Source organism: Lycorma delicatula, chromosome 3, assembly GCF_047948215.1.
Source record: "Lycorma delicatula isolate Av1 chromosome 3, ASM4794821v1, whole genome shotgun sequence".
NCBI lineage: Eukaryota > Metazoa > Arthropoda > Insecta > Hemiptera > Fulgoridae > Lycorma > Lycorma delicatula.
In genome coordinates, this window is record NC_134457.1 from 61,986,274 (window position 1) to 62,047,221 (window position 60,948).

General features: G+C 31.4%; 3 protein-coding genes across 3 annotated transcripts; 2 read left to right on the plus strand and 1 right to left on the minus strand.

Annotated features, from left to right (window-relative positions):
* Positions 1-6,200: 6,200 nt before the first annotated feature.
* LOC142321137 (uncharacterized) lies at positions 6,201-6,746 on the minus strand. The gene has a single exon (XM_075359130.1). It carries the CDS (start codon positions 6,744-6,746, stop codon positions 6,201-6,203), a length of 546 nt encoding a protein of 181 aa, XP_075215245.1.
* A 26,862-nt stretch (positions 6,747-33,608) lies between these two features.
* On the plus strand, positions 33,609-34,183 carry LOC142320898 (adenosine 5'-monophosphoramidase HINT1-like). Its single transcript, XM_075358880.1, has one exon. It carries the CDS (start codon positions 33,621-33,623, stop codon positions 34,056-34,058), a length of 438 nt encoding a protein of 145 aa, XP_075214995.1. The 5' UTR covers positions 33,609-33,620; the 3' UTR covers positions 34,059-34,183.
* Positions 34,184-54,415: 20,232 nt separating this feature from the next.
* LOC142321138 (protein anon-37Cs-like) lies at positions 54,416-60,412 on the plus strand. The gene is made up of 3 exons (XM_075359131.1): positions 54,416-54,515; positions 56,093-56,399; positions 59,158-60,412. Exons 1-3 carry the CDS (start codon positions 54,416-54,418, stop codon positions 60,410-60,412), a joined length of 1,662 nt encoding a protein of 553 aa, XP_075215246.1.
* The last annotated feature ends 536 nt before the right edge of the window (positions 60,413-60,948 follow it).

Sequence of the window (60,948 nt, forward strand, 5' to 3'; positions counted from 1 at the left end):
CAAAATTTATGGTAAACATTTTAGCCCTAAAAAAATTCGAAAGTGTGTGAAAAGGATTGAAAAATTGGACGATTTTACTAAAACCGCTATCAGAGAAAAGTTCATTCCTTTTATTTTAGTAACGTGCTTCCTAACTCGAACAAGATATTAAATGCCATGAATACAGATTCTGGACTGCCGAATTTTTCTATAAGTACATTAAATCATCGTACTTGAAATTCACTGAATTTTTGTTTCATGTCCAAATAAAATAATTGTTTATTGATTAACGTGAAGATGTTATTTCGTAGCGTACGGAATACTTAAGAGTACATAAACAATTCTGTGAAGAAAGTAAGACAATTTATTATTTAGATGGAATGGGTTAATGCGGGACATGTACGAAATTGTTGTTGAAGGATCCGTCATAGTAATAGATAATGAGCCGTACCATTGTCTGAAAACTAAAAAAATTCAAAACGCTTCAACCCGAAATCGAAACTTTCCGAATGGTTAAAATCAAGTACACGGAAGGAATGTTAAAAGTAGAACTTATAAGATTAGTAAAATCAGTTAAAACAAAAATATTTTTATTATATAGCAAAATTAAAAAAATGTGCCGCCTCCACTTCATCATTTTCGAGATATATCATAAAAACCCAACTTCACTGTTTATTCCTTGTGGGGAAATCAAAATAAAACCTTGAATGAGTCCCCTAGCTCCAACCGCCGGACCAATTTCGCCAAAATTTTGTTTATATGAAAGCTAATGACCCCGATATATGTAATCAATGATCGCCTGCCCCACCTCATTTTTGAGAGATATCGAATAAATAATCTGATATACTATTGCATCATCCTTTAAAACTGGTATATCAGTAGTAAACTTCAATACTTTTGAAATAAAACAAATGAATAAATAAAAGAAAATAAATATCAAATTTAAAAAATGGATAAAACTAAAAAATTAAAATGAACGAAAAAAGTGAAGAAAAATCTCGTAAAGCGAGATCCAGACTAGCTAGCGCTAGTAGTATATTACACTATACTATACTCGTATAAAGTATATATTATACTGTAATATTATTATTATTATATTTAAATACTTATCATGTTTGTAAAACAATGTGTACACAAATCTTTCAACATCTTATTATAATATAAAAAAACAATAAAAATAATGGTAAAGGATACGAGGTAATTTTGCTGTAATTTTATTTTATTAAATTTTTTTAGCGTTTTGTACATGAATGAAATATGCAGCTCTCCGTCTGTAAAAAGTTATGTTGCCGCATAAAATCAGTTCAGATAACCGGACAAGGTCACTACTACTATAGTGCCTCGTCCACAACATTGTTTATCTTTTGTTGGGTGTCGAAGGTGGTTATACAGAGTGTAGATTTCATCACTAAGCCGCATACTGAACATATGGTCTCCCCTCTAGTTATAACACGGCGACCCGTGACTTAATCCACTTTGGTAGCCTATTTCTCGGCGTCTACGCATAAGATATCTCACGCTTCCACGTTTTCCTCCATGTTTAAACCTAAATTTTGGTGCTGAGATCGATTTCTTAAGAACAGGGTTAAGGCTCCTATTTACTGAATAAATAGAAGCGTGTTCTTTTAAATACTTGATCAAAATTTGCTTTTCAATCCGCTTGTTTTTTACTGTTTTTTCTTATTTAAAAAAAAAAATACGAATCCCTAGAAACAGCTTCTGATATTCATAATTCAGTTGCATCTCTTGTACATTAAATAGCGTTTCATATATGACTAAAAAAATAACATTATATTTGGTCTATCTACACTTTACACAGTCTACTACGATCGAAAATTCCCTTTTGCGCTGTAAAGTTTAAAAGACTTCACATTACTAATTCTATTTCACTTTAGACATCATCATTTTGTTAAATTTAGTATAAAATGAGTTTCTACTATTCATGAAAAGAACAGAATCAACGGAATGTTTTACTTAAACAGAATTACTTTAATATAATCGGTTTTCGTTCCCAGAGATAGTTTCATATTGTACTTAAAAGACATACATAACTAGGACTAGGTTATGGTGTGGCATCCAATTATCAATCGTTTGAATAATAGATAAACTGATTAAAAATATAATTTAAAAAAAAACATACAAAAATACAATATTTATTTATTTTATTATCAAATCAGTAGTAAAACCAAAAATTAAGGTTTATGATTTTTGGAACTTCATGTATATTCCATTATAAATTTTGAACTGCTTGATCTTAAACAAATTTAATAGTTCACCTGTGATTCGATTCTTTTGGTCGCAGACATGTAGAACAGATTTTTTCTTTTACAGCCAAAGTGACAGAGGAACAATTTAATTAATTCAAAAATCTAACTAAATTATGAATTTTCTCGAAAATGTCGAGTCCTATATCAAATTCAAGAAAGTAGTGAAAAATTCAAGCAATATATTTTTTATAGTTTAAAAACAGCGGTGATAAGTATAATAGACAATACTAGGTTGAACACAAATATGGCAGATCCTTTCGAAATATGATCTTTTAATTACTTAATTAAATTTCATTTAATATTTTTAGAATGGTAATATTAATAAAATGAAAACGATATCTTAAGACACTTAACTAATGTAATTACGGTAAAGTTATTTAAAAAGCAATAATATTAGTTATTTTTTATATTTCCTAAAACTTCACTGGGGTAAAAGAATATATATATATATATATATATATATATATATATATACAATAGTTCTATTTTGAAAAACAAAGTTGGTCTTTAAATAAGCTTGAGAAGGTCTAAAAGTAGAGAATTTGTGACTCTCGATAAGAACGGTGGTGATATATTGGTCTATATTTTTTAAGAATTCTTTGCTTTGTAATATAGGATAGTAAAAACTTTATAGGGAAAAATTAAAAAGCGAGCCTGAAGAATTTCAAATTGTACGTTCTACGGTCTTTTTAATTACTCCTCCTAACTAAAGATATGAAGAACCAACCATCTGTAACAACCGTCAGTACAATTGTATGCCTACAGACTGCCAGCCACTTAAACAGTTTATTTTTATATAATAAGTTCAATGTTAAACTTACTTGACAACTGAACATCGTCTCTAATAGCATGAGTTCTGCTATGGGCATATTTAAACTCAGTTTTATTCGTAAATTCTCTACCTGACAGGAAATTATAAAAGAATACTGACTTAAACTCATAACACTCCTCGTGTAACAAACATGACATCCTACCCTAAACAATGAAAAAACTTTTCAGTCTGCAAACACATGAATATTAGTATAATTTAACTAATGCACTGTAAACATCTTTCTTTTACTTTTGTTAGAAACATTTTTGTTTTTTCAGACGGTCATTCAACAACTTAGGCCATATTGGGATTTTCATATCCTCTCAGATGTTTTCAGCAAAAGAAAGTTACAAAAGAAATCATGTGAAGCGCAATCGGGATGAATTAAGGAAATCGTATACGATTATCTATTTAAAAATGACTTGATTACGTGCAAAAAATAGGTAGAGGCGTTTTCAAAGAATTTCCTAATTTTCATAGATCTTTTTTTCATTCCCCACGAGTAACGTATTGAAAACGACATAAAACCTTTACCGACTGTTCCACATCATGGAGCGAACGTCTCTAAATCCAAGACAGTAAAAATTCTTTCAACATCATTTTAGCTTTACTTTTCAACTCTCTTTTTTAGCTCAGTAGATTTTTAATATCTTTATTCCGATCAATGACCAACGGTTATGTGTCGTGCTCAAAAACTCAGTTTCATCACCTGTTACTGTAGACTTAAAGAAAATTAGGAATTATGTTCGTACAATTCAGCATGTTCCGCTCTACTTCATCGTAATTTTTAGCACGTTTTCTCACCACAGTAAAAGCGTTTAACAATTATGTACTTATTTAAATGTTTAAAAAGTACACAAAAATCATTCGTTTTTGACAGTAGAAAAAACGAATCGCTATCCAAAATGAACATAACCATTGCTTAGAATAATGTACCGAGCATATTGGGATAAAAGTACCATCTAATTTACTGTGTTATAATATACCCCCTATAATGATATTAATTTAAAGAAACAAATTATTAAATGATAGAAAAAACTTTTTTAGAATTCTAAACCTTACCGAGGCTTACAAAATGTTCCATAAGCTTGAAGGTTCACTTCCTAAATTCACATGTGGACTATTTTCCTGAAAATCTGGGTGACGTTAGCGAAGAGATGGGTGAGAGATCCCATCAGGACATGAAGTAAACGGAAAGGACATATCAAGGAAAGTGTGGACTACTATAATGATGGCAGACTATTGCTGGATGTTGAACCGAGATGAACCCTATAGAGAACATAGAGGGAAAAGCGCAAAACAGAGTATTATTCGTCCAAAGATATTTCGACACATGAAACAAAATTGTAAGTATTTTACATAATTCGTCATTAAGGGTGGGTGAAAAGGAGGAGTGGTTTCCAAAAGAATGACATAAGAATTTTATAAAATCATTTTTAATGTTAATAAAAAAAATAACTATTAAATGAACCGGTTAATACTTACTTCTCAGGACATTTTTTACCCCTCAACATTAAATTTGAAAGAGATTAACCGTAATTAAGCAAAATAAACAAGAATTTACTTTTTGATATTTCAAAGCAATTAGTATTGTCGTATATATATATATATATCTTAGTAATCAAAGAACGAAGAGGTGAGGTACAATAATTATCGAGAAATTCTTATGTCAGTCCAATAAATTCGTAAATATTAGCAAAAATACTGAAAAATATTTGATAATGGAAAGAATGTATTGGCGTAAATAATAAACTTCTTACACTTGTTTATTAGACTGAAGTGTTCACAAATTTCAACGAAAACATTTAAATACTATTATTACAAAATAGTAATAAATAAGATAGAACATAAAGAACACTATTCCCTTAGTCATCCAGTAATTTTTCCATTGTATACTGAGCAACACGAAAAAATTTACTTTTTAAATTTTTCAAAAATTGCTTTTCATAGTGAATTTCATGTATTTCCCTCAATAGAGAAAAATTTTTTATTAAAAATATATATATAACGGAATAAAAAGAAGTTTTTTTTAGAATCTATATGACTACATGAAATCGAGAGACCTAGACAGTTCTTTTCCGTAAGTTTAGTTGAGGAAAAAGATCATTCATAAATCACCATTTATTATTAAAAAACCTTTTACAACGTTTCATATTAAAAGTGTACGGATTGTTAGAGATTGTAGCTGAATAAAACAACTTGCGCTTAACAACATAAGCCAAACTAAACATACTTTATAGGCCTATTTTTTAGTTTCAGTATTCACTGGAATTCTATTGAATTATCCCAAAGGATTATACCGTACGTGCAAATGAATTGATCACAGGCAAAGTTCACCATCTTTAAAATGTTTCTTTCACACCTTAATTGTTTTTTATGGAATAGACAGCGAATAGAAGATATTCTCCTTCCATTTTTACAATAGTGACTAAAAATTATTCCCTAAAACTTTAATGAAGTTACTCAATTCAGATCAAATGTATTGCAGCAATCAGCGTTAGGTAATCCAATTTTACCATTAGTTTTTAAAACAAATTATTTAACTCTTAGCTGACCATGATATGAAATAACTTCTTTTTTTTTACATTTTACTGATGAATATCTCTTTAGATGGACCTAATTTAAGCAGGGATATGACTTATATTAAGAATTTTAACAAATAAGCTGAAATTTAAAACTGGTACTTACAAATACCATTGGGCTCTGAGATGCTACAAGGTCATATTACTCAGCCAACTTATAAGGACTAAGAAATTTTCTTTACATGTTAGCTTACTAGATAGTATTATTCTTTTCTTAAGCACAATATGTTATGTTACACACACAATTTTGTAAATGAAATGTATAGGAAAAGTTCTTATGCTAATAAATGTATTAGAAAAATATTTCTTACCACATGAAACAACTATCTGCTTATTGAAAATCACTATTCAGGCTTAGAACATTATTTAGATATTATTTTAGCCTTAGTATTATACATGATACACATCAAATAAACAACATGACACTTTAACACAAAAAAGTTTTGAAACACTTCTGTCAAGAAGTGCACTTGTTGCAGTCAATAAACACCAAAACCATACATTTCACAAACTATACATTTATAATAACTATTTACAGACTATTACCATACTTTTACAGTCTTACTTTTCACTTATGTTATGAAAAGCAACAAAACAGCTTTTTTTATCACTGCAACATAAATGAACTCCACAATGGCTACACTTGTTATATGGTCGAGACTGAATGCCATTTATGCTACATATTTCACACAGTCTCCTAATGTCTATAAAAACTGGCCAGTGGACACCACGATTTCCCTCCCTAACATCTTTAGGCACAGAAAAACTTTTACCTCTGCGCTTTTTATTCTGTTCAGGAAGCTGCTCAAGACTTCTACGTTTAATTGAAATTGAACCCTTTTTTGGTTCAGTGAATGTCAGGAGCCCTCGTGCAACTGACCATCTAAAGTCAATCAATGGAATTTTTCCATCTATTTCACTGAATATTAAATAAGAATTAATGAACGTCATTTCCAATAAACCCCAAAATAATCTGTGCCACCACTTCTTGCACTTGCGATTAATTCCATAAACTGTATGTAGTCGATCAGCGAGATCAATTCCCCCCATATATGAATTGTAGTCTGCAGCTACTAGTGGAGCAGAGACATCTCGTTTTTTCCCCATCATGGAATTTTCTGCTCACTTTACTAATTTCAGAACCATGATATTTTGAAGCAAAGGCAACTACTTTAGTATCTTTCCATTTGTAAAAACTTATACCACTACATGAAATTCTAAAGTCACTATCACCCCTTTCCATTTCATTATCATGTACCATATCACGTGGTACACCCTTCCTGTTCATTCTAATTGTTCCACAAGATAATGTATTTTCAGTTTTTAGTTTTTCTAATAAGGTCAATGTTGTGAAAAAATTATCGAAAATAATAATTATTGATTTTCCCCATTCTTCTTTCGAAAGATGTAAAACTACTCGTTCACACAATGAAAAATTTTCAAATTCTTCTTGCAGTGTATCGTCTTTACCCTGATATATTCTAAATTTTTTTACATAGCCCTTCATATCACCAATGGTCCATAATTTGAATCCGCGCTTTATTGGTTTCATTGGGTTGTATTGCTTCATACTGGTGCAACCCTTGAAACGTATCACTGTTTCATCAACAGTTAATTGCCAATGAAAAATTTTCAAATTCTTCTTGCAGTGTATCGTCTTTACCCTGATATATTCTAAATTTTTTTACATAGCCCTTCATATCACCAATGGTCCATAATTTGAATCCACGCTTTATTGGTTTCATTGGGTTATATTGTTTCATACTGGTGCAACCCTTGAAACGTATCACTGTTTCATCAACAAATAATTGCCTTGTACCACTGTATGAAACTGCAAATTTGTTATTTAGTGTTTGAATCATGGGTCTAATTTTGAAAAGTTTGTCTTTGTTGTTATTGGGAATGATTGAATTGTCATTAACATGGAGGTTTCACAAAATAGCATCAAATCTATTTCTTGACATTGTATTTGCTATCTCTGGGTTATGTAAATCTTGGTCACAACTCCAGTAGTCCTTCCATGACGGTAAAATATTGTATCCCATGATCATATTTATACCCAGAAACACATGGAGTTCTTTTACTGACAGGCTCAAATTTTTATGCCGGTGGGTGGCATAAAGGTTACTTTGATAAACAATATTTTCAAGAGTTTCACGAACGATCTCAATAAAAATCTCAGCACCCGTATTGCAATGCGCAAACAAATTGCAATCAACACCTGTTGGCAAGGAATAATCTGATATGACAGTTGCTTTTTCTTGTTTACGCCATTTTCTATGTATTTCTTCTCCAGTTGGTTCTTTCACAGTTTTACTTTAAGGCCTACGTTTTTTAGCACTGCATTTACTGTCAACTTTTTTAGTCTTATAATTTTTATCTGATATACTCTCAGGTACAACCTCTCTAATTCTAGTAATTTCTTCATCGAAAACTAAGTCAAAAATATTATTAGTATTCTGTCTAGTCTCAAAGATAGTTTCATTGTTTTCACTTGGATTCATTGATTTCACTTACATTTACACATACAGCATTGTCATCATCATCTTCAATATCTGTTTCAAAATTATCTAAATCTAATTCGTCCAAATAATTAATAATTTCACTATAAGTCACAATTGTATCCATATTGAATAAATAAATAACTAACGATAAAACAAAAAAATAAATACCAATCAGCACACTAAATATTGACAACTGTTTTTAGGTTAGGTAACCTAACCTAAAACAACACTCGAGGAGCCCGTCGGTACTTAGAAGTCCGCTTCCAATAATGCATCGTTTCTAACAACATAAACAATAAATCCTTTCTTTTTATGTTTCTCACGATAACTGATCAACCAAACATTAAGAATTAAGCGTATATTAATGTTTATTATTTCTCTATACAATACACAAACAGATTGAAGTCAACCAAACCAACATCATGGGTAACCATAGCAACAACATTTTTAACGCCTCTTGATCATTTTTCATGGCTGCCAACACCAGTTTTTTTACTGTTTTTCAGTAGTTAAAACGATACTTGTGAGTACCGACGAGTCCTCGCATGCTTTACTGAATGTATAAAACTGAATATTGGAAAAATATATCTGGTACTTGTGAGTACCATCGGTCAGCTAAGGGTTAATAAATTTTGTTAATATTTAATACATTTTTGAGGAGGTAAAATGAAGTGTGTTTTTCATGCACCAATAGACAAAAAAATTAATGATAATTTTTAATTTTGCCAGAAACTATCAAGCTAGTCCCAATTGCGTACTAGGATATCTCACCGTTCTTTATATATTCTGTATTTGAAATGTCATTCAGATGTGAAATAAAAAATAGAGGACCCAATTATGAAAGCGGGCATAAAACATTTTTATTTTTGTTAACGTCAAATTACTTTATAGAAGAATTACTTTTTTCTGTTAAGCCTCCGGAACTACCGTAAGGTATTACTAAAGAGGATGAATGAGAAATATATGTATGAATGTAACTAAAGTGTAGTCTTGTACAGTCTCAGCTCGACCATTTCTGAGATGTGTGGTTAACTGAAACCTAACCACCAAAGAACACCGGTATTCACGATCTAGTGTTTAAATCCTAAAAGAATTACTTTTTGAAGCATTTAAAATTCCTGGTTTTTTTGTTTTTATTTTATCCCTGCAACTGAGAAAAGCAACCATAGTAATTCTATTGGAATCATTTAATCATAAACATTATTAATTAAATTAATCGAGTAATTTATGCGTATTTAGAACTCTTCCTTTATAAATTTCAGACAATTGTAGTATTTCTGTACCAGTAGAATTGCGGTGTATGATATCACGATATTAACATAACTTCGGTATGTTAATCGACTTAATAATTGCAATATTTTCTTTTTCTTTTGTCTAAAGCGGCCGTTTTTTAATGAAATCGGTTCAAAAATGAAGATTTATCTCCTAAAATTACAGTAACATTAATAAACTAAAAAAAATTAATGAAGATAAATAACCATTATTTTTAATATAAGTGATCTATGGGTAAGTACAAGATAACCCTTAAGTTCATCGCCACATCATTCTGTTAATTATTCCATTACGGAAAAAAAATAATAAGTCAAATAAATTTACTTCCCATGAAAAAAATACATTATTAATTGCAAACTAAAATTTTCTATAAATTTAGTCGTTTTTGAGATTTTTGAACTTATTGTTTCAGTAAAGATATCAAAAATATTATACAGAATATGAAACGTTCATATAGAGAGAATGTTTAAATTAATGTCATAGCAATTTATTCCAAATTATTATTTTATTTGTAACTTTAGGGAAAAATCGCGGGCTCAACACACAATTTTCTTGTCATAAGATAATTAATTTTATAATTTTTTTGTTGTATTGAACCGCCTAGAAGTCATAACATACCAGTATGACTATATGTATATATTAATGTATACGTATGTAATGTATATGTATTCTAATGTTAATGTGTTAACATTAGAACTGATACGTTATGTAGTACAGAACTAAAATAACCCGTGCAATTTTACTAATTTAATCGTCGTAACGTATAAATTACACTTAGTATAATTGCTATATAATATAATAACTATATTTAAAAATAAAAAGAAGCTAAAATAAAAATAAATTAAATTAAAAATTTTATGAAAGATAAAATAAAAGAGCCGGAGAAAAAAGTCGGTGTTGGTTGTAAAGAGAAAAATGGTTTTTAAAGGGTACTTTTTAAACGTCACGTCAACATTATGGAAATTTAAACTAGCGTCAAAAGAACCCTTTTCATCTTGTCTTTCAATATTATATCATTTTGCATTGATGTAATGGTAAAATAATGTAAAACATTTTAATATGGAAAGAATTTTAATATTTATTGCGACAGATGTTCTGCACCAGTATTTCTTTTTTATATTCAGTATGTATGTTCTGGCTTAAAATATCGTAAATAAAAAATAATGTGTTAAACCTTATTAACACTACGCTAAGGCAGGCTTAAAATTTGTGTAATTGTTATAAAATAACGCCATTAACTAATTCACACATTTTTTCAGATACTAGATTTAAAAAATAATAATTATAACATCCATAAATAATTTACTTTTGTTCTCTTTGTAATCTCAACTTTCTTAGTAAAGAAATTAAAGTAAAAATTATGCCTATTATAAGCTATTAAATACACAGAAAATTATATACGTAGAAAAATGTTTTATCCTACAAAACTTAGTATAAAGTAGTTCTGTTTTAATCAAGTGATAGATGAAAACAATCTAAACATTTTTATAATTATATTGCAATGTAGATATTATTGATCATAGGTTTCTTGACATATTTTGAATTGGAGATTCTATACTGCGCAGACGTGTATTACATCACTCCAGGTGTTTTGCGTTTTTGACTGTTTTTTTTTGGGGGGGGGGGTGATATTTAAGGTTTGGTCGGACGGTTTTTGTAGGGTAATATTTAGTGGTTGGTGTTTTTAAAGTTTCGTGATTATTGGATATCGGACACATTTTTTATTCAAATTCTTAGAGGTTCGTCTTTATTGCTTTAAGACTTACATTCGAGTGACCGATCGCTTTGCCTGTATTTGCAGGAAACTTTCTGTTCTCTCTTCTAAGTAAACAAGTACTTAAAAATTTGCTTCAGTTATTGGCGAGTAGTGTTTTCTTTTTGTAAGTGTATCAGTGGTCTGAAGGGGAAATTCCTTTTTATCAATAATTCCATATTCCTTTCTTTCCCAGCCGATCCCTTCCGGATCTCCACCGACAGAAGTACTTACAAATGAAATCGCCAGCGACTATTTGGACTCGCTCGTAGTGATGTGGGGCGCGTCTTTTAAGGTTAGGGACAGCGGGATGGTTAGAAGACTGTCGGATCGTCAGGTGGAGATGCTGGTCGCTAATGTTACCCAGATACTGTGCAAGAGGCTTCTGCTAACGCTGTAATCTCTTCAAGATGCAGTGAAGCAGGAGATTTCGCGAGTTGAGGTTAAGCGTGGAGTCCACAAAGCTACCTACTGATGGGCACCACAGATAGCACAGATGCATTTCGATTTATAGCGATTCAGAAGACACATGTAACGAATGCGACGGAGTGGTACTGACGGGCATGAGGAACAAGAATGATAGAAAAGCCCTCTGTTTTGAGATAAAAAAGAATAAGCGACAGAAATGGCGTGATTTTTGTAACGATCTAAACGATGATCGCTGGGGACAGGCCTGCTAAATCGTTAGGAAACGGTTTGGTAGGCGACTGCTCGTACTTGCTGAGGACAAAGACAAAGAGCAGGTGGCTAAACTATTCCCGTGTGCAGAACAGCCGGTTGTCATCCCACCAAATTTTGAGAAGTGCCGATTTACTCTGGACGAGGTTGTTACCGCTATCAATAGCCTTGGCGACAAAAAGAAAAGCCCGAGCCCTGATGGGATTCCGGCGAGGATGTGGAAAGGACTGCCCGGCGGCCGTGGGACGTCTTGACGTAGTTAATCAGGGACTCGAGAGCGGTACGTTTTCCTCTTGTTGAAAGGAGGCACGCTCGGTCTTCCTTCGCAAGAGAACAACGGAGGATCCACTGATAGAATACCGCTTTGTTTATCGAATAATTTGTGTAAGGCGGTGGAGAGGATGTTTACTGCTGGATCATAGAGGAACTTAATGAAGGCGGGGGCATCCATGCCAGCCAGTATAGATTTGTTAAGGGCAGATCTGCACTGCAGGCCGTTATTAGGGAGGTGGACTGGACGCTCAACGTCACGAGACATGGAGAACCAGGGGCATTTCGATCTTAATTTTATTGATTGTCCGGAATGCCTTTGGCTGCCTACCATGAAGTTGTATCATTAACGCCTTCAAAGACAGAGGTGTTAGTAGTGTTAGCACTACAGCAGGTGTGTGATTATCTAAGAAACAGGAGGGTGCACGCTGAGACGCTCGAGGAAGTCTTCGGTTTCAGATGTTAGTGGGGGGTCCCTCAGGGGTCGGTGTTGGGGTCCCTCCTTTGGAAAATTGTTTTCGAGGGAGTACTTAGGGTTCGATTGCCGCCTCGAACTTAGAGTACAGCCTTTGCGGACGATCTGGCAATTCTGGTGAGCGAATGTACTGAAATGGAGACCCAGGACCGAGGCTCTGCGGCACTTACTTCGATAAATGCATTTAAGAGTAACATAGCCTAGCCCTCTCTCCGGATAAATGCTGGTTTATAACGCTTACCGGCAGACGGATTACCGAATGCGACAACATTCGGTCTGGGACCGCTGTAAAGTATCTGGATGTGACCATTGATAACTCCTGCAAATTCAGCCAGCATTTGCTAGAGGTATGAAGAATAGCTGAGAAAACCGCGGCTGCCCTGAAACGGTTGATGTCATCACAAGTTGATGTCGCTTTATTATATGCAGCACCGGTGTGGGAAGCAGCAGTCGCTTTCAAGAAGAATTTTGAAAGGCTAAAAAGAATACACTGAAGAATCTTATTAGGAGTGACTGCTGCATACCGAACGGCGTCCTACAAGGCGGTTTGGGTCTTGGCCGGAGTTCCGCCTATTGATATCTTGGTCCAGGGGCGCATTGACAGATACCGTGGAGTTAGCTAGGACGATGTTACAGCGCGTACCCTGCGAGTTTGACGGATATGAAAGCTGCCTGAACCAGGAAAATAATTCCTGACTTGGCGATGTTATACAGAAGGAAGCACGGCAATATAAATTATTACACCACCCAGATCATGACGGGTCATGGTCGTCTATTCGAGACATATCTGCATGGAAAGGGCAGGCCGAAGACCCCGGACTGTATGTTTTGCGGGTGGGTATCAATACACAGTAAATCACACGTTGTTCTAGGGCTCAGAGTTGGAGGAAAGCATAGGCGGGCATTGGTGGCTTACAGCCTGAAGACTTTATTTCCTACATGTTAAGAGCGGAGGATAACTGGCACGCAGTAGAGGAATTCGCCAGAGTGACGCTTTGTACTAAAGAACTAGAAGAAAGAGGAGAGGATTCTAATACCTTGATCAAGTGATGTATACAGGTGAGGAGAATGACTGGAGAGCGAAAGACAGCTGCCTGTGGAGCCGTCGTTCGTCCGCGCTTGCGTGGGCACATACCCACTTAACACCATCTTACGGAACCTGTTGCGAGTCCGACAGTTTGCTCGTAAATGGAGTTCCTCCGACTCATCGTTAACAAAAAAAAGGTTTTCTCGTTGACATTGCTCATTCCAGCCCTAAAACCTAAAATCGATCTCCTAAAACCACTTGGGTTATTCTTCTTGGGAGCAGTAATAGTGACTCCAACGAATCATCTGTTATAACTTTCCACACATGGCTGTATCCATCGTACGTCGTTATCAAAATCTCGAGTGAATTTCTTCCGATTTGCCATACCAAATTTTCACTTTGGTCTTCGGTATGATTTAACAAATGGAAATTTTATGTGTAAGACGGTCTTAAATGGTCTATGTTGATTGTGAGGGAAGCGGTAGAGGAACTCTTGCTTAGTTGGTAGTGGTATCCACATCGATATTTTAGATAACAAATGCTAGTCCGGGTTATAATCCTTTCTCTATCTTGCAAAGTAGAAGGCTCTTTGTTTTTTCTGCATCACATAGCAAATGCAAGCCATTAGAAACCAGCCATCTTTCAACAGTATCACGATTATCGTCAGTTTCGTCATAGCTTCACAGTTTGTGATGTTAGTTAAAATCACCCAATATAATGTAGGAGTAGCAGAGAAGAGGAAGATCTGATTTCGTCCACGCTTTGGCATAGAATTAAATTAAATATATTTACTATTTAAAACAGTACTTATCACTCACCAGCATTTCAAAGTTACAGATGGGTGAACCGATAGAACTAAATTGTAAAAATTAGATTAAATTTCGTTTCAGAAAAAATTCCCTATCAGGTTGTTAAAAACATATAAAAAAATTCTTGCAACACTTTTCTCTTAAAATTTAGAAAGAATTAACTCGTGAATGAAATTTTATCATTGGTAACAAATCATCAAACTGAGATATTTTCAAACGCAAACACGAAAATAATTTACATTATAATATTAGAATCAAATGAAGAAAAATTAAGTATTCTTTAAATTAAATAAACTTACTGTAGAATAAATCCGAAGAAAGTATATCCATATTTTTAATTTTCAGTTACGTTAAAACATTCTTCTGTTGGAAATTCGTGACTAAGTAATGGCGAAAGATGATAAAAATAAAGCATATATTTAGTATAACAATAAAGTATTTAGTAGGTGCTTTGCTATGCGGAAGGTTTCACATGGCAACAGCACTACAACTTTACGCAGCTACCTTCAGATCTTAATAAAATCTATCAGCAGTATTCTATAGCTCATTCCTCTTTTTCTTTCAATATTCCTTCGAAAGCGCCATTAAATGGGAACTTTCTCTCAGTAATAATTTTCTATTATTAATTCAATAAAACATTTTGTACATTGTTTAAAATACATTATTGTATATAATATGAATGAAATGCAGCGTTCTTCAGTTTGATTAATAAACACATTTTACTCTATAGTTTGAAATTTTAACTAACAAAAAGTATGATTATTATTCATTTCGTAGCAAATACAAAACTTAATGAACGTTACAACCGATTTCGAAGTTACATACATAATTGTTTTAAGGTATTACAAATAATATATATTCAGAACATAAATTAACACAATTTAAGGGCAAAATAACTGAATGATAATGTCTTGTACATTAGAGATTTCATCGAAGAGAACTATGAGTTTAGTGCTTTAACTTAGTTAAACAAAGTAAGTGGATATGAACTCTCGCACAAACATCAGTATGTAGGCTATTTCTTCTCTATCCACCTCTCAATCTCACTCTGATAAGTCCATTAGGTCTGAATGTGGATAACTTGCAAATTGTACAACTTGGTACGGTAAAGAATTACCAACTAAATTCAATGTTTCTTCCTACAAACAAATAAATATCAGATTTAATTAATTACTCTACTTCTGATTAATTCTAAACCAATTATTCTGAGCAATTTCGCACGTTAGAATTGATAAACACATAATTATATTTTTTATATTGATATTTATTTATATTATTTAGAATCCACTTATTTTATATAAATATTTCAGACATTTATCAATTCATAAAGCGGTAGCTATTAAAAAAAATGCTGACTGGTGTTATTCGAATTTTGTTTCACATACATATTTTTTACAAGTTTAACGTAACTGTTTCGAAAATAATTCTCAGAAATATTTTAATTAAAATAATTTATTAAGAACTGCGATGTTTATTTTATACTTGGATAACATTGTCAATAATATTAATCAATGGATATTATATTAAATTTGTATATTTTCTTTTTTTTTTTTAATCATATAAGCACAGATATCAATATCAATTTGTATGTTTAAATTTTAAATGTATTAGAAATTTAAGGAGGATGTACATCAATTGATATTTTAGATAACTTATGATATTTTTGAATATCATAAATTATTACCTGCTTGAAGAATAGGAGATATTTTTTGTAAGATCATCTTGTTTTAATTACCTACGATTAGTAGAGATTGTATTACCATAGGTAACACACCTATGAGGGAACCACCACTGCACAAGAGCTAGTACACTACAGTTATTAAATCAGAATGATTTTCAATTTCTGGTTTAATATTCAGATATCATAAACAGAAATCTAAAATTGTTGTTCTTTAATTTCGAATAACAGATGTACCTACTGCCCTAACACGTAAAATTTTGGACAAATTAATTTACAATTATATTTCTCAAATGCATGTTTGATCCAGCCGTAATAATTTAGAATAGCAAAAATTAACAAATTACAGTTCGGAAAAACAAAATTTGTCAATGATTTCTCTGGTTAAATACATACACATATCGTAGTATGTGTGCTCGCGCGCGTGAGTATGTATAGGGAAACAAAGAAAAAAATTATCAGATTTTGATTTTTGCTTCTGTAAAGCATGCAATATCACATCATGGCAAAATAATATTTTAATGCGAATAAACGCATTTTAATCTTAATTATAAAATAATAAAATAAAACAAAAAACTTTAATGTCTTGAACTGTGTAATAATATATCTTGCTCTTATTAAGGTAAATTATTTTTTCATTTTTACTAAGTTGTCGGGATCATTACTTTAATTTATTACGGTTGGATCAAATATGCATTTTAGAAATGTAACTGTAAATTAATCTTTTCTAAGTTTTGATTCCCTAGATATAGATACTCACATATACACAAACACTAAAAGAAAAAAGCATTTAATATTATTGTAGAGTAAAAGCATTATCCTGAAGGGTTTTTAAATGAAATGAACAAAACTAAAGCTAATCCCAATAGGTTATTGGATTCTCCCACAATAACGGAGGACTACAATTATATACCCATGTATGGTGAAGTTAGTCGATACAGCGCAGAAAAATAATTTCTTTTTCTGTGCGCTGTTCCTTACCAAAGGGAACAAATAGAGTGAACTCCGAAAGCAAACGGTATACTCCATTACAGTATGTCCCGTATTTTGTACTACAATATATTTTCGCATTAATTCCAGTCTGTATAGACTAAATTGACTAACCACACATCTCAGGAATAGTCGAACTGAGAATGTACAAGACTACACTTCATTTACACTCATACATATCATCCTCATTCATCCTCTGAAGTATTATCTAAATGGTAGTTACCGGAGGCTAAACAGGAAAAAGAAAGGAAAGACTAAATTGGCGCCAGTCTCTCTCGTTTCTATAGCAACAGACGACGCAGCTGCAGCGCCTTCTTGATCTTATTATACTATTTTTTTGGAAAAATATTTTCCACTTTGCTCGACTCGTTACACAATTGTCACTTATTTACTTCACCTTATTCACTTATTTACGTAAATTGTCATAAACTGGAAGTTTATATAACTATATAATCGTATTTACCTAATAACTTCAAAATAAAGCACATACTTTCAGACGAATTTCACAAAATAAATATAAAAAGATAAATAAAAATATTTTTAAAAAATTATAATTTTTTAAGCTTAATTAAAAGGTTCAAAAACTTTCATAACATCTTAAATTTTCAAAAATAAAAACCTAAAATAAGACATATGACATTTTTGTAAGATTAGTCTATAATCTCATAAACATAAAATTTTATGATTAAAAATTTTATTTTTATACGTTTATTTATTAAAAATTTTATTTTTTTACAACTGTGTTTGCATTAATTAATTCTTAGCCTACTGCTATTTTTGTAAAATGAAGAGATTTTTTATTCCTTAAAGAAGCTCTTTATCAATTAATATTATTTGTCACACTCCATATGTTGAGAATATGGAAATAATTAAGAAGGCGATCATACAATTAAATAAACAATTCCCCTACTACCACAGAAAAAAATAAAATAAAATAAAATAAAATTAATACTAAATAAAATTTAGTGTAATCACAAAAACAGGATGTACAAAAATTATGAGACGGATTTTTTTTTAGATTTTCATGTGATTTCTGTGTATGCATATAGGTAATTTAAGGATAAATGCAAAAGTGACAACATTTCTGATATGGCGGCCCAAAGGTGCTCTGATTTAGGCAGATTATTTTTCCTTTTTTACTAATTTTTCGGGATCATTATTAATATTTATATTTTAATAAAAGTAGAATACAAAAATTATGAATGAACGAATTGTCAGCAGAATTGATCTATTTGTTACAAATTAAAATAAAGAATGATTTAGAAGATGAACTTAAGTGAACAGTTACATCCTCCTTAAATTCTTCAAGTTACATTCTTCTTACGGGATCTGGATTTTCTAGCTGTGAGATCTGTTATTCATTTATATCAGTCATTCATTATTTGAGTAATCTGGCTTTAGTACTTTTATTTGTTTGTTAGGAAAGGATAATTAATTTTTGTAAATATTAAATAAGTGGCAATTGTTTTTATTTGTTTGTAAAGATTACCGTATTTATTCGAGTACCCCCGCACTTTTTTCTTGGAATTGGAAAGAAAAATAAGGGTGAGGGGCTTACTTGAAACATAGCCTTTAGCCAGGATAATTTATGTAAAGTAAACGTTTTCTTACAAGTACCTAAATTCAATCACAAAAATGTAGTAACATTAGGCTTTCGTTTATCAATACCGGATGCCGCTTATACAGAATACATCCTTAATTATTAACATCCTGTTCATATTATCGATAGGAACGAAGTTACGGTATTTCTATAAAACTGATTCATTCTGTATAAGCTGCATCCGGTTCTAATGTCACTACAGTTACCCATCGTCGTCTTATCTATTCGTCATAGTCATTGTACTGTTTGTATATATGGACGGTTATATACATTTTATCTGTTTAGTTTATCTTGTAAAGTTTAATACAGTGATTTATTTTAATTACGGCATTAAAATGAGTACAAAAGGACAGCGTCTACGATCTTTTACAGTAAATGAAAAACTGCGCGTTATAGAAGTGGCTGAAAAAATTGGAAATCGGGCGGCAGGAAGAAAATTTGACGTAGATGAAAGCTGCATTCGAGACTGGCGTAAGAAGAAACAACTTCTGGTGAAAGGCACTGGTAATAAAAGGTCTTTACGTGGCTTAAAACCAAAATACACAGACATAGAAAAAAAAATTGTATGACTTTGTTATGGAAAAAAGGAAATGCGGTTATGCTGTAACGACAGAAATGTGTCAATCATATGCTCCTGAGATTGCAATGAATAAAGTTGATTTTAAAGAAAGCTGAGGATGGATAACACGATTTTTTGCACGAAATGATTTGTCAATAAGACGAAAGACGACCATTTCTCAACGACTTCCAGACGCTTATGAACAAAAAATATTACATTTTCACAAATAAATAATAAATCTTAGAAAAGATAAAGGTTATTTGCCTTCTCAAGTAGGAAACGCTGATCAAACCCTCGTATATTTTGAAATGCCATTTGACAAAACCGTAAACAAAAAAGGTGAAAAAAGTATTACGATTCGCACTGGTGGTAATGAAAAACAAAGATGTAGTGATATGCTTTGCATTACTTCTGATGGATGAAAATTACCTCCGTGCATTGTTTTTAAAAGAAAAACTCTTCCTACCGTACAGGTAAATGAAGTTATTATCAGAGCACAGGAATCAGGTTGGATGGAGGAAACCTTAATCTTAGATCGGATCAGGTATGTATGGCAAAAGCGATCAGGAGATTTACTAAATAAAAAAAATACCAGTATGCTAGTAATGGATAGTTATCGGCGGCATACGATTGATAAAGCAAAAGACATTTTAAAAAAGGGTATGACAGACTAAATAATAATTTCAGGCGGATTGACATCCTATTGCAACCACTAGATGTCTGCATTAATAAACCGTTCAAATCTTCATTAAAACAACTGTACAGTAAATGGATGGTTGATGAACATTTTTTTCTCACGCCTACAGGAAGAATCAAATGCCCAGATTTCTGTTTGGATAGAAGATGCTTGGGAAGGTATTTCCACGGAATTAGTAAGGAAAAGTTTTAAAAAATGCGGAATATCTAATGAACTTGATGGTGGTGAAGACCTTTGGCAGAGCGACGTGGAGACTACCAGTAACTCTCCTACAGACAGTGATTAATTAAAAATAAAATCCCATATTAAAAAGTGTATTGAAATAATCTTTTTCAACACGATACTTTCTTTTCGTTTTACTGGCCTACTGATTCTGACCTAAACTAGTACTTACGGTAATTAATTATTAATGTAATATTAATATTGTAATTTAAATGAACTAATTAAATGTTTTACTTTCTGAATATTTACGTATTTTTTTATCATATCTGTTGCAATTTAAAATACCGATATATACTCGATTTTTTTTTTAGATTTTCGGTCTGGAAAATCGAGGTGCGGGGCTTATTCGGTGGCGGGGGGTACTCGAATAAATACGGTAACTTTATAATGAGAAGTTGTAAATGGAACATCGACCATCAAATGGAAAATCAATTAAAGACGGATTTTAAGAACAATGTCATTTTAAAAATATAGCTTTCTCAAAGGGAAGATGTTGGTGTAAACGTAGGAATATGAAGAACTTTAGAAAAACCTAGCAACGAAACATCGAAAGAAAAGAATTAGATAGTAGATAATTCTCCAATAAATCGTAAATCTAAAAACTGGTTATACTTTTATAAAAGAGAACAGGAAACTCTACTAGTTATAATATCTGTTTAAATTTTCGATAAAAATCGAAAACAGATATTAATCGAATAAACAAATATTAATGATTTTAACAGATATTAATTTAAATCGAAAATTTAAAGAAAATATTTTTAAAAACAACAGTAATAATATATAGATAGAAACTTGGATAACAAAAATTACATCTTTTAAATAAAAAGATGTAATTTATGTAAAAGATGTTCGTATTTTAATACGAACGTAAATGTAATTGTACCTTAAGACTCAATCAGTCTTAAGGTACTCAAACTGAGTTAAAGTAAAATATGCAAATATAGGGAAAAATTTTTAATCTATAAAACAGAAAAAACTTTAATATCTTGAACTGGGTAATAATATCTTAAGCTAAAAAACACAGACTATATGAAGTGCAATACTTAAGTTTGATTACTGGACAAATGTTTAACATTCTTAAAATTTATATTCACGTATTTTCAAAAGACATAGTACATAAATATAGTACAAAAATTCGTTTAAATTTCTGAGACAGGGTTTTTCATCATTAAGTGTAAATTCATTTCAGTTTATGCTTTTTAAAAATGCTATTTTTATGTTTAAAAAACCATTTTTGAGAAACAAAAACCAAATCTGATGACAAGTAACATAAAATTATCCAGAGGTACCGGTTTCGAATCCCGGTCAGGCATGGCATTTTTCATACGTTACAAAATTCCATTTCCATATTCCACGGACAAGCTTCAATCTCATGTGGCGAAATCATCAAGAAAAAAAAATTTGAGGTTGTCCAATTTTGTTGACAAGCGGAAAGCTTTCCGGGTAAGGTCAATTTATAACAAGAAGTTTCACCCCGGTGCTTTTCACAGAGTAGTATTTGTTGTTCTATCGTAGAGCAGAGACCATGTAAACTCTGCAACTTACGTTATAGCAACAAACACGAAGTACCTAAATCCTACCACCTATATTGAGCTCTGTGCCAAAATTCCCTTTACCTAAATCTTACATGTTTGTATACTGTTCTGTTCCCTCAATTATATATAATAATTTGAAAAAAAAACAAGCTATATTATTTATATTAAGAAGGTTCAAAAAGTTAATGTACCAATACAGCTTTTGTAGTCATATTTTTTATTTTTTTTTTATTTTAGTAAGATACCGTACATTGTTGATTTCTTTGAAAGTAAAATAAAAAAGCAATTATTTTGACAAATTAAAAACATAACTAATTTTAAAAAGTTAAATTATTCCGCTCTTAAGATTCTCAAGTATTTTTCAGTTTGTTATCCAAGTGAAATTTGAATTATTTAACCAAACAGATTGTATAATAATTGTGGCTAGATTGCTGTAATCTCAGGCTTAGTAATTCAAATTATTTTTTAACATAAAATGTGACTAAGAGAATAATTTCTCTTTAAAATCTTAGATCTAAGGGAGGGAAATAAGAAATCCAACATGTTACTTCCTATAAAGCAATAAAACAGTTAATTAACACTTCTAAGTTTATAAACTACCAATAATAAATTGCTAGGCCAAACATGGAAAAAATACTACATCCTTAAAAACAGATAATACTGTAAAAAAAAATCTGATGTGGACACCACATCACTTCCTTGTTTTGTTGACACCTATTTACCAACGGCTATATTAAATTACACATACATTTTTTCTTTTTTTTTTAATGTAAAGTACATAAAATTTTATTTCATTAATAACCTCTGATTTTTTTTATTGTTATTACTGAATTATTACTATCCTAATTTTTTTTCTATAATCAGAGGTTAATTAATTTCTATTAACCTCTTAATTATTAATAAATCAATATATTTAAATAAAAAGAAAGTTAAAAAAAAAGGAGGTGAAGTCTGATTCGAACCGATGTACCTTCCCCTTAGATCCAAATATTTCATTAATTATAATTTCATTTGGTTATAACTCTCGAATAAATACTACTTACTTATCGTTGAAAAGCTCTGAATGAGAGCTTAGTACTGCAGGTAAGAAAAATTCCAAAATCCAATTTTTTTTGGATTCTTTTTTTTATTTTGGGCTTTATTGGACACATTTGATTCAGTCGATTGCAATCAAAAGGGGAGGTACACAACAAGATGTTACATCAGTCCTAAATCCAAAATTCCAACATCCTACGGCTAATCGTTGTTGAGTTATACGAGATACAAATGTACGTATGTACAAACGTTACGCCGAAACTACTCAAAATGAATTCAGGGACGGTCAAAATTGATGTTCCGTTGAATCTGAAAAACCGAAATTTTCGCGATCACAATACTTCCTTTACTTCATACAAGGAAGTAAAAACATTATTTCTTATTTAACAACGATTCTTTTTTTTTGGGAAAACTAGTAAACTAATATATTCTCACCAATGCAAATTTACTAATCTTCTGATAACTAGTTTAAAGAAAAATAATTTTCAAAAAATGAATAAACATAATTAAAAAAATAGAAAACAGACCAAAAAAATTAAATTGTTAAATGGTTTCATAAACTTAGCGACTTTTTTTCACAGGAGAATTTTATAAATATTGAACGTAACATTTTTTTGTTCTATCGTACGTAAAACTAGCAAAAAAAAGTATGACTTCTCACACCACTTAAAAAAATCACTATAATTAGAAAATTTAACCTGTCATTACAACGCTCCTATCAACCCGTAAAGTGCCTGTAAGATAGTCAATCCCAATTACTTACTACCTAATAACTTTTTAAAATAAATTTTACACCCTAGGGGAAAATTTCTATATCTGAAATTTATTTTTACGTCCTTGTACGAAGTAAAGGAAGTATTGTGATCACGAAAAATTTCGGTTTTCAGATTTCAACGAAAAAATCCATTTTGACTAGTTTCAGCGTGACGTCTGTACGTATGTACTACGTATGTTCATATGTACCAATATATCTCTCATAACTCAAAAACGATTAGCCGTAAACTTTTGGATTTAGGACTGCTGTAACATTTAGTTCAGAACCTCCTTTTTTGACTGCAAACGACAAACAAAAGTGCCCAAAAAAAAAAATCCAAAAATATCTGTTTTTAAACTTTTTGTTAACTGCAGTAATAAGTCCTCATTGAAAGCTTTTCAACGATATATCATAAGTGGTACTTATTTTTCATTGGTTTCAGGGTTATAGTCAAATAAAATTCTAATTAATGAAATATTTGGATCTTACAAGGGTAAGGCATATCGGTTCGAATCATATTTTCTGTAATTATTAGACAGGAAATAATGGTTGTACTCCAAGATATCAAGCTTTTGTTAAAAAAGTGAAAGCAAAAGTTCGATCATAATCCACGAATACCAATGTATTTTTCATTAAATACGATTAAGTTTCGTTCACCAAAATGTAATATTACTGATCAAGAAATGCCAAAGAATTAATCAGTTTTTTTTACTTAATTTCTACTGTATATTGTAATTTACTAAGGTAGTTTATGTTACCAAGTATTTTACTACCTCTGTTTTGGATTTACATTTTATTTTATATATATATATATATATATATATATATATATATATATATATATATATATATATTTTAAGTTGAAATAATTTCTTTAACGTTCCGGGTGAAAGGCAAAGACACAGAATCTTCCAAGAATGTTGGGGAGTTAAACTACGCAACTTGCACCTTGTTTGTTTTATGAATATTTATAATTATTTTATCTTAAAAAATGTAAATATATAAATTTAAATAAAACAAGCTGCAGCTGACGCCTTGAAGGAGTCGATATGAAACCAACAATAACCAGTGTATTCCACATTGCATTTCACGCCCTCAAAGATGAGGTGTATAAATAATATATATTGCAAGGAGTAACTTAAGTCTTATTGATGTTATATCGTACTTGACCTTTTAGTTTCTGATTACTTGAAATAGTTGTACATTAATTGTACATATCTTATGAACCGTACGTGGAAAACAAATATTTTTCAATTAGTAGGAACCTGTTTCAAAATTTAAAAAAGTTATTTAACATCGGTGTTACTAATTATAATAAAACAAAATTACTCGAATCAGTAGATAATATACTGGTAATTAAAAAAAAATGCAAATGGTAAAGTTTGAAGTTATGTTAAGAAAGATAGAGAATTTGGAAACTTTCAAATTACTCTCCTATAAAATTGATAATTTGCGACTGTGACTATTCTTCGCCTACACATTAATTTGGTATTATTTTTTTGTACCAAGAATAAAAAATTGTTTAATAAGTAAAAAAAAAAATAATACTGTCTCTACTATCTTTGAATTTGAATTTTTAGACAATATTAACTTAAATATTACTACTCATAAGATTATAATTTAACACCAACATAGAATAATTCACTTTAAGTTAAGATTAAATTTCCTGGCCTAGCACAGCCTCTTTCATACACTTCAAGCTTATCTGGTGAATTAATACAAACTGAAAAAAATATAAATAGAATCGTGTTATTGGTTACTTTTTACTTGGGACTCTCCAGTTGGATTTTTATTATTTCTTTAAATTTTGTTCATTTATTAACTTTATTTTCTATTTAAAATAAAAGTAGACATAAAAAAAATTCTCAAAAATGTTAAAAGTGCTTGAAGGAAAATTATACGTATAATGTTAAACGAAATACTAAAGAAAAATAGTTAGATAAGAGATCTAAGTGTCGGTAAAACTGAAAAAGGACTTTATATGAAATAACATTTAATAACGATCACTGAATGTGAGCTAAGACCGTTTGGAATGTTTGAATTTGCATTATTTTTTTACTTGAGCTAACTTTCTACGGTTTCCTGGAAAAATAAGTAAACTACCTGAAAAATATCACGCTATTCATTACTATGTTATAACAATCGAAACTAATTAATAGTAATGAAAAATCGATATAGCCTATCTAGTGACACTGAAGGAAATTCCTTTATGAAACAGTTATTTTTCTATTTTGTGAATTTTAAGCCATGGACATAAATAAACAATCAAGAAATGAATTGAAAATCTCTTCTTTTGTTGGATTTGGTTAGTACGAGTAATAAAGAGCGAGAGTTAAACCGTTTTCTCTTTTTTTTATTTAGTCTCCGGAACCATCGTAAGGTATATTAGTTCAGAGGACGAATGAGGATGATATGTATCAATGTGAATGAAGTAGAGTCTTGTACAGTCTCAGGTCGACTAGTCCTGAGAAGTGTGATTAATTGAAACCTTACCACCAAAGATGGAGTCGAGTTTGTGAATATACTGTGGTAACACGTACTGAATACTGCTCTGCGTTTTTGGCTAATTTTGATAAGCTGTTTGGTTGTCTTTTCTGTCTTGCGTATTACGGAATTGTTGGCAGACTATTACTGGACACGTGTGCGAAATTTTAAGAATTTTCGTTGACAGATTGATTAGTTATTGTGATTTTTCAAAAAGTGTTTTATTCTTCCATAAGGAACAGTGTATAAAAGGACAACATAACCTGATAATTTAGTAAAAACTTTTTTAAGTTATTTGTTTATTTGAGGCAGATCAGTGACATCAGTTGTTTACATCTAAAAGTTGGACTTAGAAAATTTTTGTGGATTTTGCCTGGTGAGTTGAGAAAATTTTTTAAGTGTTAGAGGTGAATTATAAGGGGAATTTCCATTCCCCTTATAGGGAGGAGGATTTTAGAGCGCACTATGTCGTTGAGAAGACTGCTGAGAAATGGTAAATTGAAGCGAGGCCAAGTGGTGGTGGAAAAGAGCCAGACGGAGGTATTATTGGGTGAGCTTGAGGAAGAAAAGTTGGGGCCTGCTATTGGAGCCAACCTTGTCGAATGTAGCCTATGATTGGAGTAATCATTTGCCGATGATTTGTCACTCGTTATAGCGGCTAAAACGGAGAATGAATTGGTGAGGAAGGGCAATGAGGCCATGCGGATTGTACATGCTTGATTGGAGAAGAGCGGTCTTCATTTGGCCTTAGAGAAGACCCAAGTTGTGGCTATAGCAGAAGGAGGCAGTTGGCTCCAATAAGTTTAATGGAAGGAGGAGCGGAGATTGTGCCGGTAGGTAGGGAAAAGTAGTTTGGAACCTGGCTTGATAATAAGACATCTTTTCAGCCTCATGTTTTTTTTTTTTGTTTTTTTTGTGGGCGAAAAACGCCTGGGCGTTATCATCGCCCGGAATCTTATTAATAAAAGGGTAGAATAACTCCAAGCTAATAAAGTATATAAGGTGTAAACGTAATATTAATCATATAATAAAAATTTATTAAAACAAGCCAAGAAGGCAAAATAAAACTCAAAACTAATACCACAGACGAAGTTGATAAAATATAAAAGTTAAAATAATCGAATAAAGAAACTATATAAAACTTACCTAATTCCGATGGGTTGTGCAAAAGTCCCCTCCCCGGATAGTAAAATTAAATACATAGAACCAAAAAAATCAAAATTGTAAATAAAGGTTAAAAAAATTCTTCTTACAGAAAAACATATATGATAATATTAAACTCTTTGCAGTAACCTGGTACTATGCAAAAAGAGAAACATCCGGTCAAAAATTCCGTTATTATTGCACAAGATATCACAGATGTTTCTAGGTATATTAAACTGACGTCGCAACGCCGCATAACATATGCAGTCCACGAGAATATGGCGCAAAGTCATGCAGCAGTTGCATCGTGTGCATAGCGGTGGGGCTTCTCCTGACATTAGGTATTCGTGTGTGATCCTCGTATGTCCTAACCGTAACCGCAGAAGAGCCCCATGGCAATACTGAATCTTTAATCCGTCGGAGTTTATTATCGACGGTAGTCGCCCAGTCACTTTGCCACCTTGCTCTCAGTGATTATTTTACACGATTGATAAAATCAAAGGTAGTAACTCGGGTGGTGAAAGGAGGTTGAATACACGCTTCTTTGGCCGCAGATTCTGCTATCTCGTTATCTAGGATCCAAACGTGGCTAGGGATCCAGCAAAAAACTACCTCTCTGTTGCGTTTATCTAACTCAGCGATTTTATCATAAAGGTCAATGACGACAGGATGTTTGGAATAAAAGTTTTCTAACGCCTGGAGAGCACTGTACGAGTCACTGCAAATAAGAATGCTCCTATATTTAGGGCTAACGATACTTAGAGCCCTATTCACAGCGAGTAGTTCTGCGGTGAACACACTCGTAATACCGGGTAGGCCAAACATATAAGTCTTTTCATCGATAACAAAAGCACAAGCAACGTTACCGTCATGTTTCGACCCATCAGTGTATATCACCGCGTCTGGGTTCAACTTGGTGAGAATAAACTAAAACATCTGCCGGAAAACAGTAGGTGGTGTTGATCATTTATCGTGTGTTGTAAGGTCAAATGTAAAATTTATAAGGTTTTTTCTCCACGGAGGATTCGAGCACGGACATAATGGAAAGAACGAGGGAGTGTCAACATATATACGCTGCAGTAGACGTCGTGTACGGACACCCACAGGCGCAGTACAACGTGGACGGTCCTCATACTTCCTTAAATTAGGATTCTTAAGAACTGGGTCAAAAGCTGGGTGATTTGGCTGTCCTTTGAGACGGGCAAAATAAGATAACAAAAGCTGGTCTCGTCTATCCGAAAGTGGATGGCTCGCCACTGTCTACAAGTAAGCTTGCGATAGGGCTCGATCTAAACGCACCTGTGGCAAGCCGAAGAAAAGCATGATGTACACCGTCCAGCATTTTAAGCACGGTTTGACGAGGTGAAGAATAGACGGTACATTATAAATTTAAGTAAATAAGTTTAATTTTTGTAAAATTTATTGTAAATAAGTTTGTACAAATGGTACATTATATGAGTAATTATACTCAGTACGGAAATTTAGTAGACCTTCAAGTTCTTCTTTTTTTGTCCGAAAACCTTCCTCGTAGTTGGCCGTTTTTCTGGGCATTCTCGAAGTGATTGGACAATAGCTCTGCGATTTCGTTTAGAGTGTCTTTAATTCCATCTTCATCTTGAAGGCTAGTTATGGGCGAAAAGTTTTTACGCCCACAAATCGCCTTCACTTTCCTCCAAACATCTGCTGCAGTAGTGGTACTGTTGATGGATGACACGTATCGCTGCCAGGATCGTTTCTTCGAGTCTATCATGAGACGTTTTGCATACGCCCTGTATTTCTTAAAGGCAATAAGATTTTCTGCGGTAGGACGTTTCTTAAAGGCGTTATATGCCCTTTTCTTTCTTTTTATAGCTTCACTTATTTCATCGTTCCACCATGGAACGGGTTTCTTCGTAAGTTTCCCAGATGTTTTGGGAATGAATCTCGATGCCGACTCAAGTATCGCATTTGTTATAGCGTCGACATAGTCCCCGATAACTCCAGTTGTTTCAGGGAGTATCGTTCTAGCTGTGAAGCTCGTCCAATCTGCCTTTTCAAACAACCATCTTTTAGAGATGGGATATATTTTTCTTGTAACATCAGTTACAATTTGCACCGGGAAATGATCGCTTCCATGAAAATCGTCTAAAACATTGAAGCTTACCTCGGTGCTATCGATCCGCTTATCAGTGCAAGATCTATACAGGACGTCGATCCATCCTGGCATTGAAAAGGGTTCCCGACCCATCATTTAAGAGAATAAGTTCAGAATTCATCAGGAACCTTTCCAATTCTCTTCTGCGGGGATCTACTCGATCCGATCCCCAGAGAGAATTATGAGCATTAAAGTCACCCACTAGTAAAACAGGTGGGGGAAGCTCAGAAATTAATCTTGCTATGTCATTCTTATTCCAATCAAAATTCGGCAAGTATATGCTGCAAACAGTGACCTGAAGCGGACGCTTCATTCTAATAGCGACCGCTTGCAGGTTTGTATTTAGATCAACAGCTTCGGCGGTAGATCTGGTCGATGTTAGTATGGCTACTCCACCTCTAACTCTTACATTTGGCAGTTGATCTCGCCGAAATATATCGTATCCTTTTAATTTAAAATTTTCATTTCGGCTGAAATGTGTTTCTTGTAGACATGTACAAATCGGGTATACATCATGTACCAAGCGTTGGAGCTCATGGATCATTGAAAAACATCCATTGATGTTCCATTGTACTATCGACTCGCTGATTTTAAATTAAATTAAATCACATTATAGCCTAGGTTTTCTTTCGGCCAACCTTTTTTTTTCCATACTGCCAACAGCTTCGTGTTCGGAAATAACGTCGTCGCCCGTATAGCTTCCTGTCTCCGAATCGGAGACAACAGAAGCCACCGACGACGACGGACATGGATCGGCGCCGGTTTCAGGCGCCGATTGAGAGGCGGTAACCTGGCCGACCCCCGACACGGGGATAGCAGCAGTCACCGCCTGCGGAAGGGGGGACACTCGCCCCCCTGTGTGGTTTTTTGTGGCCTCTGTGGTTTAGAGGCCTCAGTTGCAGGAGGCTTGGAAGCCTCTATAACACATTCTTTCTTCTTATCATGAAGGATCTCGCTAAGACGGACTTGACCTTCTGGTTTGGCGTCCGTTTTCTTTTCTACAGGAGCAACTTTCATTTTTACAGATTTATCTTCAGCAGGCTGTACCACTATCTTTGGCTTAACAAATTCTTTGCTGCTACCGGAGCAGGAGCAGGAACAGCAGCCGCAGCCTGAGCATAGGTTGTTGTTGCTCTAGGTCTGCGGGCATTTACAATTTTCTTTGCTTCGAAGTAGCTGACCTTATGCAGGGTTTATACTTCCTGCACAGCTACTTCGTCTTTGTATACAGGACAGTTCCTGGATCTACAAGAATGCTGTCCTTTGCAATTAATACAAGTAGGAGGCTCCTTACATGGCTCTCCTTCATGTACTTCAACACCGCACACGCATATCTGTGGTCTCTCACACGTAACAGCGGTGTGGCCAAAGCGTTGGCACTTAAAACATCGCATTGGTTGCGGGACAAATGCTCGCACGTCTAATCGATGTATGCCCGCTCTTATCTTCTCCAGCAAAGTTGGCCGGTTAAAAGTAAGTACATGAGAGGCTGAAGGTAGGACTTCGCCATTCCTTCTCATGTTCAACCTCCGACACTCTAGTACTCCTTGCGGTGCTAATATTTCCACAATTTCCTGTTCCGTGCAGTTAAGAAGATCCCGACAGACAACAACACCCCTTGAAGTGTTGAGGGTGCCGTGGGGATCGACGCGTACAGCAAAATCTCCTATCTTTTGGAGCCCTAGGATCTTCTGAGACTGTGCATCATTCACAGTCTCCACATGAAGTCCATTAAAGGTTTTTCTTATTTCTTTCACAGGGCTTCCAGCGCATTTAGTTATTTCCCGAGCAATGAGAAAAGGACTCACTCTCAAGAAATTACCATCCTCCTTTGTAATGACCAGATACTTAGGTTTTGGAACATTACTATTCTTGAAAAAAGCTTTTTGTAAGCTTTTTCTAGCCTCACCTTCAATTTTCTTAAACTCCACACTCTTTCCCCGTTTTGCCTCAGGCGAAACGGCCGGTTTTAAACGAGGGTGTTTTCGTGAACCCTCTGCCACGTTTGGTTGTTCAGCTTGCATGAACGTTTGATCCCTTCTGTATAAGGCTAGCCGCCGAGGTACACCCCCACTCCAGGGCTACCGACCCTGGAGGTCCATTCCGGTACTCCTGTGGAACCGGCATATGTCTTGGCAGAGAGCGGATGCGCAGTCTCTACACTGACTCCAGGCCCCTACACACCGAGGTTTTCAGGGCTCCCATGCCCCGAAAAACATGGGCACCTTAACTACATGCTTGCCATCGCGGGGGGCATGTGGACAGCGAAAGGCCTCCATTACAGCTGCAAATAACTTCGACCGGGACCGCCACATCGCCAGCTCTAATGGTGGTATCAATCCATGTTCTTAATCGTTAGAAAATGTTGTACCTGCAGGTGGCCGCGAAACCCAGTCCTTAAACTCGGCCTGTAGATGTAATTCGGCCGAAAATGAACATTACCGAGTACAATACTCGGAACCCCGTTAGCCAGTTATATGTAATGTACGTAAGTACAGCTGTTGCCGCTCTGGACGTGGAACATAGATGTTGTGTTCCGGACGTGGAGATTATCTACCTTAGGGCATTATTATTATTATTTTTTTTTTTTTGTGGTTTTTAGGGGCATCGACTACTTTGGTCATTAGCCCCATCCCACTTTAAAAAAAAAAATTAAAAAAAGTCAATGATTCACATTCTCATGAATCAAAAATGTTCAAAATTTACAGTTTTCTGTAACTTCAAATCCAAAAATTACTTCCTAGGCTTTCCTTTCGGCCATCCTTTCTTGCACCGTTTTTCCATTCTGCGAACGGCCTCAACTTCCGATGACAGTGTGTCTAATTATTATTTATTATTAATTAATTATTTATTTATTATTAATTATTATTAATTTGCTTGGTTGTAATTTGAACATTTTAAATCAATAAACTATAATTATATAAACATTATAAATTGTCAACAACCTCTCAATACCCTCATCGAGCCGCGCGGAACACACAATACTCTTATAAGTATTCTTATTTATAAAACAGGTAAAAATTTGGCATTTGCCGATCTGAAGAACAGGTAGTTGAAATAAATTCAATAAATATGTATTTATAACTTAAATAGTATAAGGTGGTTTATGGAGACGTTGACAACCTGCCGTAAAACAAATCAATAAGCAATCGTTTCGAGCGGAATGACACATCACATCTAACCGGTTCGCCCGATCTTTGTTTTTTAATAAATTTCACCGGGCGATATTTCGGTTCGAACTTTCTGATTCCGTTAGAAAGAAAAACTTCCACCGAAAATGTAGAATTGATTTTCACTTCTTACGTGGTATACCGGAAGAAGTAAATACTCCTACTACAATGCGATCAATTGAATCGGATCTGACTACGTATTCTTACGAATTGAACCGCTTCGTGTTCCACTAGGAATGTATTATGAGTAAACATTCTAAAAAAAACTACAAAAATGATTGTAAGCTTCATTTCTTTAATTCTTATCCTCTAAAAATGATTTACAGAACTCAAATTATTTTAAGCAGTCTACAAAATAAAATCACCATTTTAATTATGACAATTTTATAAAGTACACAAAACCTTTCGTGAAGAAAAAATTATTTAATAATTAACCAGGAGGCCATTTTAACTGTCTTTCTTTTTCCTGTTTAGCCTCCGGTAACTACCGTTTTAGATAATACTTCAGAGGATGAATGAGGATGATATGTATGAGTGTGAATGAAGTGTAGTCTTGTACATTCTCAGTTCGACCATACCTGAGATGTGTGGTTAATTGAAACCCAGCCACCAAAGAACACCGGTATCCACGATCTAGTATTCAAGTCCGTGTAAAAATAGCTGGCTTTACTAGGACTTGAACGCTGGAACTCTCGGCTTCCAAATCAGCTGATTTGGGAAGACGCGTTCACCACTAGACCAACCCGGTGGGTTCATTTTAACTATCTGCCGCCAAGAACATGAACGTGTAAATGAAAAATTGATTGTGCATCGTCCTTCAATTATTCAATTATTTATAACAATTCTATATTCTTCTGTTAAAAGTTATGATCACTTAAAAGTAAGAAATTATATGATTAAAGGAGGATTTCTCAAGGTTTGTTTTTAATCCCGTGTGATTTTTATTTATATTTCTAGAATACTGTAAAAAAAAAAATAATTTCACTTTCAGAATATTATATCTAAAATTTCACCGTTTATTTTATATAATTCAATATAGAATGACTTTTTTTACTCTTATAAGAATTCAAAATAAATATTTTTATTTTAAAATTTAATTCATAAATTTAACAACATAAATTTAATTCATTATAAAAACAGCTGATTTTGTTTATTTATATATTAACACGATAAACCGATGTCATTTTTAAGAATGAAATTAAATATTAATTGTAAAAGTTATTCGAATATTTTAAAGCTAATTCGAAGAATGTCAGATGAAGTGGAAAAAGCCAAAAATGTAAATCGTTTTAGTGATACAGTATTTGGCAAAATATTACGTAACGAAATACCGTGTAAATTTATTTATGAAGATGATATTTGCGTTGCATTTCATGATGTGAATCCACAAGCGCCTGTACACTTTTTAGTTATTCCGCGTAAACCTATTTCTAGTATCGCTGATACTGAAGAATCTGATTCTAGTATACTGGGACATATTATGTTTACTGCTAAGAAGGTTGCTGAGAAACAAGGATTATTTAAAGGATATAGAATCGTTATAAATAATGGAATGCATGGTGCACAATCAGTTTTTCATTTACACCTTCATGTTCTTGGTGGTAGACAATTAAGATGGCCTCCTGGTTAAGTGTTAATTCATATTTTTTTAGAAAAATTTTGTATACTTTATAAAATTGTTGTAATTAAAACTGTAATTTTAGTTTGTGCACAGCTTAAAATAATTTTGAGTTCGTAATTAAATCTGTATTTATTAATGTATTAGTTATGTATTCATTTAATTGAACTGCTTCATTTCAAGTTTTATCCAAGTAACTTTAAATGAATTAAATATTTATATATCGCATTCATTTTAATAGGAGTTAGTAGCAAGATATTTGGTCCTGCTTTTAATTTTAATTATGCCATAAATACAAATAGGGTTGAGTTCATTGTAAAAAAAGAAACAAAAATAAAATAAAATGATACTCTCCTACAAAGATTAAATAAATATAAGTATATTTATTTATTAAATAAATATTAAAAGTATATAAGCCTGATTTTAACCATTTAATTCACAGCATATGATTAACCTTTTTATTATTTACATGAGGGAAGCCAAGTAGTATTAGAGGTAGTTATTTAAATGCAGCATGTGAGTGTGTATGTGTATGTGTGTGTATGTGTGTGTGTGTGCGTGTGTGTGTGTGTGTGTGTGTGTGTGTGTGTGTGTTTTTGTGTGTTTTGTATGTACTTATTGATGTGAAGGTCTTATTGATTATATAGGTACCATATAAATTTAAATTCAAATTGATTAATATAACTTATTAAATATTCTGCAATTAAAAAACTTACTTAAAAAAAAAATTATTTTTTATATAATGGTAAATTGTATAATAATACATTTTTTAACTCAATTTTATTTCTATAAAATAAAATGAAATGGCTTTTATAGAATTTCTTAGAATAAAAACTTATTCAATAACTTCTTAAATTACTACAAACATGTTAACATCTCTGAGCGTAACTCAAGAATGACCAACCAATCATCAAATTTTCGCATGCACAGCGCAGATATTCTACTACAGATATCTGAATTTGATGTAAACGTTCTAGAGATCTTACAAACCATAAAATTTTTATACATAGGGTCTCTCTCTCACACACACACACACACACACACACAGAGAGAGAGAGAGAGTGAGAGAGAGAGAGAGAGAGAGAGAGAGAGAGAGAGAGCGAGAGAGAGAGAGAGAGAGAGAGATATCCCAAATTGCAGGAAATCATGATCCCAATGTCTCGGAAAGATGATTCTACAGCCAAAAATAAGAAAAAAGTTCATATAAGCATAGTTTAGAAAACTATTCGTTAGCTAGTTTCGGCTCGCGAAACATTTAGCTCTGATTTCTGCTCCCTCTGTGAAATTAAACCGTACCAAAATCCTAGAGGTGTAATTTGCAATTAATCTGTATAAGAAACCCCTATTTTGAGTAAATGATATTTTCGTATGTCTTATACCCCTTTAAACGTAAAGAAAATTCATTTTCAATTTTTTTTATTCTGCCTATTATTAGATTCATTTATAAGCCAAACAGATCTTAATTACAAGCTTAGAGTGAAATAACTTATCCAGGCTATATTATTTAAACATTAACAGTTCTTACCGGGCAATCAAATAGCTAATACAAGATTTTTTTATCATTTTCAATATTGATCGGTCAGTAAATGGAGGTCGTTAAGATAAATAAATTTGTTGATTTGAATTATAATTGCATAATTTGATTATTGTACATTTTAATAATAATTAATCAAAGGACTTTTTTTTATTTGACATCTCAAGTAATATTTAACATCACCACAAACAAAAAAAGAAACAAAATTTAAAATAAAAGTAATATTAAATTTCAAACTAATACACACGCGCACACATATATTTTTATGGTCTTTTTTACAAATCCTAACATGAAAGTAGAAATGACGTTATTAAAAACAACGTAAATTCCAAGGAGTATCTATGTTTTGTTATCCGATGTACGCATTAGACGAGTTGAAGAAGGTGAATTTATTTACTAACAGAGTGAGTGTATTAAATGTTCTGAAAAAACAACAGTTCTTCGATTCTACCATTCTTTTTTTTTACACTCATCGAATAATTTTTTTTAAGGCAAAATTTTATACTTTCAGATGGAACAGTTTAGTTAAAGTTTTTGTAAAGCCGGCACATGGATACACGATATAAAGTAAATTCTCTCTGTAATAGGTTTCAATTTTTTTTTTTTTTTTTTTTTATTTTAGATACCAAAGGCTGACATCCGGTTACAGTTTATTGATGTCAGATAAATTTTTAAATGTATAAAAGATGCCTAGCCCGACCGGGATTGAAATCCAAAACAACTTAGATCAAAGATAGTGAGACTACTACTCCATCACGGAGATTGAAAAAAATAATAATAATTTGAATAATAATTCAGAAAATGTTGTATAAAATGCCTTATTTTAATAGAGGATGTTTTCTAATGAAAAAAATATATTCTGCAGTAATATCTGAAAATGATGTTTCTAAGGTTACTTATTTCTGGAAATACTTTAAATGAAACCTTTTTTGAGTTTGCATCTCTATATAATTATATCTCCCCTACTCCACTAAATTTTTCAGTAACTTACTAGAATAAATTCTTCTGATGCGAACATGTAGCCACATTAAATTTCATTCGTAGCTTTGCCCGTTACTGAAATATAAAGCAAAATACATCGATGCACAAACGTTTGCCTTGACAGGTAAAATTAAATTATAGTATACCCTTGATAACAGCAACTCGCAAAAATATACAATTAATCTTATATATAAAGCCGAAAGTTTGTCTGTTTGTTCACGCGAGAACCCGCGGAGGGTCCAGGGGGTGAGGCACCTTGACAAGACGATAGTGGCGAGCGAAGAGAACTCTGAGGCGCTAGGGTAGCCCCGGGTCGGCTCCGGTATTCGCCTGGCCCGACCTGAGCCCTGGCTAGACTCCCTGGCTCCCTGACTCCCTGGCTAGACAATCGGGCGAGCGAAGCGACCCCCTACTGGCTAGTTATTAAATAAAACGAAGTCCAAATATTTTTTTTTCAAGTGTTAAAGAAAATGAGTTTTATTTTAATTTGTATTATTTAAAAACGTATTAGCAGAATAAAATCCGTTCTACAAAAGAAAATCATTTTTAATTAACTGGTATTCACTTTAGAATGACTCCAGAAGCCAATTATTTCAGTTTAGTTCTGAAATCATAATTATCATAAAAGTAACGGTTAAACGTAATGTTTGCAAATAAATGCAAAGAAAATATGCAAAAAACCCACATATCAACAACTTTTTTATGCGTTCAAGCACTTTTAGAATAGAATTCCATCATCAGGAACTTAAAAATGTATATTATATTCTTAATAAAACTAAAACTTCATCGCCATATGTAAATTTGTTAATGTAAAGTATATAACAGTGGTCATCGTGTGTTTAAAATTGTGTCAACGTCCTGTCATTATGAAAATCTCCACCGTCATGGTAAAGTGGAATGGGATTTGATAAAATTAAAATATATTTGATCTAAAATTCTGTAAAATATGTGGTACTTCATTTACAAAACATATTGCACAACATTGCAAGATGCATAATAATTTATAAAAACAAACAACTACCATATGTGTATATTCATAGGAAATTTCCATTAATTTTAAAAACAAACTTAAGAGTTGATGACAACTTTTATCAACAACAGTAACAAATCATTAATTATTATTGTAACTGAAACACTTTAAACAAGCAGACTTAATAAACAAACATTTTCTGATGTAATAAATGTGAATTTTGATGTAAAAACGTTTATGTTAGAACTAATGATAACAGTCTATTAAAAAATGGGGTTATTTTATTGAATGTCCAATGATACCGTGATATACAATTTATTCTCAACCAGTCTAGTTTTAATGCTAAAAACAAATCTGAAGTCAGAATTTTTTCATATTCCTACGTTTTGAAAAATTCCAAATTTTAAACTTTGAAAATCATTGATATTGTATGATATGTGATTATACATGTACTTTTTTTTATATGATTATTTTACATTAATGTTCTCAGTATATATTTTTTAATTCTAAAAAAAATCTGTTGTTAACCATGAAACAATAATTAAGTCATAATTATACCATTACTTGAAAGTCAGTTCTTGGCTGAATTGAAAAATCCTTATTCTTTTTTCTCCCCTTTGATATTTATTGTCATCTTCTTACTCTTACCACCGTCATTTCTGACATTACCAGAGTTTTCCTCGTAAAATTTTATATAAAAATCATGTATCAATACCAAACGTCCATCTTCCTATATATAAAAAAATTTGATTCAATGTGACATATCCAAGCCTGTGAACAAAAATTGCAGACACAACATAAAGTAGAAATTTTGTAACTTTATATATCTATACCTGTTTCTACTTATAAATATCCCTCGATTTTGAAATATGATGTTTCCATACTTATATTATCTGTATATATCTGTATCTGAAAATTGAATAAGTGAATACTAGGTACTGACAATCTAAGACTGCAAAAAGGAAAAAGAAAATTTCTGGTTAAATTGCGAATAATATACCATTTAATAACTATATATATATATTGTATATACAGTATATATGTATAAGAAAAAGAGCCCACATAATAGGAAATAACACATTTCTGTATGAAAATAGTTTTATAATGTTTTATAATGGGAAGGGACGACAACATCACTTTTGTGAAGCAATCTACTGACTGGATCTACTGACTGAGAAAGCACTTCATCAAAAAATACCATACATTTTCCAAATGATTGTTATTTTTTTGTTTTTTTGAATAAGGCAAAAAATTATACTAACGTAAAAAATGTGAACGTAATAGAAAGTGCAAAGTAGCATCTAGTTAAAGGAGAGATATAATCATGTGGAGAAAGATATGATTAAGGGGTAGTGTTTCTGGGAAGGTAGCAAATAGAAAAATAAGTTAAATTTTAGGAAACAAAGCCAATAATGTATTAAAATCAGGAGAATAAATGAAAACTCTTTGGTACAGGCAAAATGAACACCCACAGGTAACTGCCAGATAAAGAACTATGTAAAGAAGAGAAATTATGCAATAAAATGCTAAAGGAAGGAATTGATGTTGATTTCAGAGGAAATTACATACAACAATTCAAAATGTGCAGACCTCTGAAAGAGTGAAAAACAAAAGAGAATAAAACAAAAACAAATAGTCAAACAAAATACAAATTAAAGCAGTCTGAACTGATAATATATCATTTGAATTACTGTGCTATCAGAAAAAATGCGAATGAATAAGTTTTATATATTTTTTATATGAGATTACAAAAGTACTCTCTCACATTTTTTAAAAAACAATAATCTTTACTACATCAAAGAAAGTAAGTGTAAATACAAGCACTATCGTAACATTATTTATTGTCTCTTAAATCAAAATGCTCACTTTACTGTTGAATAAACAAGTAGTAGGATATGTATTAATTGAAGACAATTTCTATTGCAGAAAGTACATGGTTTCAAGATAGACCAGAATGGTCTAACATACAAAAATAATTGTTTAAGGAAGACTTAAGAATAAAGCTTATTCTCATCAAAGTTTAAAAAGTGTACACACATATGCACAATAGTTCTACCTGGAGTATATTGAAGTGGTGTTGGCATTGCTAACATACAGTAGAGTGGTTACTGTACCGCAATAGGATGTTGTAGGTAGCAAGAATCCAGTCGCCGGTTCCAGCATCATCCTCAATTTTTACATTAACTGAGCTTTCTAAAATTTGACCATTAATACCTATATGGCACTTGTAGATGAGAGAGATTTGATGATGTAAAATATTTCAGGTTGTAAAGAAATATAGGGAAAGATGAGTTATTTATTATCTTTATAAAAGTCAAATAATAACGGCAGTAGTAAGAAGATGACAACAAAAAACCCACTATTTCAGATAAGAGTCATAGACAAAGTAGTCTATTTTATCATTTTCGGCTTGCATATTGAAAATGCGAAATAGGAATTAAAGCAAAAACATGGGAATGAAGTAATTATACAAGCAGGTAAAATAAATATATTAAGATTCAGTTATTGTCATTGCTATTTTGACAAAAACCAAAAATGAGTTAAAAAGATACTTATAACAGTGGTTTACAACTAAAAGTGGAATACATTTGAAAATAAAATAAAAGTGATGAAATGTGGCAACAGTAGGATAAGAGCAATTAAATATTAAAATAATGAACTACAGAATACCAGAAGTTAATTAAATCACACACTCAGGTAAAATTTAAAAGGTAAATTAAAAATTTTAAACTTAATTTAAATTAAATTAAAATGTTTTCAGGTAAAATTTATTGAAATTAAAATTTCAATGAATTAAAATAGGCATCAAAAATATATCAACACAAGGAAGAACAGCTGTCATACAAAGAAGTTTATTAGTAAATATTGAATAAAAAGTTACAAAAATTCTTTAAAATACTTATGAGAACTGTTAATAGACTTCAGGTAAACAAGGACAATAGGAAAAACATTGCAGAAGAAAATAAAGGTCTTTGAAATGTGGTGTTACTGGAGGATGTTGAAATTCAGTTGGGTTACCAAAATTCAAAATGAAGAGGTCTTAAGATCAATAGAAGAAAGAGATTTGTGGCTGAATCTTCTGGAAGATGTATTTGATCGGCCGACCATAGTTTAAGTCATCCATGTTCTGACAGGTAATAGAAGAATGTGAAGACGATAAAAATTGGTAAGGAAAATGATGACTATAACAAGCAAATCAGATGATTTTGGTATGATAAATATTTTGATGTTACAATAGAAAGAAATGAAGAATAAATAAAATATTTTCAACTGTTCTATGAATAGACCTCCTCTATGAATCATGAGACCTTGCCGTTGGTGAGGGGGCTTGAGTTCTCAGGGATACAGAGTAGCTGGACCGAAGGTGCAACCATATCGGAGAGGTATCTGTGAGAGCCAGACTAAGGAATGATTCCTGAAAGAGGGCAGCAGCTCTTTCAGTAGTTGTTAGGGGCGTGAGTCACAATGACTTAAACGGCCATATCAACATCACTCAGTCCTCTGAGTACTGCGCAGCTGAAAGCAATGGAAAACTACAGCTGCTTTTTTTCCAAGAAAATGTGGCTCTCTGCATTTTCATATAGCAATGATGGAGGCGCCTTCCTTGGTAAATATTCCGGAGGTAAACTAGTTCCCCGTTCGGATCTCCGGGTGGGGACTACTAAGGAAGGGGTCACCAGAAAATTAAAAAATAACGTTCTACAAGTCGGAGCGTGGAATGTTAGAAGCTTAAAAAAGGTTGGTAGGCTAGAAAATTTAAAGAGGAAAATGGATAGGATAAATGTGGATGTAGTAGGAATTAGTGAGGTTCGGTGGGAAGAGGAAGGTGACTTTTGGACAGGTGATTTTAGAGTAATTAACTCAGCTTTAAATAATAGGCAGGCAGGAGCAGGTTTCATAATGAACAAGAAGATAGGGAAGAGAGTAGAGTATTTCAAAACGCATAGCGATAGAATCATTGTAATAAGTATAAAATCAAAACCTAAACCAACAATGATTGTTAATGTCTATATGCCTACAAGCGCCCATGATGATGATGATGAGGTAGAGTGTGTATACGAAGAGATTGATGAAGCAATTAAACACGTAAAAGGAGATGAAAATTTAATAATAGTTGGAGATTGGAATGCAAGCATTGGAAAAGGCAAGGAAGGAAATATATTGGGTGAATACGGGCTGGGCAAAAGGAATGAAAGAGGGGACCGACTTATAGAGTTTTGCACGAAGTATAATTTAGTAATTGCCAACACCCAATTTAAAAATCATAATAGAAGAATATACACTTGGAAAAAGCCAGGTGATACTGCAAGGTATCAGATAGATTATATCATGGCTAAGCAAAGATTTAGAAATCAACTCGTTGACTGCAAAACTTATCCTGGAGCAGACATTGATAGCGACCATAATTTGGTGATAATGAAATGTAGACTGGGGTTTAAAAATCTGAAGAAAAGGTGTCAGATGAATTGGTGGAATTTAGAGAAGCTTGAAGAAGAGGAGGTAAAGAAGATTTTTGAGGACATCGCAAGAGGTCTGAGTAAAAAAGATAAGGTAGAAAATGTAAAAGAAGAATGGAAGAATGTTAAAAAGGAAATTCTTAAATCAGCAGAAGCAAACTTAGGCGGAATAAAGAGAACTGGTAGAAAACCTTGGGTTTCAGACGATATATTGCAGCTGATGGATGAACGTAGAAAATACAAGAATGCTAGTGATGAAGAAAGTAAAAGGAACTATCGGCAATTAAGAAATGCTATAAACAGGAAGTGCAAACTGGCGAAAGAAGAGTGGATTAAAGAAAAGTGGAAAGAGAAATGAACATTGGTAAAATAGACGGAGCATACAGGAAAGTTAAGGAAAATTTTGGGGTACATAAATTAAAATCTAATAATGTGTTAAACAAAGATGGTACACCAATATATAATACGAAAGGTAAAGTTGATAGATGGGTGGAATATATTGAAGAGTTATACGGAGGAAATGAATTAGAAAATGGTGTTATAGAGGAAGAAGAGGAAGTTGAGGAGGATGAAATGGGAGAAACAATACTGAGATCTGAATTTAAGAGAGCATTAAAAGATTTAAATGGCAGAAAGGCTCCTGGAATAGACGGAATACCTGTAGAATTTCTGCGCAGTGCAGGTGAGGAAGCGATTGATAGATTATACAAACTGGTGTGTAATATTTATGAAAAAGGGGAATTTCCGTCAGACTTCAAAAAAAGTGTTATAGTCATGATACCAAAGAAAGCAGGGGCAGATAAATGTGAAGAATACAGAACAATTAGTTTAACTAGTCATGCATCAAAAATCTTAACTAGAATTCTATGCAGAAGAATTGAGAGGAGAGTGGAAGAAGTGTTAGGAGAAGACCAATTTGGTTTCAGGAAAAGTATAGGGACAAGGGAAGCAATTTTAGGCCTCCTAATATAGTAGAAGGAAGATTAAAGAAAAACAAACCAATATACTTGGCTTTTATAGACCTAGAAAAGGCATTCGATAACGTAGACTGGAATAAAATGTTCAGCATTTTTTAAAAATTAGGGTTCAAATACAGAGATAGAAGAACAATTGCTAACATGTACAGGAACCAAACAGCAACAGTAACAATTGAAGAACATAAGAAAGAAGCCGTAATAAGAAAGGGAGTCCGACAAGAATGTTCCCTATCTCCGTTACTTTTTAATCTTCACATGGAACTAGCAGTTAATGATCTTAAAGAACAATTTAGATTCGGAGTAACAGTACAAGGTGAAAAGATAAAGATGCTACGATTTGCTGATGATATAGTAATTCTAACCAAGAGTAAAAAGGATTTAGAAGAAACAATGAACGGCATAGATGACGTCCTACGCAAGAACTATCCCATGAAAATAAACTAGAACAAAACAAAAGTAATGAAATGTAGTAGAAATAACAAAGATGGACCACTGAATGTGAAAATAGGAGGAGAAAAGATTATGGAGGTAGAAGAATTTTGTTATTTGGGAAGTAGAATTATTAAAAATGGACGAAGCAGGAGCGATATAAAATGCCGAATAGCACAAGCTAAACGAGCCTTCAGTAAGAGGTATTGCGGCAAATAGATGAAGAAGGAAGCATTTGGAAAAATATAGTTAAAAGAAGAGACAGACTTATAGGCCACATACTAAGGCATCCTGGAATAGTCGCTTTAATACTGGAAGGACGGGTAGAAGGAAAAAATTGTGTAGGCAGGCCACGTTTGGAATATGTAAAACAAATTGTTAGGGATGTAGGAGGTACAAGGTATACTGAAATGAAACGACTAGCACTAGATAGGGAATCTCTGAGAGCTGCATCAAACCAGTCAAATGAATGAAGACAAAAAAAAACTATGAATAGAGACTGAGAGGGGATTTGCATTTTATACAAAATGCACTAAGATGAATGCACTTTATTGTCAGTGAATGATTAACTGTATTATTGGATGAAAATTTCAGTTGAAATTTTTATTTGATGTTCACTATGTATTATTTAAAAAGTGTTTAAAATATGCAAAAGATTTAGATTACCTTTATTTAGTAGCACAGAACTTGGAGTATAAATCAAAATATTATCCAAATCAAAAATTGAAAATGTCATTTTTTGTTAGCCTAACATTAATGAAATTAAACATTTCAGGAAAACACTTTTACAGTTTTTCACTATACATTTTTTAAAGGCTTTTTTAATATAACAATAAATACAGCAAAGTAAATATACTGTATACAATAAACAGCAAAGTGATGTCTTACTTTGATGAGCAAATTTATTGGAAGTTACTATAATACTACATTATATCAATTTATATATTACTGAAGGTAGTAATAGTCTTGTAATTTTGAAGTTACAGCAATATTTTTATCCTTCAGTCATTTGTATCTTTAGTATCAGGTTGGTTTTATTATGTTCTGAAAATAAATGATTCATCAAAAAATAATTTAATGCTAAATACCTCATTTTTAGTGATAGAAGATAAATATCATTTATTTTAATAAAACAGTAAAAAATAATGTCAAATTACATTTTAATTTATTTAATTTCAGATATTTTAATTGGTTGACTGGCATGCCAACATTTTTTATCTTGACAATAAAGCAGCCTTTTGGTATTGCGTTTTTTTTTTTTTTTTAAATTTGGCAATCATAAAAATTGATAAGAAATAATATTTTGTATTTAACTTAAACATTAAGGTCGCACAACAGCTACATGTTGTACTATCAATAAATCTACCACCAATTGTTACTTAAAGTAAAAAATGGATACTGAAATGTGTAATGTACAAATATACTTAACCCCAGCTTAACAAACATATTTTTACAATATGTTATTACATCGGTTGTTGGAAGTCTGTGTTATCGTGGGAGAAAACATACTTACTTTATTGGTTGTTCTACTTATTAAAATATAACTTTTCTTTTTTTTATATTTAAAACCTATTTAATGTACAAACAAATGATATTTGTATAAGGTAAATTCTGAGTTAAGATGTTTTTGTTAAAACTAACAAATTATTGAACTGAAAAAAAATTTTGACACATATAGTTCCCACATAACAATCAGCTTATTAGAAATCATTATTTTTATTATATTTTTAATTATAATAAATACTTTTATAACCTGTACAATAATTGTTGTTAACGTAACAACAATTACATTAACAACATTTTGTCATTACACTTGCGCAAATCCAGAGCACAGTAACTTTCCTAATCGTATCGTATACATACGATACGTTATGTATAAACGTATCATAATAACGTATCATAACGTTATTGATACGTTATGATACGTATCATATACGTTATATGATACGTATCATATCGTATAAAAGCATTACTAAATTTCTACAAATTAATTTATTATTTATAAAATCTAAATTAATTTTCATTTCTTTCAAATTACCTCTAGTCCTAATAGTTAATCAAAATTTTTATAAAAATCAAATAAATAATATTTATTCTTCTTAGTTTTTAATAATGGAATTAAAGTACTAAATTCTTCTTTCGAGATACCATGCGCTGTGTTTACTTTGAACGTGTACCTAGACACTGTTTAAAATAATTAAATCCAATAACATTTTTTACAAAAGATCTAGTACTTCCAGTATTTATTAATATTCTAAATCTAGTTCATGTATCGATAATATATGGCAGTTCATTAATTTTCGAAATCAAATTCATAATTTAAAAACGGTTCCCTAATTCGTTTACCCTAAAAAATTATCGGTTTCAAATCCTTCAATTCTTTTATTATTTTCTAAACTAATTTTATTTAGTAAATTAAGATAACCATTTCTTGGAAAAGGTCATCATATTGCTTCGGTGTTTGGCTTAAATTCATCGCTTTTGCGTTACTAATATTATTTCCTGACGTTTAATATAATTAGGAATACTCGTATTTCTTTAGTGGTTCAACTGAATTTCTCGTTGTAATACTCATGGGTGTTTCTTGAGTCGTTTTAAACTGAGGTTTCTGATTATGATAGATTTTTAAAGGGTAGTCGTTGATTAAAATTTGGTTGAGCTTGAATAAATTGTGATCTTACAAAGGAATTGAGATTTCTGTAAGGTAATCTCTGGGGAATCGAATTTTTTGAAATGTAATTTTGTTTTGGATTAAAATATTGCAGTATTTGGTAACGGTTAAATTAAAAATTATTTTGGTTTTGTTTGGAGCATCTTTCCTTACAAACTAACTATTTTTATTATTTAGAATTTAGCTGCAGTTTTGTCACACAAAGTAACAGATCGATTTAATAGAGTTGCATTGCCTGATAATTCAGGAATCGTGACCAAGTATTCTTTATGTATACTTATGTACACTTTATGTATACTTAAATTTTAATATAAATACCGGTATATATTCAACTTTTTTAAATTGGATTTTCGATCCGGAAAATCGAGGTGCGGTGCTTATTAGTGAGCGGGGTTACTCGAATAAATACGGTATATTGTTACCGTAGTAACATTCTACTGAGATAACTGTAATCTGAGATACGGAGAGAAATGTCTTCGTCTAATATCTATCTGCTAATCTATTCATATTATATTTTTACCATAATAACCTGCGAGGGCGTTATATGATAAATGTAATCTGAGATACGGAAGAGGACAAATCTTGTTATTTTTTCTAATTTTTATCGGCTTTTCTATTCTGATTCATTCAAAGCCATTTTCTTTGTTCGGGCGAACATTAAACGTACTTTCATATTGTCGTCGCTTTATTTATAATTTAAGAAATAAAATATTGTCACATTTCTACCAGAAATAATCTATTCCATGTTGGAAATGCTTATCCATCATAGTGGGCGGCATACATCTGACCCAGCTTACTCCTGGACATTTTCTAACCTTCGCTCCATTAACTTCCTTACCTGATCCTGATTTCTCAGGCATTAATGTAAATAAGCTCGCTGGTGGCAGCTGCTTATACAAAAAATATTAAAAGATTTTTAGAAAGCACGGTCTAATTATTTACATTCTCTGCAACAGAGAAATAAGTGCAAAATTTCAAATAGTAACATTCGTGATGGTAATGTAGTTATATAATTAAGGAAAATAATTTTCCTCCACTGATGTGGAAATTAGGAGTAATTTTTCAAGTACATCCAGGTAAGGATGGACTCGTTAGATTAGCAGATGTAAAAACCAATAATATAATAAAAAGAACCATTAAAAAATTGATTGTGAAAGCTTGAGTCATTCTCATTGCAATCAATAATGCTTATCTAACTTCATCTTAATGTAATTGTTCATTCGTTAATTTATTTGCTTTTAAATTTTTGCTCTTATCAACATTGTATTGTTGAATTAATTTTAATTTAAAACTCATATGTAACTAATTTTATGTATCACGCTTTATTTGTATGTTATGTTAATTTAAAATGTTATAAAATTATAATTGGTGGGCGTTGCGTTACGTTCCACTTTTGCCGTCGGGTGCTGCAACCTAGCGAGGGTTAGGGCTCTCCGGCAAGCTATGGTCATACGATGGTCATACCATGTTCACGTCATAATACCGCAAGGAGTGGTCATTATAATGCAGGGACCTGTATTCATTCGGCGCCAGAATCTGACCCAGACTGGTCGTGTTGTACATTCAGTCCGGATGGACACGCATACTAATTTTCCAAAGAACGCTATTTTCTTTTATATGTCATTAAGTTCAATTTTATGTGTTATGTTAAATGTTCAATCATATGTTATCGAAATGTCAAGACGACAAGATATTAAATAAGCAACAAGGCATTGTTTCAATTCATCACCTATGCATCTGCAGTTCATACTCGCTCTAAAATCTACCACAAAGGTTTTATGGTCCTCCACATCACCAAGGATCTAACAGAGTTAAAGAAGCTTCCAACCCATAAAACTGCAAAATCAAATTTCTTCAAACATATGAAAAGAATTTAGGCTCCTAATATCAGTTAGAATTGCTTAAATGGAAATATATAACATGCTATATTCACAATATTATATCAATAGTCCGACTATATCATGCTTTATAAAGTCTGACCGAATGAACATTAATGAAGTACGGGAGTGGAAGCTATAGTTTACAAATCAAAACGTATCCAGTACTTAAATAAAAATGTGGATACTATCAAAGAAAAGTGTAATTAAATTGCATGTTCAAAAAATAAATGCTCCAGGAGACTGTTGAACCTGACAGAATCTCAAAAAAAAAATCGTATGTTAGAGCAGCTGTCAATGAAAACCAATTATGCTCAGAGCAAAACATTACAGAACCTTACATTTTTTGGTACTTATTTAGATTAGTACACCCAAATAAGATTGGCTTAGATTAGGTTCATACATCTCTGAATTTATGCGGTGCAAGTTGTATGGTGAAAATCCGGTTTTTTTTTGTTTTTTTTTGGAAACGTTTTAATGAAGAGTATCGTACTCTTGTTTTTAATTTTGTTTGTATACCAATTGTTTCGTACGTCAAATAAAATTAGTTTTATTTGTGACATCAAAAATATGGAGGTGGATTAACATTGGGAAATTTTTACTTCATAATTGCTATGGAGGGCTTTTTATTGTTCATGGTATCTTTATTGAAGGGACATTACGTTTATTCAAAGTAGAATATTATTTAGTCAGAATAGTTCAGATTACGTACTTGACGATTGTTATGTTTGTTTAGTGATTGTGTTCTGAATGAACACATGAATGCTTGTTTGTACAATTTTTTTTTAAGTTGTGAGCTAGTTTTGAGTCACTGTTTGCGTTAGTATGGTGTGGCTTTTGATTTATACTTTTTATTTTTTTACTGATGATTTAATTCACCACAGAAGCTTACAAAGAGATTGTACTTGAAAATTTGTATCTTATTTCAATGTATTTTTTTAGTAGTGAAGCAATGAAAAACTTGGTTTTGTTGAGTAGACTGCACACCATATTTCATAGAGCATTTGAGAATGAGTGGTTTGAAATATTTTGAATGAAATTGTCTAGCATTTTGAAAGTACTAGCCATTTTGCTGGTTTCTTTTTGTAATGATGAAGTCAAGAACATTTATTTGTTTTTTGTGTTCTGAGTGTGTAACTAATATATAATAAAAAAATTAGAGAAATATGTTTTTAGAACACAAGAAACAAATTTATAATTGAATGTATATGCAACTAAAAATCATATCTGGTTACGCTTCCAATTGATAATAATAAGCAGAAATCAGCGCCATTTTTTTTCGGGTGGCTTTTGGAATGAACCCGATGTTCTTACATTCCTTAAATAAATACAGTAACCTAAATTCAGTGACACACTTTGATATTCTTTTTCTCCAACATTACGTATTCCACTTTAAATGTTTTCACAAATGTAACAATGGCGTATGAATCAATAGTTTCACTATTAATATATAACAAAAATGCATTTTGTTCTCGTAATACTGCAAATTTAGAATTTCAATGAAAGAATAGTAAATAATAATTTATGTTAATGAATATTCTTGAGAATACTAATCAACAGTGAATGAATCCAGGTATAAAATTTATGTGTCTACCACAGTAAAATGTTCAAAACAATCTTCCGTTATGTCATTTTCAACAGTTCAACCAAACGAAATTTCAGGTACAAAACATAAATGATACAAAGTGTTATCTAATGGCTAAGTAATTTCATTAATTATTTCAAAAACTCAATATTTAGAATTCGCTGAAAAGTTATTTCTTTAATAATCACCACGTTTTAACTACTGGGCAGTTTTAATAAGTCACAAATATCATTGTTTCCGAATGATATGTAGTTATAAAACAGCTGGCAAAAATAATTGTCTGCACCTACAAGTAAGACAAATCCTCCTGCGTCATTAGAATTTCCTTACATTTGATCATGCGTTACCAATCTTCCTCTTCGTTAGTACATAGTCATTAGCGTCAGAGGAAGATTTTTCGTTTAGTGCACTGAAATAAAACCCCAAATGAGATCTTTGGTCACTCGCGTGACTACAACTGTAAAACCAAGTCGATAATTGAATATTTTTATGCGATTTAATTAAATTCGAAGTATAAAATTATTCAATAAATACACTGCCCTGTATTAATCATTGGGTTAATCATTTCATTATTATTATCTTTCACTTTGTACAACCATTAGTTTTAAATAAAACTATGTTTTTTATGTAGAATTGAGATGATGTACGTTTTCTCTAAACTCATATCCTTAAACTTAAGCATGTTTCATAATTTTAAACATTTATCATTTAATTTAATTCTTTCGTAAAGTATAAGTTAAGAAAAAAATAAACATACCTAATATTAATAAGATCAACATATTATTGTGTTGATTGACTTAATATTAACTCAACAGTCAAAAATTATTCAACCAAGTATGTGATTGATACATTGTTTATTCAACATAGTTAAATGACCAAAACTGTATTTATTGTGAATACCTTACAAACAGCTCCTTTTTTAAGACTTAACATTTTATAACCACAATGTTTTTATATATTGAGATATGGTACTGATTGTAAACTCATTAAAAAATCCTTATAATCATTGTAGGGATAAAATTGTGCACTGGTTAAACAAACACTAGTATATAAATAAATACTTTATTCAGATCACTGTATAATTACAAATTTTATAAGGACTTATTTCACAAGGCTATTTACAACCCACCAGTAAATATGGTCTAATAATAAAATAGTGTTACACAAAGTAGGCAACCACACTTGTAGTTTACATAAATATTTAAAGCTGAGTTTGTCCATCTTAATAATGAGTTTGAGAGGCTTATGCCTGATGTCATCAGATGGAGTTTAAAAAATATCACCCTAAAAAAGAAAACTGTAGGCAGCTTTTTTTAATTTTAGATTCAGAGAACTTTGTTGATGGTGAAAGAAGTTAAGAATATTCAGATTAAGGGAAATTAATATATTATTGATAAAAATTAAAACACAATAATTGAAGAAATAACTGAAAATATAATTAAGTTATGTTTTTAAATTGTTGTTCACATAATGAAGGAATTTGGAGGTATTTGCAGAGAAATTATAAATATAATCTAACCAAAATTAATCTACGCTTGCTTTGCTTTCTGTGAGCCTTCAATTCAATTTTTCTTCTTTAGTTGCATTTCAAGAATTTAGCTGCTTGGGTCTTTATGAAATGTTTGTTTTTTTTTAATTTGTTGCTCTAAATAAAGTTTTTGTTTACCTTCTAAATAAGAGTTCTTTTTTCTTGAATTAGATTTAGTCCTTTCTTTTTCTAGATACGCCTTTTCTTTTCTTTGTTTTAGAACAGTTTTTTTTATCTTTTCTGGTACTTTTTTGTAGCAGCTTTTCTACAAAATTCTTTTACTGAAAAACTTTCTTTTCACCTGTTTTTTTCTAGAGTAATCTGGGTTTCTTAAAAATAAGTTCTAATTTATTTTTTATTTACAACTTTTTTTTTACAGTTGTTAAATATCTTCCTTGTGCCGAGCTGAATTGCTCTGTTTTCTTGCTTAACTAGTTCTCACTTGAAATTGTTTTCTAACCTCAAATTATGAGAGCAATTTCTGTACAGTCACCAGGTATTGTTTTATAAATCAAACCTCTGTAAAATTATAAAAATTTAATTGTGTTAGATAATCTAACAGTAATGATTTTCAATTATGGTATTTTTTTTTTAATGAAAGCCATGACTGTTAATGAACACAAATAGAAAATTTAATACATAAAAAAAATATTAATACAAAAAAAGTACATACAAAAAAAAATTTAATTTACACTTTAATAATGAGAAATGTATTATTTCCAGTTTACAAGCGTCATCATATCTCCTCCTTTACATCTTCCTTTGTATTATATAAGTAAATTCACTTATTAATTCTAAAATATTTTTATTTTTATAGAATTTTTTCTAAGTTTGAACAGTTATATAAATATTCTGTGTTTGCTATATAATTGTTTGAATTTTATTTCTTTGTTTATTTTTAAAAAACTTTCATGATCAAGCAAAGTGAGGTCTGCATTTAACTCAACTTTTTTTACCTTTTTATCACTTCATCTGTTGGACATTGTGATGAAATTAAAATCAAATGTGTTTTCTGATTTTTATAAGATTTTGGAATATGTTTTGTTTTTGTGTAGTTGGAATAACATATTTGTAACGATTTTTCATAATGTAAACTGCTATTTTACTTAGAAAAATTATTGTAGAGGTGCAATTGAGGAGAAGGTTTTGTCAAATCACCAGTAGTGAGCTAGTTATCTCCCAGGGGTACACGCTAGATTTTCATTATATCATGCTGTAGTCTATAATTAAGTCTAAAGACTACCTCTGAGATTATTCTGTGAGCACCATTGTATATTTTTTTGGTATACTATTAAATATTTAAATTTCATACTTATTAAATAAGTTTGATAAATTTTTTAATGACTTACCTCTGACATCTTGATTATAAAAAATAAAAAAAAAAACATTAAAAATACAAAATGTAAAAATAATAATAATATGATAATCGGATTTGGTGGAAGTATTTTTTGATGCAATCCTTCCATTAGCTTAGATATCTGTGGTCCAACAAATATTTCTTCTTTAAATTTTTCCTCCTGATCATGGAAACTTGCACTTACGGTACAAGAAAGCACATTTGACAGATTTTTCAAACCAAACTTTGTATGTAATGATTGAAGATGCATGTTTTTCAGATTCATAAGATCTTGACAAATAACATTTTTCTGCTCAACTATGAGTGGTTCTCTTTTCTGCCAGTATTTTTAATATAGTGGTTTTTCCTATTTCTACAGTCCTACTTGCGTAAGAAACAACATTCTCATTTAATCAAACTTGGAGTCCTGATAAAAAGACTACCACCTTCGGATCTCCGCACACTAACCAAGAATTCTTTATACATCTTCATTTGTGCTGCATAAGCAAGAGGAATTGATGGTTTCTCAATTCTATTGTGAAAGAGGACAGCTTTTATACTCATTTAGAGGAATCTATTTATAAACAATTTCCATTCTTTAGAAGTGTGCTGTCCTAGTAAATATAAAAAAAAATTTACATCATTGCAGTTAACTATGTTATCTTGTAAGTAGAACAAGCACTGAAACTCATGATGTCTAACAAGGTGGCAAAAACATACTTTAGTGTTATTTTCAAGGAGGTACCTGCATTTTAACCTTAAAGCCAGTAAGTCTGACTGCATTTCAGACAAATTAAGATCATAAATCAGATAATTAAGTTCTGCTTGAGTAATTTTGTCAGGTTCAGTGCTCTCACTTTGGAAATCTGGATTCTCTTCATTACTTTCTAAATTACCATAGCCTTCTTCATTGACAACATTTCCTTCTAGACTCCATGTTTCTGATGGAACTGGAACAGGTAACTCTTTACTCTGTGGAATAGATCTTATGGCTAAAGTAAAACTAGAATATTCAATAGATCTCTTTAATTTACTTTGATGCCTTCGATTTTTATGATATAAAAATAAAATTCTGTTATGGACCTTAGGCTCTCTCCAGACCATGGGAACAGCAAGATGTGTATGTCATAGCTGCCCACTTAGCTTAGATCTCATTTATGATACTGTATTATATTAATCACGCTGTAATACTATATTAATCATACTGGTCACCCTGTCAAATTATTCTAGTCAGAGTCATTACTAAATATTTTCACACATTCACTTTTCATTAATATAAATATTGACTCACAAAAAAACTTTTATAAGTGTTTAATCTTAACAGAGAAAATAAGTCATTTCCAATTCGATGAGTGATAATTATAAAAAAATTAAGGCCTTAAGACAAATTTTGAGGACATTATTCATGTCAAAAAATACATCAGTTGAAGTCAAAATTATGTATGTAAAAAGTTTTTAGATCAGTGAAATTACAAATTACTAGTAACTATTTTGTGGAACACTATATTTTATTGTAGTGTTGTCTAAAAATAAATTTACTAATAATTATTCATTCATATTATTTTGTGGAGTAGGTCCCAGATTTTATCAGAATTGTGGAGTATGTATGAAAGAGAACGAGAGGATAAACCCCAAGTCACTTAAGCCATCAGGCTTACTGTATATGGAAATTAGATGTGGTTCTTGACAGAAAAAAAGGAGAGATTCTTTTAATTTTTTTCTGGAATGGATCAAGGAAAACCTTAACCAACAGTATCACAAAATAAATAAATAAAAAAGAAAAGTGGTTGTAGTAAGCCATACTGATGTATAAATAAGAGTTATTTGAAATAATATATGAAGATAATAGAAAATTGAAATCTGTTATAGCATTTTGAAGATATTATCTGAAAAACGTTTGACTACATATTAAAGTACATCTTGTATTTGAGGATTTTTTTTCTTGATGAATTAATTCACCACAGAAGCTTTTTTTTGAAGCTTGTCGTGGGAATATGTAAATTAAATTTTATAGTGTATAAAATATGTCCAACCAGGATTTGAATCCAGGACCCCTGGATGAAAGCTCAAGATGTTACCACTCTGCCACAGAGATCAAATTAGGGGGACATTTTTCTCCAGCTGGTACTTTATCCAATACTTAACCATTGGTCAGTGGACTAAATGAGATAGAATTAAAATAGTCTTAGAGACCAAACCAAGAATCTACTGGCATTACACTGGTCTTGACATCCTCAAAAAGAACATTGTTTCAATTTATATCCCCCTGACAACTTAAATATTTGCATTAACAAAAATTCCTTTTCGTCAGAAATTAAAGCATCACCTGAAAACAATTTCACATATTCCAGGAATTGTGTATTATATGGAATTATACATTTAAACTACAAACAACCATGCTCCCACTGGTGTGTGAACACACATGAAACAAGAATGTGAAAATTTTGGATGTATTTAATTAGGATTATAGTAAAAATCTTGACAAATTGTAGTGTTTAAATCTCCCACTGAGAGAATAATAAAATAGTTTTAACATAATATTACAAAAGAATAAAAAATGTACCACTAGGAAGTGTTTTTTGTAAGTCTTTTTTAGCTTCTAAACTATTAGTATATATGTTACATAAATTTAAGAAATTTAATTTGTCCATTTATATGTGCTTCTAAGTGCAGAAATCCAGTTTACTCATTTTTTTAATGGTAAACCTTTTCTGAGTGATGTAGATCTAGAACTAAAACTTTGAAGCAAATCTGTAAAAGATTTTAAACAGTTATATATCATACTTTTATGTTATTTCTGACAATTTGTATCTTAATACACACACACATTCTCTCTCTATATATATATATATATTTTTTTTTTTTTTTTCAGTTCTAAATGATATTGCTGCAGAATTCAACAGCCATTATTAAATTCCTTAAGAACACAATTGCCCACTCAATATAAAAATCTCAATGTTCTATTCAGCAATCTGTGCGAATTGGTTTATTGCTAATGAACCAACCAGATAGATGATATAAACATGACTATTATTGTTATAATTTTTCAAGCCTTGAAATCCAATATATATTTTTTTAGTCTTATAACTATGACATTTTTGTATTGAGTTTTATTAGCTACTGATATTTTTTCTTATTTATATATCCTTTTATTTTCCTATATACTGCAAATAAGACTTTTCCAGTGTTGAGTTATTGTGGAATATCAGCTTATAATAAAATGTACCATATTGTTTCCGATGACCAAGATTACCCTATCACATTCTGAGTCATAATATAAAATCTTCATTAAAGAGATTCATTATTTGGGTATATCTTTTTACTGTTAAATCCTTTAGTTAGACCTAACAAGGTGGTAGAAGAGGCATTATTATTAATAGTTTACATAATTTGAAACAATTTTTTACATCTTTTTGTGTATTACTGTAGAGACTAAATTTAATTTTTTTATCTCTAACTTTTGATACACCCAACAAGAAGGTATTTTATTAAAAACTTGTTAAAATTTAAAACATTTTATTAGTGTTTTTCTTTTCATCATTAAATAGGTTAAAATTAAATTACTCTTACTTAATCAGCATTTTAAATATACCACTTTTTTTAATTATAAATGTATCAGATAAAAAAATTGAATTTTAGGTGCAGTTACAAAAATGAATGTAAACCTTGTGATTCTAAATGTGCGAATAAATGTAACAAAGGTGGAGTTAAAGTAAAAATTTGTACTGGCCCAATTCCAAAAGCTGAGATCGATCCAGAATGTGTGATTAATCCAGTTAAAGAGGAAAAGAAAAGTGAAATTAAAGAGAAAGTTACAGAGGCAAAAACAGATAAACAACTTGTAAAAGAGGAATTGGATGAAGAAATCACCATAGCACCTCTAATTACTCAAAATTATGATGAAAGCAAAGTTGTTATAATTGGAGCTGGAATGGCAGGTCTTGCAGCTGCTAAGTATTTACAAGAAAATAACATCAATAATTATGTTATTCTTGAAGCATTAGGTCGGTAAGTATTTTGTTTTAAATTTTTTTTATAAATAAATGTCATTGTAATCTTTACCAAATTACTTATCTCTTTCTCACTTTCTTCTTTCTTTCTTGGTTAGCATTTCAGGATACTATTAAGTCTCACAATTAAATTTTTATGGTTTATATTTTTTATGAAAAAATTATAACGAGGCTTGACATACACTAAAAAGAGATTTAGTGATATGTGGTTGGCAGCATTGTGTTCCGTATAATCACATGTTTTTGTATTGTTATCTTGTTTAGTTTTCGTGTTATTATTTGATTACGATGTGTTTTAATTGTTAGTAGCGATTTTTGTAATGTGTGATTTTCGGGAGAAACGATATAACCAAAAATTTGAGTGAAACTGGGAAAAACTTTCACAGAAAAGTTTCAATTTTTGAAACAATCTTACGGAGATGATGCTGGTCGTACACAATGTTACGAATGGTTTTTGCGATTAAAAGTGATCATTACAGTCAATTAAGATGACACTCGACCAGGAAGGCCTTCGACTACAACTGATGACATCCGCGTTTAAAAATGAACGATCTGGTACATGCAAATCGCCGATTGACTGTCAAGGAATTTGTAGAAGAGGTTAGCATCTCAGTTTGATTATTCCATGACACATTTCCTGAAAAATTGAATACGCATCGAGTTGCAGCAAAGTTTGTACCTCATTTGATAACCGAACAGCAAAAAGAACATCGAATGGACGTTGTCGGCAACTTTTTGAACAAGACAATGACAAAACATTCATGAAAAGGATCATAACGGGGTAGGAAAGCTGGGTTTTCGGTTACGATATTCAGATAAAAGTTCAATCATCACAATGAATTGGCAAAAAAAGCACATCAGTCTCGATCCATTGTCAAAGTGATGCTCTCTGTTTTTTTCGACTTTAATGGAATTGTGCATTTTGAACTATCAAGGTCCGTACTACCAAGGCGTTTTACAACGGTTACGTGAAAAAAATTCACAAAAAGAGACTATGGTTTCTTCACCACGACAATGCACCCCGTACACCCAGCTCTGTCAATTCGTCAGTTTTGTGCCGAAAATCGGATGACTACCCTCTCTCAGCCTCCCTACTTGCCAGACCTGGCTCCTTGCGATTTTTTCCTATTTCCGAAGTTAAAATCAGTGATGAAAAGACGCCGTTTTGAGACTATTGATGACATTAAAGCAAATTCGACAGTGAACTTAAAATTAATATCTGGGAAATTTTCAAAAATATTTTTAAAAAAAGTAGTTTTTTATTTAGTAAATTTAACTTTTTTATTTAGCATTTAAATTTAATTTTACTTACTATTTGTACTTCTTATGTTGTAATTATTTCGTGCTACAATTTAATTTCATTAGATTAATCCTTAACTAATTAATTTTATCTCCGTAAAACAGTCTACTTTCTTGTCTTAGGTTTTATCACACAAATTAATGTTTTTTGGTGATATATTGATCTAATTTTTGGCAGATTTATTGATCTAATATTATTAATTATGATTAGTAGTAATTTAATTTTCTATTAACATTTAGTTTTAGCTTATTTTTAATGCTATATTTTTTAAATGACTTTTTTCAATTTCTGGTGTACCGTGAGCGTGCACAAATACACACAAACATATAATATATATATATATATATATATATATATATATATATATATATATATATATATATATATATATATGTAAAGTGTTTAGATTTTCTATTACTACATCATGTTGAGAATTGGATTGTTTGTTACTAACAATATTGGTTACTAAAATGTTACCTATACATACATACAACTCAACTAGTTTTATTTTAAGTACAATTATAAGATTAAAACTTCTTATGAATTAAATATATTGTTAGAATTCCTCTGATATTTGAAAGAAAGCCCCATTATTAACCCTTTTTATTCAAAATAAATTATGGTTTATTAATGTTACTACTAGGTTAATGATTCATTTATGTGTACCATACTGTTAAGAAATTTGTGTATTAGATCTAACATTTCTCTGATTGGTTTTTTGTGTATAAATTTCTTTTATATCTAATGAAATAAGAAAGGGGTTTTTAAGTTTTTTTCTGCTAAGGCATGTTTATTTAATTATATGTATTTTTAGATGAAATTCTTTTTTTTAAATGTAGGTAAGAACTTTGACATTTTTTACATAGCTTTGATATTTTTATAGTTTACCAAAGATTGACTGGTAAACTTCTTTTATGAATCTTTAACAAACCAGAAAGTGAGGGAGGTGAGAAATTATTTATGCAATTTTTTATTATCTTTTTTCTTTAAATCAACAGTAAATTTATTAGTCAGATCAGTTTTTAGTTTTAATAAATATGTTTTCAAAAAATAAAAATAATATATATATGTATATATATATATATATATATGCTGCAGCAAGTACAGCAAAAATTATAACCTATCAATATGTTTACTGACTGGTGTATTTCACACCCTATTCAGAATCATATGCATATTTGAAAATGATTAATAATAATTTTAATTATGTAAATTATTATGAATATGAATTTTATTAACATAAAAACACTTTAACATATTGTTTATAAGAATACAAACATTTAAATGAAAGCAATTTTTTTGGTGTTTTAAATTTATTTATTCTCATTTAATAAATTTATTTAATTCATACATAATATTATTTATAAAAAAATAATTTTTAAATTTCTGTTAATAATAATAATAGTTTTATTACGATTTATTATGATCATACCTATTTCATATAACATGATTTCAGACCAGGAGGAAGAATTCATTCAGAATGGATTGGAGATACAATAGTTGAACTTGGTGCAAGATCTTCAAAACCACCCAGTGATTCAAGTGCATTTTTACAACATGCAATAGCTGATGGATTTTTTCAGCCACCTTTTACACATACATGTATATTTCAGACATGTGATGGACATTCTATTAACCCAGCAATAAGTTTAAGTGCTTATGAAGCATTCAAAAGGATACAGTTGGAATCACTAGAGATAGAAAGTGATGCTTCAGATTTTATCAACTTTAGAATTGAACAGGAACTCACTAATTTTCCTGACCATGTACAAGGAGATGCATCTAGGGTTATGATTGGATTACTTGCTATGTTACATAGAACAAATGGTGAAAACTTACCATTCATTACTCGTTACCGAGATACGAATTATTTACAAAGTCCTGGTGGAAATATAAAGGTACCATTAGGATTTTATGGGATAATTCAGCAAATGCTAGATAAAATTCCTGATCACAAAATTAAACTGAACACACCGGTTCAGAATATTCGATGGGGTGCAGTTGTATGCAAAGATATTCCAAGAGCATTGGTAAAATGCTGTGATGGAACTGTTTATCCTGCAGATTATGTAATAACTACTGTTTCATTAGGAGTTCTAAAAGCATGCAATGATACTCTCTTTTGTCCAGCTTTACCAGCTGAGAAGGTGGATGCAATGAGAATACTTGAATTTAATCATTTAAATCAGATTTATTTTAAATTAAGTGAACCATTTTGGTCATGGAGTACAAAAACAATTGACATCAGTCTAAAAAAAAAAAATCAATGTTTTGATGACTGGACAAAAGGAATAACATCCATAAAACAAGTTGTTGGAAGTGAAAGTTTGTTACGTGTTACAGTAACTGGAAAAGAAGCTATTTCTGTTGAGAAAAAAGATCCATCAAAGTTAATAGATGCAGTAATGGAAATAATTAAAGGTGAATTAAAAATAATGTGCATTCCTACAATGGTTTGTTGTATCAGATCACGATGGTCAAGTAATGCTTACTTCAATGGGGCTTACAGTAGTCTACCACCTGAAGCAGATGAAGAAATACAAGAAAAACTTTCTGCACCTTTACCAGGCAGCAATGCGCCAGTTCCTCCAATACTGTTTTTTGCTGGTGAAGCCACGTGTCCAAAATTATTTGGCACTGTACAAGGTGCTAAAATAAGTGGAATTCGTGAAGCATCACGTATAAAACGTCTAATAACCAGCTCTTCATAAGAAGCTTGGTTAATAGGCCAGAAGAAAAACTTGTATTATTAGCATATTGATTGTTAGATGTTTATAATAACCAAATCACATAGTCTACTAAGTGAAAAATGTTTAATGTGATTAATATTTATAATAATGATGATGATGATAATAATAACATAAACATAAGTCAAAGTCAAAGTTTCTAAAACACCAATAAAAAAGTTGATTTCAAAACAAGGTTTTATAAAATATTTTTTTAAATTGTTAGTTATTTTATTTTACTATACTTTTTTTTAGGTGCACTTGAAATTTATAAATAAAGCAATGAACTTAATAAAATATGATCATTTTTTTTTTCATTACAAAGGAGATAACTAAAAAACTTTAAAATCCATTAGCTTTTTTCTGAGTGTTAATTTATAAATTGTGATTTATTTTTTCATTTTTTGTCTTTTTCTTATTTTGAAATAAACCTGGGTACTTAAATAAAATTCAGATTTCTTTTAACTTTCTTTTGTTTTATTCAACATATAGAGAATTTATTTCTGAACAAAATGGTGTTA

Bases quoted from the DNA above. Each gene is read 5' to 3' on its own strand.
- LOC142321138 (XM_075359131.1), top strand. From the start codon at position 54,416: ATGTCCAACCAGGATTTGAATCCAGGACCCCTGGATGAAAGCTCAAGA. The intron at 54,516-56,092 runs GTACTTTATCCA...AATGTAACAAAG, and splicing joins GGGACATTTTTCTCCAGCTG to GTGGAGTTAAAGTAAAAATT. The intron at 56,400-59,157 runs GTAAGTATTTTG...ACATGATTTCAG, and splicing joins ATTCTTGAAGCATTAGGTCG to ACCAGGAGGAAGAATTCATT.
- LOC142321137 (XM_075359130.1), bottom strand. From the start codon at position 6,746: ATGGGGAAAAAACGAGATGTCTCTGCTCCACTAGTAGCTGCAGACTAC.
- LOC142320898 (XM_075358880.1), top strand. From the start codon at position 33,621: ATGAAATTAAATATTAATTGTAAAAGTTATTCGAATATTTTAAAGCTA.